Raw genomic sequence first — 72089 nt, 5'->3', positions numbered from 1 at the left:
TTTAAACCTACGTAATGACCTTACCCTTGTTTACTGTTCTTTGCCTGATAATCTCCCATAACTGGCTCCTCCACCCACATCTTCTTTTGTCTTTAGCTGAGGACGGTATTAAAGGTGATGACTTGGGCCATTTGGGGTAAAATTTACTCAGTTTTTCTGGGTATCTCCCATGTATACTGGAGGTATACATGTTATTACATTTGTCTGGTTTTCTTCTGTTAATCTGCCTTTTATTGTGGTAGGGAGGGTGGGGTCTCAACTAAGAGCCTAGATGGATCTAGGAAAAATTCTTTTTCCTCTCCCGCAGACCCAAGATGGCAACTGTGGACCAGGCATAGGGCGGCCAGGGCCCTTCAGAAGGCAAAACCATTGGAATGAATATCTGGTGGAGCCGACTATCTTGAGAGGAGATTGACAATGGTTGGTAAATATGAACGCTAAGTACTCAGAAGTCTAAGCAAATGAAAGTCCAGAGTCCAAAGACCATACCCCCAACTGAAAAACCAAGAAGAAGCAGTGCAAACGTGCTATTTAGAGACATGGAATAGATACCAAATAATCATCTAAAAGAAGGAAACGTGGAGGCCTTCGGGGACAGAAAGGAAGAAAGGGGTCCAGCTTCTTGCAGAACTGTTTGACTCTTCAAGCAACTGCATGTAACTTAGATTAAAATAAAAATAAATTTTTAAAAAAGGAAAAGAAAAACAAGCAAAACTTCCAAAAAAAATTCCAGATTTTCAACTATTTGAAGATGACTATTAAGTTTTCCCTTCTCCCAGGTAAACTGTTCTAGTTTTCTTAACTGTCCTTCATCCGACCTCATTTCAAGATATCTTGTCATCCTGGCATCTCTTCTGGACAATGTCCCAAGTGCTCAGAACTGAGTACCACAAGGTATCACACAGCCCACCAATGCTTGACTCACTGGCATATTACAATACCTCCCACTTTAAAGCCATGTATTCCTCATCCTTTCCTTATAAATTAATATTCTGAACCTAAATCCAGGGCTTTCATTCTTACTAAACTTCATTTCATTGATTTTTTTTCATCCTTATCATATTTGGTTGAAATAATTTTAAATTCTGATAATACCATCCAGTAGATTAGCTCTGTCTCTCTCTCAGCTTTGGGTCGTCAATAAATTTAACAGTATTTCTGTGTATTTATCCAAGTCTTAGAGGAGATCATTGAACTAGTCAGAGTGAGAACAGAGTCCTGAGTTACTAAACTTTCCCCTGGGTGGGATTCACCTGGCATCACGCACTTTGCTTTGAGTAGAGGCATTCATTCATTTGCTCGAAGATGTAATACAAGGACACTTTTGGGAGAGAAATGGAAAAGAAAAGGTACTGGTAATAATTCTAGGAATTATTCCTTCTAAAGAGTCACAGCAAGACAAATTCACAGTACCCTTCAGTTGCATCTGGGTGAAAGAGAATGAATTTTTCGGAGTTTTGCCCTATAATGGAAAGCCACATACACACACAAAATTGAGTGAAACAATTTCTCTGTGCATTTGCTAGAAGATAGAGTCCCATGTAGCATAAGCCTTCCATAGCCATGGAGCCAGGAGGCCGTGCCCTTGTGAGGTATGGAAAGGTACCACACTTCACCGCCTCTCAGGGGTCCCTGGATGGGGGCAGCAGATTTGAGGTTCCAGTTGCAATGACAGCCTCCTCCAGTCTCTGCTTCTTTGGTGATTCATGCTGGTGCTTGGACAAGTGTTAGATTACTTTTTGACAAGCTGAAAGATGAAGTTCAAGGTGAACAACTGCTTGATGACCCAAATGTACTCAAATTCGACAAGCCAGCACTATTCAGAACTGTTACCTGGATCTAATCAAACCCATTTCAGAGTAGATGAAAAACTGATAGAGGAAACACTATTTAAATCTCCCCTGTAGACGCCTTCAAAAAAGAACAGCTTTTGTCATAAGTATCCCAGGAAATCTCTCTGTTTTATGCCTGGTGGAGATTATAAAAACATAATATGATTCTTGTCTGAATTAAGAAAATATTGGTGGATAATACAGAAACTATTATCAGAATGAACTATAAATTACAATCAGGTCCTTATTTTAAAGACTTTGTCTCCATCAATTAATTCATGCACAAGAGACTGAATCCATATTTCCAAGCAGTAATTCCAAGGAGTTTAAAGGTTTTTTCCTAAAGTTTTATCTCTTGAGGTATGAATGCATGTTTCAAGTCAGTTACTTTGATTACTGATTACCATCACCACCTCCTTAATCTAAGTCTGTAAACTTGTCCAGTTTTTCTCTTCTGCCCCATTTTCGGTCATGAAAATTCCTTCCCAGAGATTAAGTGTATCCCGAGAAAGGTAACATAGACGATGTATGGTATTATGGAGAGGTTAATGGGAGTGGGTCAGAAAAGTTTTTCTTTGAGGGAAGTTTAAACAAGAGAAGATTATTTGACAGAAAAAGTGAGTTGAAGGATTCTCCAAGTACCACAAAGAAATATGCAGGCTGAGGAAAAGTACTTGTTATTTGCTTTGTTGTTGGAGAACAGACACTTCATAAAGTAACAATAGCAGACCTTTTAAGCTGCTTCTCGAAAACTGCTTTTTAAAGAGAGAAGTTCCAATAACCAGTGAGATCAGATTCACTGGGGTTTTGTTATGGAAGCCCAGTGAATCTAAACCATAATATAAATCTTAAAAAGACAAGACCGCAGGGAAAATGGAGATTGTCTGGTAGTCAGGATTGGTTTCTGAAGTGCCTGTAATCTGAAAATGGACACAAAATGAGTAACAGGTCTTGGGAGTTCTGAAGTTTGGGGATTGAAATCTACTCAGTCTATAACTGTCTGACTCTTTGGCTTAGGTGGGTAGAGGATAAGGAAGCTTGTATGGAAAGTTCGAGAAAACTAAGTAGTCAAGAGCTTCTTCAGGCAAAGATGGATGAAAAGGTGTGTCCAAGACATGGGGTACCCCGACAGAAGTTCCTTTGGAGAGAAAGTGAGTCCTCACATAGACTCTCCCTCACCCCTCTACAATGCGTGACAGTCCAGTGAGGGTTATAACCAAACCGAGAGGAGTGCTCAGTGATTGCCAGTTTAGAGGGTCTCTTATTGTTCTGATAGAGCCACTCTTTGCAAAAGATTCTCAAGAAATAACTTTTGAGTGTTTTGAAATTTACAAACTTAATACTTGAAAAGTAGTCAGAAGTAATGAAAAGATATACTGCCATGCTAGCAATTAAAACGTGCAGGGAGAATTTTATTATGACATAACTAGTAATTTAAAAACATTACCAGGGGAAAAACAAACGGTATTGGGACTGCTTTGGGAAAGCCAATGCACTTCTATAATTGCTGGCAGTATGTACAGAAACATCTTGCCTACAGGTTCAGTGATACGTAGATCACCATTCCAGGTTCATCTGCTCTAATATTTTCAAAGTCATCTCAATGAATGCCTCCCAGCTTTAAATAGTTCCATAATTCCGTGACTTGTTAAACTGTGAGAATATCAATTGTTGACTATTGTGTACAGTTATCCATTAAGAATGCTTCAAAGGGTACTTCCCCGGTGGCGCAGTGGTTAAGAATCCATCTGTCAATGCAGAGGACACGGGTTTGAGCCCTGGTCCAGGAAGATCCCACATGCCGCAGAGCAACTGAGCCTATGCGCCACAACTACTGAGCCTGCGCTCTAGAGCCCATGAGGGGCAACCACTGAAGCCCACGTGACTAGAGCCCATGTTCCACAGCAAGAGAAGCCACTGCAATAAGAAGTTCTCCCACCACAATGAAGAGTAGCCCCCGCTCGCCGCAACTAAAGAAAGCCCGTGAGCAACAACGAAAACCCAATGCAGCCAAAAATAAATAAATTAAACAATACAAAAAAGTGAGAATACTAATATGCCTATCTCATAAGGTTATGTAAAGGAGTAAATGAGTTAATATGTATAAAGTGCTTGGACAGTGCTTGACACATAAGAAGTTGATAAATGTTTGCTATTACAATAACATAAAAAATGACTAACAGGATAAAGGAGTATATCTTTCTTTCATTAACAAAAATATCAAGCTATAGGTGATTGCTGCATTGGTTTAGCTTATCAATGGTGTCATCAAGAGCCTTCAATCTCCATCATGTCACTTAACCATCTTTAGCAGGCTGGCTTTTTGTCTTTCAGCCCACGGCCTCATGGTCTCATAATGGCTGCTGTAGCTCCAAATATCTCACATCTCAACTGTGTTTAAAATCAGAAAGAACAACGCCATCCAGAGAAGAGGGAAAAGTGAGAAAGAAAAATGAGAGAGATAGAGAAAAAGAGACTATCTCACACTATTTTCACATTTTATGAAGGAGCAAAACATTTTCCCAGAGCTCCTCTGCTGATTTCACCTGATCTCATTGGCTAGAACTGAGTAACATGACACCCCTGAAATCAAGGGCTCTCTGCCTTGGTTTTGTTGGCAGGAAAGAAGAGAGAGAGTGTCTTAGACAACCACAGGACCTCCACAGTTAATCATTCCTCTGTTATACCAGCTGCTTTGTTCCTGCTGGGCTGTGGGAAGGACAGTCTGTCCCCCAGAGCTTTTGTGTGAATGACTTGATAATTACAGAGCTTTTATAACATGGAGATCACTGATGCCACCTCTAAGTTCTTCCCATCTGTCTTCATGCCTGATGCCTATGAGCAATGTCTACTTCTTTATGAGACAGACCTTGAAAGCCCAATATCTTCTTCTAAAGGTTGTTCAAACCCCGACTGGAACACACAAGGGTACCCATTGGAGTCCACAGCTGGTCAGCTTTGGTTGAGCCCTGCTCTCTACCGGGCCTTGTGTGGCTCCAAAGGAAGCACCCTGGCCTTCGGGTTGTACACATCTGGATGAGAAAATAAGAACAGCACGCATCAAGCATCAATTCCATGCTTGGCTCTCCTGGAGTCCAGAAGAGGGAGCGGTCAAATGGTCTGGCACATAGTGAGGTTCCCTTGGAGGATTTACTGAGGTCACAGTGAATGGGAAGAATTTATATGAGCCAAGGAGAGGAGGGGGCAATTCCTGACCAGAAGGCTAGCCTACAAAAAGGCTGCCGATTGGGGTGAGCAGGATATGGGAGAGACATTCATTCTTGTCCTTTCGAGATTTTTATGTTTTTCTCCTTAGAACTTGGAAGAAGCTGCCCAAAGTTGAGAACATGCCAAACATTAACATTACTAGTGCTGTCAACTTTCCAAATGTAAAGTATATCCGCTGGAAAGTGCACGGAGACTGGGTTACTCAGGTTACACACACACAAAAAAAGTTTAAGTAAATGTAAATTGTAATGTGCCAACCAACCTCTTTTCCCAGGGGTATCACACAAGCAGTCAAATAAATAACAGTATATATATTCTTTAATGAGTCCTCACTGGTCCTGAGACAACTTTATTAACCTAGCTGAAAACAAAGAAAAATAAATGTCACATGAGATACCCAGAATGGCACAAAGAATGCTAAATATCTGGTTTCTAAAAGTGAGTGAAAATAATCAATTTGAACTTCCTGGCATGTTTGGGGAGTATCCATCCCAGGTATCCTTTGGGTCTGAAGATAGCAGATTGTTCTCCTTCCTCTGGTAGGAGTGAGGGCCAACTCAAATGACCCAAGTGTCTTAGGACCCATAATGGGACTGTAGACATGAGGGTTGTTTCCCTGAGATTTCTACTGGCCCTGAGAAGTGAAATTAGTGCTTCCCAAGTGCATAAAAAAGCAAGACATTGTCCTTTATGTTAAGACAGCCCAGTATAACCAGGAAAAATGAAGACATATGTCCACACAAAAACTAGTTCATGAATGTTCATAGCAAGCACTATTCATAATAGTCAAAAAGTAGAAACAATCCACATATCCATCAACTGGTAAATAGATAAACAAGATGTGATATATCCATACAATGAAATATTATTTGACAATAAAAGGAATGAAGTAGCGATACAAGCTATAACATGAATGACACTAAAAAGCATTATGCTAAGTGAAAAAAGCCCGTCACAAAAGACTCCAAATTATATGATTCCATTTACATGAAATGTCCAGGATACACGTAAGTCCATAGGGACAAAAAACAGATTAGCGGTTGCCTAAGGATGAGGAAATCGTGCGAGAATGGGGAATGGCTGTCAGTGGGTATGGGGTTTCTTTTCAAAGTGATGAAAATGTTTTAAAATTGATAACGGTGATGGTGTACAACTGTGAATTTACTAAAAGCCATTAAACTGTACACTTTAAATTGAAAGAAAAAAAGACAGTCCAGAAACCAAATGCAGAATGAACATGCAGGAGGGAGAGCCGGGGACCTCCAGGATTGATGAGAATCCTCCACTGGGGGGGGGATAAACATCTCTTGTCTGTTTTTAAACGCATCAGGTTTAAACTAGGTAGAGAAGTTTTTTTGTTTGTTTGTTTGTTTTTTGTGGTACGCGGGCCTCTCGCTGTTGTGGCCTCTCCCGTTGCGGAGCACAGGCTCCGGACGCACAGGCCCAGCGGCCATGGCTCACGGGCCCAGCTGCTCCGTGGCATGTGGGATCTTCCCAGACCGGGGCACGAACCCGTGTCCCCTGCATCGGCAGGCGGACTCTCAACCACTGCGCCACTAGGGAAGCCTGAGAAGATTTTTAATAAGGAAAACTTATGCAAGACTTATGCAAGAAAGGAAAGGTAGGAAATATTATTGGGTGAATGGAAAAGAATCAAACTTATTTGCTAAGTGAAAAGGAAAATTAAAGGGGAAGAAAAATTGGACTAGGAAAATGGCATTTGTCTAAAAGATGAAGACCAACAAATTCTCAAACGCAAAGAGAAGAAAAGAGAATACCAGTCCCAGGACTTCCCTGGTGGCGCAGTAGTTAAAAATCCACCTGCCAATGCAGGAAACACGGATTCGATCCCCGGTCCAGGAAGATCCCACATGCCGTGGAGCAACTAAGCCCATGAGCCAAAACTGCTGAAGCCCGCGTGCCTAGAGCCCGTGCTCCGCAACAAGAAAAGCCACCGCAATGAGAAGCCCGCGCACTGCAATGAAGAGTTGCCCCTGCTCGCCACAACTAGAGAAAGCCCACGCGCAGCAACAAAGACCCAACGTGGCAAAATTAATTAATTAAAAATTTAAAAAAAGAATACCACTGCTACAGTAGAAAGGAAATGGGCATTAAGAAAGCTAGATACAAAAAGAAAACGGTAATCTGACTGAATAAGCACACGTAAAATTGCCATGTAATACCATGTGTTTCTTGAAGGTGGCTGGAACCAGATTCTTTCCTTCAGTTTGTTTGAAGTACAATTTACCTATCATAAAATTCACCCATTTTAAGTGTACAATTAATGAGTTTTGATAAGTTTACTGAGTTGTGCAATTATCACCATAATCTAGTTTAAGAACACTTCCATCACCCCTATAAAATCCCTCTTAACCGTACACAGTTATTTCCAATTCCTACTTCCAGCCCCAGGAAACCACTAATCTACTCTCTGTACCTACAGATTTGCCTTTTTTGGCCATTTTCTGCAAATAAAATCATACGATACACGACCCTTTGTGCCTGGCTTCTTCCACTTAGCCAAGTGGAGCTACGCTTTCGTAGAGTGTGGACGTTATTTCCCACGGAATTACCAGTCCCCAGACCCTGCTTTCTCGGCCAGCCCGTCTTCTCTTGCTTTTTTCAGTCCTCTGTGCCTTGGAAAGTGGAAGGAACAATACTGAGATCCAGAGCCCGTGCTGACCAAGGGGTGACCACACACGGAGGGGTGGAGGGAGGAGAAAACAAAGCCGGCACGGGCCCTACAGAAACGGCGCCCAGCAGAGAAGAACCGTCTGTTGGGTAGAATTCCCCAGGGGCTCCTGTCCTTCCTTCGCGCCCTGCACCTCAGAGGGTATGTTCAGGGCCTTCCCGAGAGGTCAGCCTTGTGAGCTGCCTCTGGGGAGCCTGTTCCCATGGAGAAAAGGCAGAGGACCGTTCTGGGCTCAGTGGGTTGCTCTGGCCACTGACTCTTGGTCCCTGTGCCACACCCAGCTCCAGGAACCCACCCTCCCTCCTCTGGAGCCTCGGGTCTGTGGTTTCCGCACTCCATAAGGGTTAGGGCTATCTTCGTCTCCGCCTCTGAACTAAGCACAATGCCTGGAAGGTCTAAATGAGAAGGAATCACCCTTTGTAACTAACATGGTGCTCTTTCAGCACTGCTGTGGCTTTATCCCATTTTTCCATCCTCTTTTTTGGCCTCGCCACGGGGCATGTAGGATCTTAGGGGATCTTAATTCTCTGACCAGGGATCGAACCGGCGCCCCCTGCAGTGGAAGCACCAGAGTCTTAACCACTGGACCGCCAGGGGAGTCCTCCGTCCTCCATCCTCATATTCTTACTAAGGGCTTCTGCAGGGGGAGAAGGAGGCCTGAGAGAACTCCTCAAATTACACGCAGTCTGCTTCCTTGCCCCCAAGACCGGCCCTGAACCCCACACAGGGTCCTGACAAAAGCTCTGCTTCCCCAATCCCAGCACATCTGCTTCAGAGCCCGGCGCGCCATTTCCAAAGCCAGGGGAAAAGAGGCCATTACCCTTCCCGGTACCACACTCAGCATGGCTTCCAACTGCAATCTGATTTACAGTGAAGTATACACTGTTTTCTCTGTGAAACCTCTGTGGCTATGCAGGCAGCATTCTGATTTTCTCAGAAATATCCAAACGAGGTAGTAGAAACTTCCTCACGGTCTATCAGACAGGACACCCAGGAGTTACTGGTTCTGGTATCAGCCTGGAGTTGGTGTAAAGGGAAGCAAGCCCCCCCGTGCTCCGTACCCACCACGCCGCCCCACACAAATGTGGTTTCGCAAAGACGCACCTGTCCTGTGAACAGGGGGCTCCTTTCTCCCTCTTGAAATGTGTGTCCAAAGAACGCCTTGAATATTGTTACAAACTCTTACTTGACCTGCTGTGTGTTAATTAGCTTTTTTTTTTTTCTTCATTTCTAGCTGAACTACTACGATTCGATCAAAGCCGTCATTTCAAGCTCCACGCATGAGCCCCTGCTCTAGTCATAGGTGCTGCTTAAGCTCCTCTTAAGTTTGCCATATTCTCTCTTTGTGTGTCAGGTCCTTGGCTGTCTCCCACCTTTAGAATTTCTGCATTGCAACAGGCATCCCACGCTTTGGTAATAATTCCCAGTGCAGCTCAAAATGGGACATCCTCCCACTGCTGAGTTCTATAAGCTGCACTTTAGGCTGAAGGGGAGGCGGAGGGAGGGAGGACAGGCCTATCACAGGCTTCGCCCAGGCCGAGAGCTCGATCAATATTTGTTGAGTTGAAATAAGAGCAAAGTCCACTTCAAGCGATCTCAGGCTGTACCATCTGAGCAGCCCTAATGTGCCACATGATAGATATTAAATATACAGTGATATCGACATAAAACAGTGGTCTTGGGGCCTTTGTATAAAGTGGGATTTGGGAATTTTTTAAGACTTCAAAAGGCATGCTGGATGTAACAACTGTCGGCGATGGCAGCAGGAAGACCCAGAAACTGAAGACGTTTGGATTTTCTGGAAGCTGGACTTGGATCAAGTGAATTCAGAGACAGGAGAACCCAGGTCCCAGTTCAGCCTGCCCTTTTACAGCCCCAAATGCACAGCAGTCTGGGCGCGGACTTGACCAAGCAGGTCTTGGGTCTTTGGAGCAGGGAATGTGACAAGTCTGTGCCCTTCACACGCGAGTCATTTTGTCTGGACCAGACAGAAGCTGTACATCCTGGCACTGGATGAACTCCAAGAGGTCGGTGATTCAGATTAGAACCGGGAACCAATCTCTTTACATTGGATCATTCCCTGGTCACCAGCTCACGGTCTGAAGTAGATGCAACCTCTGACTGACCCAGGGGCATTCTAACTGGAACACCTAGTGCCAGGCACTGCACTAAGCTCCTTCCATGTATTCTTTTATTTAATCTCCATAATTGCCTTACGATTAGATTGCACTACTAGCCCCATCTCACAGGGGAGTAAACTAAAGCACAGAGTAAGTAACTTGTCCTCAGGTATTGTTCAGGGCTTTTTTTTTTTTTTTTTTTTCCTGTGTTGAAAGAAACCCAAACTCAAATTGACATAAGCAAAAAGACAATATTTTGGATGTCTTATATAACACGAGAAGGACAGGAAAGCAGCTTGGTGTCCCCCCAAGATGGCAACGAACCCAGCCTCGCACGGCCTCGCCACCAACAGAGTCTGGCTGATACTCCAGCGCTCCAGTCCAACCACCCCTGGGAAGGTTCTCATTGGCCAGTTTGGCCCATCTTTGGGACCATAATGATCCACCTGATGGAGGAAGGGCAGGGGCAAAAAAAACCTGGCAGTGCCCATTCAAACCACGTGATTAGTGTACGGGAAGGGGTGCTTTCCAGAAGTGGGAACAGGAAGAGGGGGATTACTGATTACAAAAAATGAAGAATGGCTACTGCCCTGAGCCACGCAACTTGGAAATGGAAAGCCAGGAGCTTGAACCCAGGTCTGCCTCCAAAGCCTGTGCTTGTAATCCCTAGACCCACAATGAAGGCATCACTTAGGAGTGTGTCAGAAATGCAAAGTCTCAGCCACCTCTGGAACTACTGAATCTGTCTGCCTTTGAAAAGAGCTGAGGGTGACTTGTGTCCATGTCAAGTCCGAGGGGCATTCTTTAATCACGATAATACTATTTTTTTGCTAATTTATTTCCCTATCTTTTCTATATTAGTCTATTTTTTTAATTAAGTTTTTTTAATTGAAGTATAGTTGATTTACAAAGTTGTGTTAATTTCTGCTGTACAGCAAAGTGATTCAGTTGTACGTACATATACATTCTTTTTTATATTCTTTTCTGTTATGGTTTAGGACCTTGTTGTTTATCCATTCTATATATAATAGCTTACATCTGCTAAACCCAATCTCCCACTCCATCCCTCCCCCAACCCCCTCTATCTTGGCAACCACAAGTCTGTTCTCTCTGTCTGAGTCTGTTTCTGTTTTGTAGATAGGTTCATTTGTGTCATATTTTAGATTTCACATATGAGTGATATCATATGGTATTTGTCTTTCTCTTTCTGACTTACTCCACTTAGTATGATCATCTCTAGCTGCATGCATGTTGCTGCAAATGGCATTATTTCATTCTTTTTTATGGCTGAGTAATATTCCATTGTGTATGTGTGTGTATATATATATACACACCAGACCTTCTTTATCCAATCATTCGTCAGTGGACATTTAGGTTGTTTCCATGTCTTGGCTATTTTAATAGTGCTGTTATGAACATAGGGGTGCCTGTATCTTTTCAAATTATAGTTTTGTCCAGATATGTGCCCAGGAGTGGGATTGCTGGATCATATGGTAGCTCTATTTTTAGTTTTCTGAGGAACCTCCATACTGTTCTCCACAGTGGCTGCACCAACTGACATTCCCCCCAACAGTGTAGGAGGGTTCCCTCTTCTCCACACCCTCTCCAGCATTTGTTATTTGTAGACTTTTTAATAGTCTATTTTTATCATTGTTTTGTAATAACTTGCCACTTGAAGATCTTCTTAATTCTTCACACTTACTTTATTAAACTTCATCCTTATTTTGTGAAGCTCTTGAGAGCATGCTGAAAAGGCCCATCCAATAATTCAACATCACCACGATCATATTTAATTTGCAAGTTGACACTGGTGACGATTCCTTACATGTGTTTGGCACGTACTAATTTATAAAGCATTTTCACATTTATCAGTGGTTCTGAGCCGTGGCTGCCCTTAGGGATCTTCTGGGGGACTTTATAAAATCTGATCACTACCTGGGTCTTGCCCTCAGAGATTCTGACTTAATTGGTCTGGGATAAAGCCTGGGCATTAGGGCTTTTAAAAGCTCTCCCAGGGATTGTAGTATGTGGCCAAGGTTAAAAGTACTGTTCAAGGGGTGCGGTCCAGGTATTTGTATCTTTTAGACATTTCCCAGTGACTTTAATTTGCAGCCACGGTCGAGAACCACTCACATATATTTATTATTTGATCTTCATGGTAGCAGGTGAGGTATGCATGTGTGCACTCCCATTTTACAGGTGAGGACGTGTTAAGTCTAGCGAAGTTTGCCCATCAGGTCACTTAGCTGGAAGAAGTGGAACTGGGACTTGACTCCAGTTTTTCTGACCCAACGCCTGTATTCTACCTGCCATACCCTAGACTTGGCTTGGTAAAGCCCTATCCCACAGGCCCTGGGGCTTGTTTGGGGCCAGCCTCATTTCAAAAGGAGATTCTGACCCTTGAGCAGAATAAACCTCTGAACCATCATCATTCACCCTAGGGTGGTGAGAAAGTTGTAGCCGGTAGAGTCTGCTTCGATTTTCTTTGTGATCTCTGGGTGGGGTCCCTGCACATCTGGGTGGTAGCAGAAGCAGCAGCAGCCTGAGAAAAGAACAAGTGAGGAGGCCAGACACAGACACGCATGTCCACTACCCAGCCCGGCCCAGCAGACAGGAGGAGTGGAAGGCTGGGAAGACAGGGCTTGTGTGTTCATTACCCAGAGGGTAGTTATGACCTGGGTCTCTTCCTACACGAGATCTTCTCCAGGTATTTCATTTGCTGGGATGACCTTTACCTTTTTCTCTTGGCCCTCCTAACTGCCCTCACCTTTTCTCACGCTTCCTCCCAGCTCCATCCCCAGCCCCACTCGTGGATTGTAAGGGCCTGATTTCACCAAACAGCGCATTTGTAATGAATAAGATATTTAACACCATCTTCAGCAACGCAGAAGTCGGCCACCCACATCGCGACAGCCATTTCTTTTATGAAGCCTTTCAGCTGAGCTGCGCCCGAGCATTTCTGAGCTTTGGGAAAGCTGAAATCTTAGGGTTTTTTCCCTCCTTTCCTTTAGAATCTTGTTTCAGTGGCCACTGAACATCATGGAAAATCAGTAATGAGTCGTGTCCAAGGTCTCAGCCACCTGTGAAACACTACCTTGCTTCTTTCTTGACAGGAATCTGACAGAGGCCCCGTCCACCTCTGATTCATAGCTTTGGAACTCACATTTATCTTTCAAGGAAAGCTTCCTTTATCAATTTCTGATTCACTGACATTTAAATCACCAAAATGTTAGAAAGGGATGTGCTGTGAGCATGCAGTTTCTTGGGAATTTTCATTAGACTTTCCTGGAACTAGGGAATTGTGGTTTTCTAGAACGGTAATGGATAGGAATCCTAAGAAACTGAAAGTCAGCATTCAGAGACTGAAGACGCTCAGAATTCAGCGCTTGTTGTGACAGAACAAAAATCAATGAATCCGGAAGGAGGGTCTCTGGGTTCTAGCCCTGGCTCTGCCACTCTCAGAGCGGTGACCTCAGGCCTGTTTCCTCTCCAGTTCAATATGGAAGTTGGACACAAGGGTCTGTCCGGCTCAAATTCACAGATCCTCATTCTGCTGTAAGGCCCCTGTCCACCCCCTCCTTCGCACATCACAGAAAGCCCGGGACGCGACAGCTGCTGACAGCTCTGAGCCACTGTGAAGTTTCTCTGGAGACCTAGATAACGCCACTGTCGGAGGAATCACTCCACCGCACCCCAGTCATCATCACTGTGCTGATGGCTTCTCTGTGTGGGGTGATTATGATGTGGCCGGCATCGTACCAAGATGAGAATATGGGGGCGCCTTTGGAGCAAAACTCCTGGAAGAGTCGCCTCTACTTGCCCTTCCCTATGCCTGCCCTCCCAGCCTGTCTAAAACACACTCGAACCCGGTTTTGTCCCTGCCATGCCACCAACATCCCTCCTGTCAGGGCCACCAGTGCCCCTCGTGTGGCTAAATCAGTGACCGACCCTCATCCCACTCGCTCTCTTAACACTTGAAGCCGCAGGTCACTTGGCTTCCTTCCCGTACTTCTCTCTCTTGGCTTGAGGACTCCAGCCACTCTTGGTTTCCCTTTCATCCCGCTTTTTGCTCCTTTTCTGAGGCCCTCACTTGCTCGTCTGCATGGCGTAATGTCCATGACGTAATGCTGGAGCCCCCAGAGCTCAGTCCTTGGTCCTCTTCTCTTCCACATCTGCGTCACTCGCTTGATGATGTTGTCAATTCCCAAATGCACATCTCCAGTCTGGCCCCCTCCCTGAACTTCAGTCTGGTATTTCCAGCTGCCTTGGATCTATCCCTAAAGGACTTCTCCAACTTGGGTATCTCACAGACATCAAAATGAAACCCAAACCTGAATCCAGATCTTCTCCTTCACACCGTCTTGCCCGTCTCAGCTGGCTCTAAGTCCATCCTTCCAGTTGCTCTCCCCAGAATCCAGTAGTCACCCTAGACTCCTCTTTCTTGCAACCTGTTCTGACCTGTTGGCCCTGCCTTCGTAATACACCCGGAATCTGGCCTCTTCTTCCCAGCCCCACTGCTACCATCGAGTGAGAACCACTATGGTCCCTTCCCTGGATCACTGCAAGAGCCTCGCTGCTCTCCCTGCTTCCATCCTGCCCCTGTACTCTATTCTCTACGCATCAACCAGAGATATGCTGTAAAACGAAAAGTCAGATCTGTCCAAATCCTCCAGGGCCCTTTGTGTCAGCCCGACCCTCACGTCTCTGACTTGTCCCCCACTTCCTTCCTTCCTTCCTTCCTTCTCTCTGTGCCAGTCACACAATTTCCTTGAATATATTTAGGATTTATTCACTGCTTCGTCCCTGTTCCTGGAAGGTTTTCCCTGCAAATGTCTGCGTCGCTCACTCCCTCAGCCCCTTGAAGTCTTTGTTCAAATGTCATTTCTCAGTGAGTCTCCCTTGTCCACTTTATTATATATTGGAACAGCCCAGCCCCTGCCCTTGGCAGTCCCTATTTTTCTTACCGTGCTCCGCCCTTGTTTAAATCCATGCACCTAATCCCCTTCTAATATAATATCTAATTCGTCTATTCTGTTTGTTGTTGGTGATCCGCCTTCCCTCATCGGAAGGCAAGCCCCTTGAAAGCAGGGGTTTTATCTGTTTTGTTCACTGTTTTGTCCCACACACTTAGAATAGCACATGGCACGTAAACAGGTGCTCGATAAACATTTATGGAGTGGGTTCCTTTATGAAGTCAGAATTCATAACAAATCAAAGTAGTGCTCTGAAGCATTTCACACCAGGAGAGCTGAGATTCTGTAATGACAAGCTCTCCAAGCGTTTCCTCCTGTGCCCTTCTCCTCCTGTCTCCCCGTCCGCCCTCCCCCGACACATCCCCACAGCGTCCTACACCTGTGTCATGCTCAGTCAGGTATGTATTGTGTTCCCTCACATGCCGCCCCACACACTCATCCACTCCACCATATGCTATAGCCCCAGCACCCCCAGCCCTGAGTGGTCACTAGAAACCATAACCCTGTCAGGAGAAAAGGTAGATGGCTCACCCCATCCCACAACCCCGTGCAAATTAGTTCCAGTCTCCACTTCTGGTCGGTCCCCTTCCACAGCCCCTTAGGGACCCCCCTTTACATACTCCTGGACTTCAAAACTCAGCCTCAGATCAGCCAGCTATTCCCAAACGGGATCATCTCCAGCAAGAGGGAAAAACCATAACAGAAGAGACCAAGAATGGCACAGAGGCTCTGCGGCATAGGAAGTGCTTTCAAATGCATTTGTTTACTTGCAGTGATGGAAGGCAGGACTTTCTTGCTTACTTTGGTTATTCATGAACATGAAAGGGGACATGTCTTGGTCAAGGTCATAGACCAGGCTGGGCCTCGAACGTCCTCTCTCCTGCAGACCTGAGCAGGGTCCCATTTTGTGACAGCAGATCTGTGGGCTCCTGCCACACTGAGGAAATGGGTGGAGTGGAGGGAACGAAATATAGGGAGAGGTAAGCAGGAGAGGCCCGAAGGGCATCTCGGAACAGGAAGAGTACAGGTCTGAGCTTTGGGGGGACACCCTCACCTCAGTGCTAACCCCCGGGATGCTCTGAGCCCGTGACTGTGGCCTCTGGGTCAGCCCTGAAGCTGCAGTGGCTTCTCAGAATTCACCCTCCACCAGGAAGGACCCCAGAGCCTGAAGACCTGGCGGCTAGTTAGTGTCCTGGGATCTGAACCCGCCTTGAATCGGCTCTAGGTTTCCATGGTGATTGCTTAAACTTTTCATCATCCAGTCTTTCAGACCTTGGGGGAGAGCACTGCGCTCTGGTTTCCATGACAACCACTTAAACATGTATCTCTGTCTGGCTCCGTTGGTAAAGAACTGCCAGAGATCATGCAAATGAACTGGCTGCTCTCCCTTCGCTTAAAAAAATAAAAATAAAGTGACACACCTGCTTAGACGTTTCAGATCTCTGCTCATAACAAGAGGGGTGAAAGTGTCAAACTGGTGTTTGTGAAGGGTTTCCTGCATTGCTTTGACATTTCGAGTGCCCACCCAGATACGCAGGCTCGTGTTGCCATGTGAAGTAATTATCTACACTCAGCACTTGCCCTCCTCTCCCCTCTGCCCGGCAGATGAAAGAGCTGCAAATTCAAGGCTGTTTACCTTTCCGCTGCACGCTAAAGGGGGAAGGAAGGACAGGGCCAGAGCCACTACCCCACCCAGCCCTTGGCCCCTGTGGGGAGGAGCCATGGAGAGCAGGGTCCCCCCCTCAACTCACTGTCCATAAACCGGCCAGGGGTGGCTCCGGTCTCGGGGGACAGCCCCAAATAACGCGGAAGTCACAGACCCCAGTCGCTCCGAAATGACTCTGCTTCTCTGTTGGAATTCATGGAAGGGAGAACAGCCACGTGACTCTGAAGAAAAGCTCACAAGGGGAAAGATGAGGGCTCGTTCCCCCACCCCAGACACCTGCCCAATCCTCCCAACACACCCTAAACCAGAGGCCCTGAGAGGCAGTCACGGGCCCAGCAGCCACAGACAGGTGTAAAGCGTGTTCTGAAGCTGGGTACCAACACGTACAATTCTGGCGGTTTCCAGTGAAAGCTAGAGATTTCCACTTCTCCGGGAAAATCCGCAGGCCTACCTCAGTCCTACCTCACCTGGGTCCGCCGGGTGGCAGTAGCTCCACCCTCGGGAGGTGAAGCCTCCACCTGCTTTGACTGAACTTTTCTGAGTACCACACTCCTCTCCCTGAGTCCCGGAAAAGAGTTGCGCTTATAATTTGTGACAACAGGCACAAGACACAGACCAAACCAACGATCCTTCGGCCAGTTGCCGAAGTCACAAACGATGGAAGAGGATTCTTATTTGGGGGCAGAGGGACGGAGAGGGGGTGAAGACAAATGTTCTTCCACCTTCGTCCTCCGAGGTCCTTTAGGCACCTTCAAGGCTGAGGTCGGAGGGGGAAAGCCAGACGAGTGGACGGGAGATGCGCTGGTAAAGGGTATGCTCATCTTCGGGTGACACTGTTACCAGCTCGGGTTCTTGGACTCTTTAATCAATAGATATTTGTAAGAGGCCCAATGAGGAATTCAGGCAAGGCTGTACTGGGACTGCAGGAAGGGAGCGAAAAGAAGTAACAGGTGCCCTTGCTCGCTTCCCGAAGCGGGGGGGGGGGGGGGTCCTTAAATGGGGGTGGGGTAGGGGCAGACACCAGTGGGTCAGGCCCACAGTGGTGGCTTAGGTGGTCTGCCCACCCCGTTGGTGGTGCTGTGTGCAGGGAGCATGCGCATACCCTGCTCTGCTCTCCCCACCTCAGAAATGTCAGTTGATGGCCTTTTTGTATCTTATTGTTCACGACTGCCCCAGCTGGGCACCCACGTAGTTATTTTTAGTCCCTTACAGTTACTTTTGTATTTTTTTTCGGGAGGAGACTTTTATCTAAGTGCAAGCACTCCAGTAAAGGGTCCCAGGTCCCAACCTGTCTCAAGACCAACATCTGAAACCTACAGGAAGGCCCTTGATCGTTTCTGTGTGATGCTTCTGTATGATGCTACAATTTTGACTCTACTGTTCAATAGATTCAGAAGCCCAAAAGTCATTTGACTAAAAATATCTGTCAAAATAATTGTGGGATGAAATTGGCTGGTTGGCCGATGAAGACAGACAGGCCCTGATTTAGGAGGCAGACGGTGCTCCTTGGCCCTACTGTTTTTAACCTCTCCAGGTGTAAGTTTTCTTACCTACAAGGTAGCGGTAAAGGTGCTTGCCCCACTGAGTTTCTGTGAGATTCAAACAAGATTGTGTGTGGACAGGCTCTGGCCCAGTGCCTGGCACGCAGTATAGATCTGGGAAAAACCTTGCTTTTCCTACAACATCATTTTCATTCTTCAGACTATCTATAGTTTAACACCTGGGGTTGAAAAAGAAGAAAGCACTAGTCATCACTGAAAGTGAGCCTGAGACCTTTAAAAATTAGTAACTTGTCAGAAAATTGACTGATCATGTTAAGAAACTGTATTTTGTTTTTCTGTGAATATTTTTAGGATGCACTATGGGAACAACAAACTGCCAAGCGAAAGATGAAAGAGATAAAGGACGTTAGAAAAGATGTCAAAGCAAGAAAAGGCCAAGCATTCCTCGGTTTGCCCCAAAGGCGAGCAGAATGTGATCAAACAGTTTTTCTCATCTATAAAGGAGTCAAGGTATTTTCTGTAAAGGAAAGAACTTGCTGCTGATGGGAGGAACGGATCGAATAATTAGAGTCTAGGATCCTTATCTGCCTGGGTAAGTCTTTCTCCAACCAATGGTGCCCTTGACCTAGTAAGTACAGGAGAGCAGGACTGGGGATCACTAATTCCCCTTTAGAATAACTTAAGAACCCCTGTCCAAAATTGATCTCCCAGACACACAGAGCCTGGAAAACTTCTGCTTGCGGCTGTTACAGTCATTCTTTGGGGTTAATAAGGAACTCACTTAAAACGCAAATACTTTGCAAGGACGAAGAGATTGTGTGGAGCCATCATTCACTCACGATCGGAAGGATTTTCTTTGATCAGACTGCTATCTTCCCTACAGTGAACGATGATCAGTTGCAGAGAGCGATTAGGGATTGTGATGTATAGTTAATGTCCTTTCTGTGCACCTCACTCAGATGGCCCTAAGCTTACACTCACTTCTCCACTGGAGTTGTTTAACCCCAACTGAATTAAGGACTCTACCACCCCTGAGGTGTAGCAGAACTGACCTAAGAAAACAGGGATTGTTCTGGAAAGCCTGGAATTGAGATAGCAGGGTAGCAAACTGTTGCCATCACCCCCTCAATGTGTAGTCATCATCCTCCTTAGAATTGGGCCCCTACCTCTCACATGTGCCCCTCCAGAGCAAGCCTCAGTAATGCTTTCTTGGAAATAACAGTAACTGTCATTTTATTGAGCACCTACTTTGTACCGGGCATTATGCACCATATCCATTCTCTCTAATCCTTACATCAACTCCATTTACCAAGGAAGAACCTGAAGCTCAGAGGAGTTAAGTAACTTTTTGGAAGTAGTGGCAGACAGGTTTCAAACGCAACCTGGCTTCTAAAAGCCTCGTTATTTCTGTTGATAACTGTTGGAGAAGGAAGGAGAGGGGGAAATGGAGAGTGGATAGTGGGATTTGGGATAAGAACCAGTCATCTAGGGAAAGCCAAGCTTTCTTGCTGAGCCTCTGTACAGCCATCACTTAGGAACTGCAAGGTGACCCTTGTCCCTCTCAGCCTTGGGGCAGTGCTGCGTGGCAGTGAAGCACGTGGGATCTGGTCCCGCCGCTGTCCCTTTCTAGCTGAGTGATCCTGAGCAAGGACTGCAGCCGCCATGCCCTCCTCTATAAAGGCAATAACAAGAATACCCACTCCTGGACTAATATAAAGACAGCAAATGAGATGTTCCGTGTAGAGCACTCAGCACAATGTCGGATGCCTAATAAGAAAGAAAGAAACATGATTTTTCTACTCACTTCTATTACCTTAGACTCCCATGTGTCTGGAGACTGAGAACAATTTGCTTACTTTCCAGTGACTTGGTTATAAAAAGACATTGTTCTCTCCCCCTCGACCTCAGCCTGCTTCCCTTCTCCCTACCTCCTCACCCGCCCACTACATACCCAGCCCTGAGCCCCTCGGGGCACTGTGATCCCTCAGAGCTCCTTAAAATAAACTCTTATTAAAAAGACATTCACGCCAGATCTGAATACTGCATAAAGCAACAACCTGAGTGGAATCTGTTCCAACCCCACTCTGCGCTCTTCCGTGTTTATTCCTTTTATAGTGATATTGTCAGCCACGGGAGAAACCAAGCCCAGGGCTTCATCTCACACGGAGTTGTGTTGCTATAACTGGGTACTGTCTGCTTCAGACCTTTTATCACACAAGATAGATACTTGTGTCGTTTCAGAGGGAGACATAACCCTCCTCAGGCTGAATAGAGCTGCCAAGTCTGGGACAAGTTTAGTCTTGCATTTTTATTTAGAAATCGCAGATAGAACTGCTTGGTGTTCATCTGTTCTTTTTGCATTCTAGAAAGCCAACAGGTATGCTGAAAAGCCACACAGCTCCAGTGATCTACATCCATGTGTCTGCTGAGGATAACAAAATATTTTCCATGCCCACTGACAACACTATTAAGGTCTCTGTCCTCTTATGTTCTGATGTGTTATCCAATGTGGTTTCAGACAGAGAAGCTGTTCCCTTCATGTTTTCTTTCCCCTCTCTGTAGCCTTTGGGGCCTCTGGATTAGCAGATACTCAAGTGTTATTTACTTTTGTGGATTCGCTTTGGAAAAGGAGAATATGTAGGCAGTGGAAGGGCAGCCTCTTAGAGAACTTTCTATACCTGGTGTTTTGTTGGGAAGAGTTAACATTATTGCCTTGAAGGCCCCTGCTTGCGTTCTGTCCAAAGACTCCCTTTGTCTTTGGAGAGTGCAGGTTGGGGGATGGAGAAGGGGATCTGGGGACAGAATGGGGACACAGGGAGAGACAGTCCCTTGCCACTAGAGGTTATCACCTTATCTTGTAACACACTAGGGCGAGTGGGTCCTTTCTGAAACGTTGTCTATAAAGCTTAGAATTTAAACCTTTCTGACCCTGGCAGAGGTAGCGACATTACCACCTTCATTTTGTTTGCCTTCACACCTCTTTTTCTAGCGAGGGTCCTGTCTACCTCTAAAACTCAGTCACTCTGTTATCTTTGGAATACACTATTTTTCATATAAAAAAACAAAAACAAAAAACCTCACTGATTTATTTCATCCATCATCTCATATGCTTTCCCAGTGAATATGACACATTTTCATGACTCACCACCTTCTTTTCTGGACTGTCCCAGGGCCAGAGGGTGGGGATTTAGAGCAGCATGAGTCAGAGGGATGCTGGAACCTTGGGAAGGAGATCAGATTCACTGCTTTGTACAGATGCATAAAACAGCTCACTCACCACTCACATAAGAAAGGACTGATAGATGTTAAGGGCTGAATCGTGTCCCTTCAAAACTCCTATGTTGAAGTCTTAACCCCCAGTACCTTAGAATGTGACTGTATTTAGAGATAGCGCCTATAAAGAAGTACTGAAGGTTAAATGAGGTCATACTGGTGGGCCCTAATCCAATATGACTGGTGTCCTTACAAGAAGAGGAAGTCAGGACACTTAGACTGAGAGGCAACCATGCAAAAACACAGCAAAAAGGTGGTTATCTGCAAGCCAAGGAGAGAGGCCTCTGAAGGAACCAAACTTATCCACACCTTGACTTTGGACTTGAATATCTTGCTTCACACTATATAAAAAGGTTAACTCAAAATGGATCATAGACCTCAATGTAAAAAGAGCTACATCTACAAAACTCTTAGAAGAAAACATAGGAGTAAATCTTCATGACTTTGGACTAGGCAATGATTTCTTAGATATGATATCAAAAGCACAGGAGACTAAAGGGGGAAAAAAATGAGTTGGACTTTCTCAAAAATAAAAACTTGTGCTTCAAAGGACACTATTAAGAAAGTGATTAGACAACTTACAGAATGGGATAAAATATTTTCAAATCATATTTCTGATGACAGACTTGCATTTAGCATACAAAACTCAGCAATAAAAGCACAAATAGCTTAATTTTAAAATGGGCAAAGGACTTGGACAGAAGTTTCTTCAAAGAAAATATTCAAATGGCCAATAAACACAGGCCAAGATGCTCAGCATCATTAGTCCCTATGAAAATGCAAACTAAAACCACAGTGAGATACCACTTCACACCCACAGAGTGGCTAAAATCAAAAGAGAGACGATAGCAAGTGTTGGCAAGGATGTAGAGAAATTGGAGCCCTCATGCGTCGCTGGTGGGAATTTAAAATGATGCAGCCACTTTGGAAAATATCTGGCAGTTCCTCAAATGTTAACCAGAGTTAACATACGACCTAGCAATTCCACTCCTAGGTTTACACCCAAGAGAACTGAAAACATCTGTTCACACAAACACTTGCATATGAATATTCATAGGAGCATTATTCATGATAGCCGAAAAGTAGAAATAAACCAAATGTCCATGAACTGAGGAATGGATAAATGAAATCAGGTACATCCATACAACGAAATATTATTCAGCAAGAAAAAGAAAATGAAGCACTATCACGTGCTACAACACGGAAAAGCTTGAGAAGCTTCGAGTGTTAAGTGAAAGCCAGTCACAAAAGGCCATGTATTGTATGATTCCATTTATATAAAGTGTCCAGAATAGGCAAATCCATAGAGACAGAAGTGAGTTCAGTACTTGCCAGGGGATGGGGTGAGGTGGGAATAGGGAGTGGCTGTTAATGGGCATGGGGTTTCTTTTTGGAGGAATGAAAACTTTTTGAAATTAGATAGTGGTAAAGCCTGAATATGCTAAAAGCCACTGAATTGTACGCTTAAAAATACAGATTCTGTAGTATGTGGGTTAAACAGCAATAAAGCTGTGATTTTTTTTTTAAAGGAGAGAGGGGAGAGAGAGGGAGAGGGGAGTCAAGGATGGCACCAAGAGTTTAGGCCTCAGCCAAACACCGCAGTGAGGAAGATGGTGGGTGAGAGGAGCATAAGGTCAGAAGCCCAGTTGTGGATGTGCTGGAGAGAGTCATCCTGAGTTGAGGGGAGATGTCAGGGCTGGAGATATAAATGTGGGAATAATCCGCATTTAGATGGAATTTTAAGCCATGAAGTGGATGAGATCATAAAAGGAGCCAAAGTGGGCAAAGGAGAGAAAAGCCCCCAGGACTGAGCACAGGGACCCTGTGACGCTCTGGGATTTTACTGTCTGTAGGGTCCAACATGGCTCCTGTGTAGTGAACTTAGAGTCTATCTCGTGGCAATGGAGAGGTTATTTTATACACAACTAGGTGTGGAGATCACAGTCAGGGATACAACAGGACCCAAACTCAATTCAGTTCTCCAAGAACATTTGATTAAAATGGTAAGATTTATGGACTTTAGTTTCTGATTTATTTTGAAAATCAAATTTATGCAAAGACATCCACCAAGGCCACGAAGTTGGAGATTTCACTTTTTTTCTTTGAAATTTGCCACCATCGGATAATCATAATTCTGTATGTGAGGACATGTTTTCTATCCTATTTTCTTTTCCTAGTGCCTCTCCATTTTCTCCCAATCTAAACTCATGATTACAAGATTAGCATCTTGCCTGTGATGATTCAGGCATATTGAATCACTTCCCAAAGTGTGTTTAAAATATATTGAAATCCTATCTTGGAAATAGGGTGTGTAATTTATTTCAGAATATATTATTTCTAACAAATAAAAACTAATCAACTAGGAACTAAACAGCTAAATTTCCAGCATGCCTGATCAAATAGTCTTCGTTCTTTGATTGATTTTTTTAGCCCAAATATTTCATGTCTCTAAATCATGGGGACACACGAAACGTTTCAGGAGTCTGCTGGTTTCCGGCATTCTCTAAAGAAGAGTAAAGTGACAGATTGAGATTTCCATTTTCACTTGTTATTTTCTGTGAATTTAATATTGCACACCACAAAGAGAGCTATTTTGTGTCAACAGGAATTAGGACAGAAAGAAAGTTATTTCTTGGAAGGAAGATAGCATGGTGTATTAGTTAAGGTAAGGCTTGCCACTGTAACAAATAAACTCTATATTTTCCATAGGTTGAAACAACAGAAGTTTATTTCTGTCTACTGAGGGGCACTTTTTCTCCCTTCAAGAACACGGCTGTCTCCATATGGGGGTCCCACCTTACTTAGGTTCTCAGATTCCTCTTAATCCAGGTGCAATGGGTATGAGAATAGAGAAGGCATATCTGCCTCTTAAAAAATCCCAGCCATAAATGATACATCACTTTCTCTCACATTCTATTGCTGAGTTCATGACTCTGGGTGAATGGGAAGCTGGGAAATGCCTTAGTCCAGTAGCTGCTTCCCAGTAACTTTACTGGGACAGACAGATTTGAGTTTAAATTCTGAAATTACCACAAACTGTATGACCTCGGGTGAAGTACTCAATCCTTCTGAACTAAGTTACTGAATTCTTTGAGACATTGGTTTACTCTTCTGCAATATGGGAGAAAGGGTCGTCTTGTAGATTAGTTGTGTTCATAAAAGATAATTTATGAACTGTGCTCACCACAGAGTAGTTATACCTGGTAAAATTCTTTTTTTTTTTTTTTTTTTAATTTATTTTTGGCTGCGTTGGGTCTTCGTTGCTGTGCATGGGCTTCTCTAGTTACGGCGAGCCAGGGCTACTCTTCGTTGTGGTGCACAGGCTTCTCATTGCGGTGGCTTCTCTTGTTGTGGAGCACGGGCTCTAAATGCACGGGCTTCAGCAGTTGTGGCACGTGGGCTCAGTAGTTGTGGTGCACAGGCTTAGCTGCTCCTCGGCATATGGGATCTTCCCAGACCAGGGATCCAACCCATGTCCCCTGCATTGGCAGGTGGATTCTTAACCACTGTGCCACCAAGGAAGTCCCTTACCTGGTAAGATTCTTTTGAGTCAAAGGGGACAAAAATCTAACTGAAACAGTTTAAGCTGAAAAGGGAGAATTTGAAGGACCCAGTGCACTACTGCTGGTTTAAAGACAGAGGAGGCAACAGGATGAGGGATGTAGGTGTGTAAGAAGCTGAGAGAGAGAGGCCAACAACCAGCAAACAGACAGGAACCCATCCCTCCAAACACAAGCAAGAGGGCTCAAGACGGCAGCACAGGAATATCCTGAACTTATGTCCTCCACAGACACAAACCTACAACTGCAAATGGAACAATTCCCTCAGAAAGCGATCTGAAAACTGGATGAACAGAGCCTCGCGAGAAAAGGTGAAAGGACGGCACTGAGACGCGGGCTCACCAGGGAAAACCACACCCCAGCTGCACAACTGGGAGGGACCCCAAAGAGGTGGAGCTTTTCCCTGAGGAGTGAGGGATTCGAGCTCCACATCAGGCACCCCAGCCCCCAGATCCTGCATAGGAGAGATATGCTCCCAAATCACCCGGCTTTGAAAACCAATGGAGAATAAACCCAGGGAAACTATAGAACTGCAGGCAACAAAAACCCCACTCTTAAAAGGCTCATGCACGGGGGGCTTCCCTGGTGGCGCAGTGGTTGAGAATCTGCCTGCCAATGCAGGGGATACAGTTTCGAGCCCTGGTCCGGGAAGATCCCACATGCTGCAGAGCAACTAAGCCCGTGTGCCACAACTGCTGAGCCCGCGTGCCACAACTTCTGAAGCCTGCGCACCTAGGGCCCGTGCTCCACAGCAAGAGAAGCCACCGCAGTGAGAAGCCTGCACAACGCAACGAAGAGTAGCCCCTGATCACTGCAACTAGAGAAAGCCCACGCACAGTAACTAAGAGCCAACAACGAAGACCCAATGCAGCCAAAAATAAATACATAAATAAATTTATTAAAAAAGGGCTTATGCACGGACTCAGCCAACCTGAAAACCAGCACAAAAGCACCAGGTTGAAAAGTGTATGTTTCACAGGTGAAGGGCGCCCACTTACTAATCTTCAAGTGCCTGCTGAAGAAGCAGGAGTCATTCGGGATGCTTCCCAGGGATGGAGTCACTGGCAGGAAGCATTTACGCGACCTCAGGCTTCCTTGCTAATGCCAGTGCTGGTGGGCACCATTTTGGAATTCTCCATGTGACCCGGTATCGCCAATGGGCACGTCCCACTGACAGCCCCGCCCACCCTGCATCCTGGCAGCCTCTCACAGCCAGGTGAATGACAGCCAGCCCACCAGCACTCCAAGGCAGCCACAGCCCCATGACAACAGGAGGGCACACATAGCCCACGTAGGGGACACCCCTTAAGCACCTGGCTGTAGTGGCCAGGCAGGATTGCACTTCTGAGCCCCACAGGACAGCTCCTAAATAAGACCATGCCTTCAAGACTGGGGGAGACAGCTAATTCTTAATACGTATATATATACTTAATACGTATATATATACTTAATACACAGAGAATTAGGCAAAATGAGGAGACAAAAGAATATGTTCCAATTGAAAGAACGAGACAAAACCTCAGAAAAGATGTTCAGCATCACTAATTATTACAGAAAGGCAAATCAAAACCACAATGAGATATCACTTCACACCTGCTGAAATGGCTATTATCAAAAGGACAAGAAATAACAAATGCTGGAGAAGATGTGGGGAAAAGGGAACCCTTGCACACTGTTGGTGGGACTGTAAATTGGTGCAGCCACTATGGAGGATGGTATAGAGACTCCTCACAAAAACTAAGACTAGAACTACTATATGACACAGCTATTTCACTTCTAGGTATTTATCCAAAAATCATGAAAAAATTAATTCAAAGAGATATATGCACCCCTATGTTCATTGCAGCATTATTTACAATAGCCAAGACGTGGAAACAACGTGTCCATTGATGAATGGATAAAGAAGATGACACACACACACACACACACACACACGGAATACCACTCTGCCATAAAAAATAACAAAATCCTGCCACTTTTAATAACATGCATGGATGCAGAGGGTGTTATGCTAAGTGAAATGAGTCAGGTGGAGAAAGACGAATACCATATGATTCCACTCATATGTGGAATCTAAAAAAAAACAAACAAAAACAAAATAAAACAAAAGCAAACCCATAGACACAGAGAACAGGTTAGTGGTTACCAGAGGGGAAGGAGGTTGGGAGGTGGGTGAAATGCACAAAGGGTCAACTGCATGGTGATGGATGGCAGTTAGGCTTGTGCTGGAGATCACTCTGTAGTGTACACAGATGTCAAATTGTAATACTATATACCTGAAACTTATATAATGAAAAGGGGGGAGAAATTATTGGTTATTGAAACCAGATCCTAGGACAGACGGACTCATGGGCAGCTGAGCTCACAGATGGCACTGCTGTTCCCATGCTGTATGCCTGCACTTTGCATTTCTGCTCCTCGGTTCACATTGGTCTCATCAACACCTACTGCTGAATGGCTTTCTCCTTCCAAATGGCCAGGACCCGTCCAAGCCCACAGCCTGAACTCACATCCCAACTCTACTCTTCCTAGCAGCTCCAGCCAGAAAAACCTAAAGGAAGGACACAGACTGACCAGGCTCAGATCCTTTGTCCAGGTCTTACAGTCAGAGAAGCAGTTCTCTTCACAGAAGATAGGAGTGTGCTGGAGAGACAGTAGCTACATCTGGGATGCTTACTTTATTGTAGCTGTTTTTATTTGGGGGACATCACTATGAAGAGCTTCTCCCTACCTTTTCCTTTCACTGACCTTGTCAGGGTCCCTCCATAGCATCCCAACTGAGATCACTCTTCCCAGGCTCCAGAATTCCCTCTGTCCTCCCCTCATCAAAACCCTCTTTCTCTCAGTAATGTTAGCTCATGAACCGAGAAGAAATTAACATGTAAATGGATTCCCATTGTGGTACAAGTGACTGATAAGAAGGATGTGTGTTACCTTTCTACCAGTAGGAAATTGTCCTAGAAGCCCCACGGTCTGAGGGACACACAGGGGCACTGCCAGGCCATCATTACAGCCAGGCCTGGAGGCAGGCTCCTCACTCAAGATGCCAAAGCAGCCAGCTGAAAACCGGGAACGTCAGTCAATCAAACTTCTCTTTGTTCTACGTGATATCACCGTGTAGGACAAACAGCCCGTTGGATTCACTTTCTTTCTTTCTTTTTTTTGGACCCAAGTATCTGAAATTCCACCTCATGGAAAAAACAGCCGCATTTCTAGCGCCAGCACTTAGGTGCCAGATACCGTCTGCCGATCCCCGCTCTGTCACTCGGGAGCCCGTGATCTTGACCAAGTGAGCCGACCCTCCTCAGCCTCCTGCTGTTTCCTCATCTGTGAAGTGGGCAGACTGTGGTCCCGAAAGTTCTAATCGTCCTCATGCCAAGTCCTGTTCTTCCTTGAAGAGGATTCGCCCACACCAAGAATCTTCTGGCACTCAGTCTGAGGTTTCAGAGCCCCCAGATGTCTACTAGTGGCCCAGGCTTATGGCTGACCGTCGCAGGGCACTACAGAGAGCGAAGCCTGGCCACCAACATTCGGTTAGTCGGTGCCTACTGCATGCCAGCCTCCTCCAGACATTCTACATCCTTTCTCACACTTCCTCTTCACAAAATTTCTATAAAGGATTCCATCTTACAGATGAGGAAATGAGTTCGAAGGACTTGGGTGGCTTCACTCCAAGGGCTGTCCGTTCTGTGTGCTGACCTCCCAGACGTGGCTCAGGGGACAAAGCCCAAGGGCACAGGTGGGTCCTTTGCACCTGGGTGCTCATAGGAGGCATGCTGCAGGGCCCCCCGGGACCTGGCCTGGCCTCATCCCTGCTGTGAGGGAGAAGCGCTGCCATTCAGGCTTGAGCACTGCCATTCAGAATGGGATGATATGGTCTGTGTTTGTTGGGGGGAAGATAGACATTAATAGGGAAGAAGGTCCACTCTGCAATCTCACGAAATCACACTCCTCCTACCCCAACAAGGAGACGTGGTGTCAGTTTTCACGGTTAGTGGCCACTCTTCATTGCACGCCCATTATGTTACGTGAGGCTCTGTGCTAAGGACATTACATCAGCCCTCCCTATCCATGGGTTCTGCGTCAGCACATCCAACCAACCATGGATGGAAAACAAAAATACTTTTGATTCCAGAAGTTTCCAAAAAGCTGAAGTTGAATTTGCCACATACCGGCAACTATATACATAGCATTTAAATTGTAGTGGATATTATAAGTAATCTGGAGATGTATATGAAAGGATGTGCATAGGTTATATGCAAATACTATGCCATTTTATATGAGGGACTTGAGCATCCGTGGATTTTGGTATTCCAGGGGTTCCTCAAACCAATCCCCCATAGATATGGAGGTACCACTGTCTATATGTTTTCTCATCTAATCCTCAAAACAATGCTTTAAAGTAGATACCATTATCCCCATTTAACAGATAAGAAAATTACAGTTTTGAGCAGCTAAGTGACTTGCCCAAGGTCACAGACCCATCATTTGAACTCAAGACTACCCTCTTAACCATTCTTTAATAAAGCAATCAATGCCTCATCCTGGGTATGCGTGTCACATACTCAGTTTGGGTTTTCATTCTCTCTCTCTCTGTTTTTCACAAGCAAGGTCTCCCCTCGAGCCTCACCCAGTGGTTTCCCACAAAGAGCCCATGGTGTGCTGCCAGTACAGCCCCACCTTCAGGCAGGTGGTCAGCTACTCGGAAGCATCTGTAAGTGTCAAATCTTGGTCTCTTTAGCAATGATGTATTTGCAAGTGTGGTCCCACTGTCTTCACCTCGGTGGGGAGCAGAGTGTTCTGGGGACCTTCTGTCCCTGGAAGTAGAGAATGGGTGGTTCAGTTCTACTTTGCTGATCACCTAGTAGTGTTCGGACACTCTCATGTGAACGCCACATGGAAGAGCTCACGGATTCTGAGGGGGCTGGTGGTGTGAGTAATTTGGAAGGACCGTCTGGTCCTGTGGAAAGGTATTATTTCAAGGCGATTTTCTTGTGTGGTGTAGGATGATCAATTCAACGACCCTAATCCACTGTAACTCTAATCCAGGAAGGAGGGTTCAGAGCATGCCACGTCCACTTCCCTCTCACCGGGGCTCGTGAGGACCATGCTGGCCCCAGCCTAGAGGACCAGCACAGTGTCTAGTCCACAGGAGGGACCATAATCAGTAATCATTGCCCCTTGAATAAGGAACTAGAGCAGGGAAACACGCACATCCCATAACTCATGTTCTCCTGTCCTTGTGGTAACGGGAGGGCACATCCCAAATACACCCACGATGCTGAAAAGTTCCGAAAGCTTCTAATATTCAGTTCAGTTACTTCCTGCATCAGTGGCCTAGGTTCCAGCATCGCAAGTGAGTGTCCTGGGCCATGTGGCCGCGCCCTCTTTCCTTTTTCCTGCCAGAGCCTGACACACCCTGTCTTTAGGATTTACAGCATCGGGGACATCACAGCCCAGACACGTCCTCTTCACGTGCACACTTACTTGAGCTGCACTCCCAGTGACGCTTGACTGTCTTTGCATCTGTTCTTGTCTAGCTTCTGCTCCAGAAATTAGCGGTCACCCATGGTTAAATACCAAAAGAAGTAGATCAAAAATTTTTTATGATGACTCAGTCTCAATTCATCTCAAAGAAGGCGGGTTCCTGCATAGTTTGGGTTCAAACTTGTAAAGAAGCATCTATCCTCCAAATTTATCAGAGTCATCTCTGAGTCCAAGGAAGCCAACCTCTTCACCTACTCAGCATCCTGCACATTCCTGCCCCTGGCTCTGTGCAACCTTTTCTCATCTCCACCCCAGAATTTCCTGCTTCCTCCTCTTTTCTTTTTTTTTTTTTTTTTTTACATCTTTATTGGAGTATAATTGCTTTACAATGGTGTGTTAGTTTCTGCTTTATAACAAAGTGAATCAGTTATACATATACATATGTTCCCATATCTCTTCCCTCTTGCATCTCCCTCCCTCCCACCCTCCATATCCCACCCCTCTAGGTGGTCACAAAGCACGGAGCTGATCTCCCTGTGCTATGCGGCTGCTTCCCACTAGCTATCTATTTTCTGTTTGGTAGTGTATATATGTCCATGCCACTCTCTCGCTTTGTCACAGCTTACCCTTCCCCCTCCCCATTCCTCCTCTTTTCTTACACACACCTGAGCAATCCTTCAAGGTCAAACTCAAGTCCTCTCTCTGCCAGGAAACACTTGCCTTCACTGCCCTGACTCATGCAGGCACCTCCCACTTCCTGATGACTCACAGTTAGTGCCTCCCATGGCTGCTGGGGTGTGTTCTCACCTGCCCTGCTCTGTTTCACCTGTGTGAGCCTCGCCTCTAAACAATTTCTGCAGGCACTTGAGAGCAGGGATCAGAGCATCTATGTTTCCCTCTTCTTTCCTTCTTGATCTCTCAAAACCGTTCTTATTCTTTAAGGCACAACTCAGATACCAGCTCCTCTAAGAAAGCATGCTAGATCCCCTCCCACACCCAGGCAGAATGAATGGCTCCGTTAGCATCTGGGCTCCTAATTCCATGGTAACACAGTCTGTCTCCCTCAATAGCATTATTTTGATATGCACGTCTCCCCCAGCAGTGGGTGGTAGGTAGGTGTTGAACTGAGATATAAACACCCTCACAGCTATTATACTGTATTAGGCACATGCTGGTAATAAACTCTCCAATACTTACTGAATTAAATTATTGATTTGAGTGTTCGCTCACCTTGCAGATCTGTTGCTGTGTGAAATCTCTGGATCATCATCATGCCGATCGTCACAATTCATGACATCCAAACCACATTACACTTGATATTTGTGGAGGAGAGAATATAGTCCAAGATCTTGATGAAGCCTGAATTTACGAAAACCACTATACCACACTGTGTTCATTCAGTTGTATAAGCAGAGTGCTAGGGACCACCGACCTTGCCTCTGAAAATCCTTGTAAACTGTAAAATGAAAATTAATAAATGCTCAATTAAATGTTTACAGCACATTACTTATGAGCTGCAACTTAACACATACATAGCTATACGTAATACCAAAGTTTATAAGAATAACAATTTTTTTATCAACTGAGCTTAAAACTGTATTCTTTAAATTATTTTAAAATTTGCTAGCAAAATTCTATTATATTTAATGGGGGACATGGTTGCATTTTAATACATTTAAATGGATGGGATCTCCAAAAGGAAGAACAACATGGGGCAGTGAAATTCTTTTCTTTTTTTTTTTTAATATTTATTTATTTATTTATTTGGCTCCGCTGGGTCTTAGTTTTGGCATGTGGGATCTAGTTCCCTAACCAGGGATAGAACCCGGGCCCCCTGCATTGGGAGCACGGAGTCTTAACCACTGGACCACCAGGGAAGTCCCTGGGACAGTGAAATTCTTAAAGGAGTCCTGCTATGGCATGAAATTCCCTCCACAAAGTATAAGTGAGGTAGGTATACCTGAAAAGTATACATAGCACCTTTAGACTTTTCTTGATTCTGTAAATAGAACCCTAAAGTCATTTTCAGAGAGATTTCCCTTGCTCACTTCAGTCTTCAATCTTTTCACTTCCATTACCAGCAGTAGCAAGTGGCTTTCTTGGGGGAAAAAAAAAAAAAAAAAAAGCTGTGTTTAATCACACAGCAGCAAGGCAGGTCCTCCCTCGGGTGTTGATCCTTTGTTGTCTGCCCAGCTCATGCTCTGTCTGCTCATTCGTCCACGCCATCAGGTACTTAAACCAATTCTGGATCTCAACCATATCACAGATCACTGCATGTTATGGAACTTTGGGATATTTGCAAAGATTGAAACCACTAAAGTAAAGTAAAGTAAAGATTAAAACCAATAAAGTAACACTAAGGGTTTATTGAAATATTCAGAAGAACAGATGAATGCCCCTGAGCTGTACACACCCCTGGGAACGCTGGCCTTATAGAAGGACAGAGGAAAGGAAGCAAAGTGTACCCTACAGTCAACAACAGTGCTGTCTGGTTTTTGGCTTGGAGACCCAGAAGTTTCTCTAATGTCAATGGGGCAGCCTTTTTTACAAAGTGGCAGGCTAGAAGGACCGTTCAATAGTCCTGAGAAAGAGTGCTGTCCTCAAGCGTTTCTCCTCTGACACTGTCACTGCCTCTGGGTGCAGGATCCAGAAAGTCTGCCCCAGAGGACGTCCTTCCTGGGGGGGTCGGGGGGCACCTACCCCAACCAGCCATGACAGATGCTGCTCACGTCCCTTTAAAGATGATTCTCATTCAAAAGCTGCTCAAAGGTTGGAGCTAAAAGAAAGTAACTACAAGACTGGAACAAGTTGGACTGAGTGCAGTCTTAAAGCTGAGGGTTTAAATAGCCTCCCCAGAAAATGGGTCATCTATCCATTCAGCTTTGCTTTGATGGTGAATAAATTTTGCTGCTCAAAATTCAATCCACACCTATCTTCTCTGAGTCTAGGTGGCCAGGAGATTTTCATCCAATATTTCTAAATTTTCTAATCTTCTCAGAGAGTGCTATAGACTAAATTGTGTTCCCCCCAAATTCATGTGTTGAAGTCCTAACGCCCAGTACCTCAGAATGTGTCTGTATTTGGAGATGGAGTCTTTAAAGAGGTCATCAGCTTAAAATGAAGCTGTTAGGGTGGGCCCTAATCCAGTCTGACTGGTCTTCTTATAGCCAGAGGAAACGTAGACACATAAAGAGATGCTGGGTTGCACAGGCACAGAGGAAAGAGCTTGTGAGGACATGGTGAGAAGGCGGCCATCCGCAAGCCAAGGAGAGACGCCTCAGAAGAGACCAAACCCTGCTGGCAACTTGATCGTGGACTTCCAGCCTCCAGAACTGTGAGAAAATAAATGTCTGTTGTTTGAGCTCCCCAGTCTATGGTATTTTCTTATTGCAGCCCTAGCTAATGAATACACTCTGGTAAACAAATTGTATTGAAAGTACAGAAACTTTTGGGGTAAACTTTCATCTTTCATATCTATGACACTAGACCTCTAAATGCAAATTCTCTTTAATTTGATGGCCAGTGTCTCCAGGCTACTTTTTCCAACTTCCTGATACAGGTGGTGAAAGTATGGGACTTTGAAACAGGAATACTGTTGTCCGATTTTATTGAGGCTCATGACAATGCTGGAATCCGTTGTCTGACCTTTGACTCCAGTGGAAGAGGGTATGTGCCTTCTCCAGAATCTTTTTTTTTTAATTTTATTTATTTATTTATTTTATTTATTTATTTTTGGCTGCATTGGGTCTTCGTTGCTGCGCGCGGGCTTCCTCTAGTTGTGGCGAGCGAGGGCTTCTCCTCGTTGTGGTGTGCGGGCTTCTCATTGTGGTGGCTTCTCTTGTTGCAGAGCATGGGCTCTAGGTGTGCGGGCTTCAGTAGTTGTGGCACATGGGCTTCAGTAGTTGTGGCACGCGGGCTCAGTAGTTGTGGCGCACGGGCTTAGTTGCTCTGCGGCACGTGGGATCTTCTCCGATCAGGGCTCGAACCCGTGTCCCCTGCATTGGCAGGCGGATTCTTAACCACTGTGCCACCATGGAAGTCCCGCCAGAATCTTTTACCGTTAGGCAGGGTGACCCCTGACTTGCAGTCGTGACGGGGGTCTCTGTTTCCTAGTCTAGTTACTGGGGGAAGAGATGGCTGTCTGAAAATATGGAGCTACAACAACGGACCTTGTCTTCACACCTTGAAACATGGTGAGTCACCTCCTACCAAAGGTCCCCATAAAATAATGATGCAAGAACAGGCATTTGTAGTAAGTGTAGAAGAAACCAAATGAGACAAAATCTAGGATGCATGTAACAATCCTACATCCTTTTTCTCTGGCATTTCATTGCCAGTGACTCTAAACTTCTATGTAGGAAGGACATACATTATATACATGTTTGTTCTCCCATCTATAGCCCATGCATTTGTTCCCTCACTGCCTGGTATAGGCCTCATTTCTTAAAAGAATTTAGCTTTTTAAAACATTTTAAAAATCACATAAATCAAACATCACAAAGTCTAGATGAACTAAAAGCTACTCTCTTTTGTGTGTCATTGTGATTTTTTTCAAGGCTGCTTATTCCATTTGTTCATGTGCTGTGTCTGTTCTTGGTAAAATTTACGCAGTTCTGGCCTGTGAAATTATGGAGAAGATCAGAGGCAAACTTTCTTCAACTATCAGTACAAATGAAGTCCAAGTAAATAAGATAAAAATTACTCAGAGTAGGTGGGCTTCCCTGGTGGCACGGTGGTTGGGAGTCTGCCTGCCAATGCAGGGGACACGGGTTCGAGCCCTGGTGTGGGAGGATCTCCCATGCCGCGGAGCAACTAGGCCCGTGTGCCACAACTACTGAGCCTGCGCGTCTGGAGCCTGTGCTCCGCAACAGGAGAGGCCACGATAGTGAGAGGGCCGCGCATGGCGATGAAGAGTGGCCCCCGCTTGCCACAACTAGAGACGGCCCTCGCGCAGAAACGAAGACCCAACACAGCCAAAAATAAATAAATAAAATAATGAATACATAACTACTTAAAAAAAAATTACTCAGAGTAGGGACTTCCCTGGTGGTCCACTGGTTAAGACTCCGTGCTTCCACTGCAGGGGGCACGGGTTGGATCCCTGGTCTGGTAACTAAGATCCCGCACGCCTCACGGCTCTGCCAAAAAAAAATTACGCAGAGTAATGAGTGTGTGATTCCTAGTTCTGCCTTTGACCTCATGCATTCTTTTGCTCATTCACTCAGTCAGTAAGGGCCAGGAACTGTGCAGGGTCCTGTCAGGAAGAAGGTGAGCCTCTTCCCATTGCTGAGCGAGGGCTTCATCAGCCTTTTAGGGCAGTGAGAGTGGCATCAGCTGTGTTTTGATGGCTTGAAAGACACCTAACTGTGGTCTGAAAACTAAAAAGTAAGTGCTGAAGTTTCCCCAGTCATCAGTTGGGTTAAGTCAATATATGTAAACTGACTCAAGAACTAATAAAGAAAAATGCTTACTCTAAGTTGATAATATTATCTTTCTAGATGAAAAGCAAAGTGAAGTCTGTGATTATACCTACTTGGAGGTAAGCCAAAATAAGTGAGTTCTAGTCAGCTTGAATATGAGGGTCATCTTGGATATTTAGTGGGACATATTTTTTGATACAAACTTTGTCCTGGAGGAGGACACCAAGATAGTAAAGGGAATTTTCCGGAAGCAAATGTGTCAAAGAATTCCCCAAACTGTGGTTGCTCCCTGATGGTAATTTAGGCAACTAGGCTCTTCCAGAATATTGGAAACAATTCTCTGCACATTTTGATAATGGTTTAGAGGTAGAGATAGGAAACAGTGTATCTCTCCACCAAATGCTTTATTAAGGAATAAATCACAAGCTAGGGTAGTTAAATTCAGCAGCCATAAGTCAAAGAATAAAAATCCAATAAATTCTCTCCTGAACATTAAAATGTTAAAAACAATCCTTGATCAATTTCTGTCTGTGCCCTTGCCTCCGTGGTTCAGCCATGCTCTCGGAATCAAATAATCCTCCGGAAGGCAAGCTGCTCTGGAGCAGACCATGAAAACAAACCAGGGTATCCTGTTTCTGTTCCCTAATCCTTTAAGAACCAGTTAAAAAACTGAGCCTAGTTTATCAAATCACATTTTATCTTGCTCTTCCTAAAAAACAGAAGCAGTGATTTTCTTGTTCTCTTCATTTATCACACCGACACAGCAAAATGAGGCCACAGTACTGATTCTATGCAAAAATTAAACAGACGATAAGCTAAAGTATCAAAATGTAATAGTCTGTTATTGTTCTAGGTGTATCATAGCTGTTGGATGGGATAGAAGAATAAATGTGTACTTTGTAAGTGAAATGTACAAAATTATGATATTTCAAAACCCTGCTTCAGACTGACATGCTTCTCCCCACCCCCATGCCCTGTTGATTCTTTTCTCACTAAAAACAGATTTTGGAGAAATTCTTTATACCTCTATCTGGTATAAGCTAACCAATGATATGGGCAAAAGAGTTTCCTCCTTCCCTCTCTCCCCCTTTCCCCCCATCTTTCTCTCCTCCCTCCCTTTAAAAAACCTTTTTAGTATTTCTGTTTCAGTTTTTTAAATTCTTTTCTATGGGAAGAAGTGTAATGACTCTGTACCCAATTCCGACACATGGAGGTTTTTCCCACACCAACAAGCAATTCTCCGACACCAGCTGGTACCCTACAATTCCACTCAATTCTGACTCTATCTACCTGGAGAGAGCATCAGATTCCACGGGGTCAGGGTTCAGTCCTACAAGACACAAGACTCCTGCCCTCCTCCCCTCTGCCCTGCCCTGCAGACACCATTTGCAAGTCCTGTCCAACTGGCTATAGACCAGGGGTTCCAACAACACCCTCCTTGGGTTATATTAATTTTCTAGAGCATCTCACAGAACTTAGAGAAATATTTCACTTACTGGATTTTCCTCCCACCTTGTCTTTATGCCGTAGTCCCTCTCTAAATGGGAAGAGGAGATGAAATGCCATCCATAAGCATCTCTGTGGAAAAAAAAAATCTTTTTTTACGGCTTAGAGATGGGAAAAGGGATTAAGAGACAGGGGAAGATGAAAATGCTGACTACAACTACGTTTTAAATCTACCTGTGGCATATTATGTCCCCTGCTTGCTCTGCTGGGTGGTCCTGGATTTCCAAAGCCTTTAAACATTGTAAGTTCTTTATTCATTTGAAAGTATGCTGTATGTCAGAGCCTAAGCCTAGCATCCTCAGATGATTTGAGACATGACTGCCTGAGAGGTCTTGGCATTGAATTTGTCCTTTGGTATTACAGGTTCCTGGGCTGATGGCTTTTGTTTTAGCTCATGCATCAGCTATGGGTCTTATTACAGAGGCGAAACTATGCAGACCATCCGAGAAGAGCTTGTCAGTTGGCATATGATTTGCTGAAATGCAATCACCCAAACGTCAGGAGTGGATTGCTTTTTATTCCCACTGGCACTAGGGGAATTTGCTTTGACATTTCAAAAATCTACATCACCGATGGGGTGAGGGGTAGGGCTGTAAAACGTGCGAACGCCTCTCTCTGAAATTGTGAGTGTGTTGGCAGCTCATTTTACTGCTTGTACAACATCTCCTGTTTGGCTTTGTATACAGCACACACCTTGTGACTTTCATCACTTCCGGAAGCCATAGCCACACTGGCAGGATGACTTGGTGAGCCCCGGTCCACTGTCCGACTCTCCACCCAAACAGTGACACTTGATGGGGATGTCCTTCACTCCTGGGGCTCACCCCTAGTCTTCTGGGCCTGCCTAGGGTGGTCACAGCATCTCAAGAGCCTCTGCTGTGGGGGGATTCATGATTGGGGTCCAGGTAGAGTAAGGAGCACTGAGCTCCAGGCAGCTGCCTCTGCTCCAGGAAGAGTGATGGCCTTTGTTCAGGCTGGGGCAGGAGGCCCAGGAGGAAATCCACACAGTTCTCCTTGAGCTCAGCCTGGAGCCCTGTAGTGCAGGAATGGCAGCCCAGGATGTGACGCGTGTGACTTTCTTCAAAGAAGCATCCACTTCCTGCTTCTGCTTGGCATGCAAAACTGTATGTATTCACTCTGCCATCCTTGAGTGGCCAGGGAACCTAGCAGATGACATTCCTGCTGCCCTGTGGCTTGTTAGGGGCTCATAACCAGGGGACTTCTTGCGATTCTTATTAGCCTCCAACTTTCTACAGCTTCCCAGGGTTGAATGATCTCCCTCAAAACTGTCTGGATGTCAAGCCATGAAGACAAGCAGTAAGAAAGGAAGGTCATTGTGCACAACCATTTCCCACCACCCAACCGTACCTTATGCCTCTGTAAACATTCCAAAAGCCACAAGTCACTAGAATACAAACTCAATGAAGACAGGCCTTGTCTGTTTTCTCCACTGTATTCCCGGGATGTAGCTCAGGGCCTGGTTTATAGTAGCTGCCCAACTAATATGCTTCCATTAGTGACGAGCAAAGTGGTCATCACACGATCCCTGCCTTCATGGAGTTTGCAGATGAGTGACTGTTTTTTCGGGTTTTTTTGTTTTTTTGCGGTACGCGGGCCTCTCACTGTTGTGGCCTCTCCCCTTGCGGAGCACAGGCTCTGGACGCGCAGGCTCAGCGGCCATGGCTCACGGGCCCAGCCGCTCCGCGGCATGTGGGATCCTCCCGGACTGGGGCACGAACCCGTGTCCCCTGCATCGGCAGGCGGACTGTCAACCACTGCGCCACCAGGGAAGCACTGGATGAGTGATTGTTGAGTGAAAGAACAGAATTTGCAGAAAATGTCCCCAGGAAAGCCATGGCCATTGCAAGGGCAGAAGTCATGCAAGAGTCAGTGAAGTGTTAGTTCATTCAAATGTTTTTTCAGTCACTTATCAATTCTTTCAACCCCCTATTTATCAAGCACGGACATAGTGCCATCCTTAGTGGGTAGGCACAGAAAATACAAACATGAAAGAATGTGATTCCCGGCCCAGAATCTCACAGACTGGCAAGGAGGTAAACTAAGGAAGTAATCACCATACGATGCCACAGATGATATAATAATGTATTAGTTAATGTAATAATGTTTTAATAATAATATAAAATGCTGGAGAAACCCCAAGGTGGGAACTACTAACTTTTGCTCTAACACTGTACAGGATATTAAAAGATTACTACGATTTTTCTGGGAGGCCAAGGTAGGGAAAGGCAGTCTAGATGAGGGGAAAGGAGGAGAGCGTGAACCAAGTCTGGATGTCCTGAGAAGCATGTTGTTTGGAAGGACTATGAATATTTTGAGGGGCTGGAGGACCAGGTACAGGAGGGAAGTGAGCTTGGAAAGCTAATCAGAACCTGAAAGCCGTGCCAAGGCACGTAAACTTCATTCCGCAGGCAGTGGGACCAGGGAAGGAGAAGCCCAGACACAAGCGCTCACAGATTTCAGAAGGAGGCAAGATTTGGAGACAGACGATCGTGGGGAGGAGAGGGCCACTGACTTGCTCTTTTCCAACTGTCCTACCCCCCCGTCTTCCCAGCCGCTTTCAAGCAGAAGGGGCTTCTTAGGTGACCACGGGATAGGTCCTCAAGGGACTCTCTGTGGGAAGTACCTGAGGGCAAGGGAGAAAGATCTTTACAGCCCCGGGAGAAACCAATTCTTTTCACAAAGAAACTGTACCCCACTGAGAAAGTTGAAAGGATAATGGCCAGGGACTCTTTGAACTCTGCAGCACTGGTCTCAAAAACAAAAACATTTTCATTTCGTTTCTTATCTTTCTTAAGGATCCATATACCTAAATCCTCCTTTCAAGGAGAATAGGCAATTCCAATTCCTAACAGCACTTGTAAGCCACAGTGCAGGGCAGATGGGAGCCCTGGAGGAATTGAGTTGAGGGACTCCACACCCCGGAATTTAGACCTGGGGCTTTTGGGAGGCCAGACCCCCTTGGCCACTGCTTGGGTTCCATTGTCACATTACCATCAAGATTTCAGCCCCGAAGAGGGTTCCTTGTGAATAACCTCCTTGCCAGCATTATGGGGAGGTAAGGAAGCTGCTAGGAGTAACACCTCCCTGGGGAAGGTGATAAAACTGACCCAAGGAGATGCAGCACCTCTCTGGCTGACCTGCAAGCAGACTCCTACCTGGAGGGATGCCCCTGACCCCCTGGACTGGGCCGGGCCACCAGGTTCCGCAAGAGTCCTTAATGGGGGGCAGCCACAGGAGGGGCCCCTCTGTCTCCTCTGTCTTAGGCATCCAATGAAGGGGAGCGAGCTGTGGGTGACTGGGGACTGGATTTCTTACTCTGTCCCTCTCTGTCTCTCTCTCTCTTTCCCAGAACCACGGGCAAAAAGAGGACATCCTCTGTGTAGCTCAATGCCCGCCTATTCTCCTTGCCACCTCCAGCTGCGACGGGGAGATTATCATTTGGAATGTCATCTCAGGGCACATGCAGTGCAAGCTGAATACCCCCAGCCCCTGTGATGGCACAGAACATAGAGAACGTAGAGGCAGGGCGGCCTCCACAGCCACTCTGCCCAGGCCCGCAGCCTCTGACTCCTGGCATGTTGTCTAAAGGAAACTCAGTTCTGGGCTGCTTCCCGGTTATAAGGGATTGGCCTAGTTTCAGGCATAACTTGTCAGATGGAGATTGCCAGAGCTGGGGGGGGGGGGGGGGGGGGGGGGGGGGGGCGTGGTGGAGCTTGAGAGTTCAACTAGCTCAGTCCACATCTCCAGCCACCCATCCATCAAAGCCCATCTCACATTCACCTGAAACTAACACAACATTGTAAATAAACTATACTCCAATACACTATGGAGAACAGTATGGAGTTCCTTAAAAAAATAAAAACAGAACTACCGTATGACCCAGCAATCCCACTACTGGGCATATACCCTGAGAAAACCATAATTCAAAAAGCGTCATGTACTACAATGTTCATTGCAGCTCTATTTACAATAGCCAGGACATGGAAGCAACCTAAATGTCCATCAACAGATGAATGGATAAAGAAGATGTGGCACATATACACAATGGAATATTACTCAGGTATAAAAAGAAATGAAATTGAGTTATCTGTAGTGAGGTGGATGGACCTATAGACTGTCATACAGAATGAAGTAAGTCAGAAAGAGAAAAACAGAGGCTTTCGGGAAGATGGCGGAAGAGTAAGACGCGGAGATCACCTTCCTCCCCACAGATACACCAGAAATACATCTACACGTGGAACAACTCCTACAGAACACCTACTCAACGCTGGCAGAAGACCTCAGACCTCCCAAAAGGCAAGAAATCCCCCACGTACCTGGGTAGGGCAAAAGAAGAATGAATAAACAGAGACAAAAGAACAGGGACGGGACCTGCACCAGTGGGAGGAAGCCGTGAAGGAGGAAAGGTTCCCACACACTAGAAGCCCCTTCGCGGGCGGAGACTGCGGGTGGCAGAGGGGGAAAGCTTCGGGGCCGCGGAGGAGAGCGCAGCCACAGGGGTGCGGGGGGCAAAGCGGAGAGATTCCCGCACAGAGGATCGTGCCGACCAGCACTCACCAGCCTGAGAGGCTTGTCTTCTCACCCGCCGGGGCCGGCGGGGGCTGGGAGCTGAGGCTCGGGCTTCGGTCGGAGCGCAGGGAGAGGACTGGGGTTGGCTGCGTGAACACAGCCTGCAGGGCGTTAGTGCACCACGGCTAGCCGGGAGGGAGTCCGGGGGAAAGTCTGGACCTGCCGAAGACGCAAGAGACTTTTTCTTACCTCTTTGTTTCCTGGTGCGCGAGGAGAGGGGATTCAGAGCGCTGCTAAAAGGAGCTCCAGAGACGGGCGCAAGCCGCGGCTAAAAGCGCGGAACCCAGAGACGGGCGGGAGACGCTAAGGCTGCTGCTGCCGCCGCCAAGAAGCCTGTGTGCGAGCACAGGTCACTATCCACACCCCTCTTCCGGGGAGCCTGTGCAGCCCGCCACTGCCAGGGTCCCGGAATCCCGGGACAACTTCCCCGGAAGGACGCACAGCGCGCCTCAGGCTGGTGCAACGTCACGCCGGCGCGACGTCACGCCGGCGCAACGTCATGCTGGCCTCTGCCGCCGCAGGCTCACCCCACCCTCCATGCCCCTCCCTCCCCACGGCCTGAGTGAGCCAGAGCCCCCAGTCAGCTGCTCCTTTAACCCCATCCTGTCTGAGCGAAGAACAGACGCCCTCCAGCGACCTACACGCAGAGGCGGGGCCAAAGCTGAGCCCCTGGGAGCTGTGAGAACAAAGAAGAGAAAGGGAAATCTCTCCCTGCAGCCTCAGGAGCAACGGATTAAAGCTCCACAATCAACTTGATGTACCTGCACCTGTGGAATACCTGAATAGACAACCAATCATCCCAAATTAAGGAGGTGGACTTCGAGAGCAAGATTTATGATTTTTTTCCTCTTTTCCTCTTTTTGTGAGTGTGTATGTGGATGCTTCTGTGTGAGATTTTGACTGTATAGCTTTTCTTCCACCATTTGTCCTAGGGTTCTATCCATCTGTGTTTTGTTTGTTTTTTAAATTTTTTTCTCTTAATAATTATTTTTTTATTTTAATAACTTTATTATATTTTACCTTACTTTATTTTATTTTGCTTTATCTTCTTTCTCTCTTTTTTTCTTCCTTCCTTCCTTCCTTCCTCCCTTCCTCCCTCCCTCCCTCCTTTCTTTCTTTCTTTCTCTGTTTCTACTTCTCCTAATTCTTTCTTTCTACTTTTTCTCCCTTTTATTCTGAGCCGTGTGGATGAAAGGCTCTTGGTGCAGCAGCCAGGAGTCAGTGCTGTGCCTCTGAGGTGGGAGAGCCAAGCTCAGGACACTGGTCCACAAGAGACCTCCCAGCTCCACATAATATCAAACGGTGAAAATATCCCAGAGATCTCCATCTCAACACCAGCACCCAGCTTCACTCAACGACCAGCAAACTACAGTGCTGGACATCCTATGCCAAACAACTAGCAAGACAGGAACACAACCCCACCCATTAGCAGAGAGGCTGCCTAAAATCATAATAAGTCCACAGGCACTCCAAAACACACCACCAGACGTGGACCTGCCCACCAGAAAGACAAGATCTAGCCTCATCCACCAGAACACAGGCACTAGTCCCCTCCAACAGGAAGCCTACAAAACCCACTGAACCAGCCTTAGCCACTGGGGACAGACACCAAAAACAATGGGAACTACGAACCTGCAGCCTGCAAAAAGGAGACCCCAAACACAGTAAGATAAGGAAAATGAGAAGACAGAAAAACACACAGCAGTTGAAGGAGCAAGGTAAAAACCCACCAGACCTAACAAATGAAGAGGAAATAGGAAGTCAACCTGAAAAAGAATTCAGAATAATGATAGTAAAGATGATCCAAAATCTTGGAAATAGAATAGAGAAAATGCAAGAAACATTTAACAAGGACCTAGAAGAACTAAAGAGCAAACAAACAATGATGAACAACACAATAAATGAAATTAAAAATTCTCTAGAAGGAATCAATAGCAGAATAACTGAGGCAGAAGAATGGATAAGTGACCTGGAAGATAAAACAGTGGAAATAACTACTGCAGAGCAGAATAAAGAAAAAAGAATGAAAAGAACTGAGGACAGTCTCAGAGACCTCTGGGACAACATCAAACGCACCAACATTCGAATTATAGGGGTGCCAGAAGAAGAAGAGAAAAAGAAAGGGACTGAGAAAATATTTGAAGAGATTATTGTTGAAAACTTCCCTAATATGGAAAAGGACATAGTCTATCAAGTCCAGGAAGCGCATGCAGAGAGTCCTATACAAGTAAAAACCAAGGAGAAACACGCCAAGACACATATTAATCAAACTATCAAAACTTAGATTCAAAGAAAAAATATTAAAAGCAGCAAGGGAAAAACAACAAATAACATACAAGGGAATCCCCAAAAGGTTAACAGCTGATCTTTCAGCAGAAACTCTGCAAGCCAGAAGGGACTGGCAGGACATATTTAAAGTGATGAAGGAGAAAAACCTGCAACCAAGATTACTCTACCCAGCAAGGATCTCATTCAGATTTGATGGAGAAATTAAAATCTTTACAGACAAGCAAAAGCTGAGAGAGTTCAGCACCACCAAACCAGCTTTACAACAAATGCTAAAGGAACTTCCCTAGGCAAGAAACACAAGAGAAGGAAAAGACCTACAATAATGAACTCAAAACAATTAAGAAAATGGGAATAGGAACATACATATCGATAATTACCTTAAATGTAAATGGACTAAGTGCTCCCACCAAAAGACACAGATTGGCTGAATGGATACAAAAACAAGACCCATATATTTGCTGTCTACAAGAGACCCACTTCGGACCTAGAGACACATACAGACTGAAAGTGAGGGGATGGAAAAAGATATTTCATGCAAATGGAAGCCAAAAGAAAGCTGGAGTAGCAATTCTCATATCAGGCAAAATAGACTTTAAAATAAAGACTATTAGAAGAGACAAAGAAGGACACTACATAATGATCAAGGGATCGATCCAAGAAGAAGATATAACAATTGTAAATATTTATGCACCCAACATAGGAGCACCTCAATACATAAGGCAAGTACTAACAGCCATAAAAGGGGAAATCAACAGTAACACATTCATAGTAGGGGACTTTAACACCCCACTTTCACCAATGGACACATCATCCAAAATGAAAATAAATAAGGAGACACAAGCTTTAAATGATACATTAAACAAGATGGACTTAATTGATATTTATAGGACATTCCATCCAAAAACAACAGAATACACATTTTTCTCAAGTGCTCATGGAACATTATCCAGGATCGATCATATCTTGGGTCACAAATCAAGCCTTGGTAAATTTAAGAAAATTGAAATCGTATCAAGTATCTTTTCCGACCACAACGCTATGAGACTAGATATCAATTACAGAAAAAGATCTGTAAAAAATAGAAACACATGGAGGCTAAACAATACACGACTTAATAGCGAAGTGATCACTGAAGAAATCAAAGAAGAAATAAAAAAATACCTAGAAACAAATGACAATGGAGACACGATGACCCAAAATCTATGGGATGCAGCAAAAGCAGTTCTAAGAGGGAAGTTTATAGCAATACAATCCTATCTTATGGAACAGGAAACATCTCGAATAAACAACCTAACCTTGTACCTAAAGCAATTAGAGAAAGAAGAACAAAAAAACCCCAAAGTTAGCAGAAGGAAAGAAATCATAAAAATCAGATCAGAAATAAATGAAAAAGAAATGAAGGAAATGATAGCAAAGATCAATAAAACTAAAAGCTGGTTCTTTGAGAAGATAAACAAAATTGATAAACCATTAGCCAGACTCATCAAGAAAAAAAGGGAGAAGACTCAAATCAATAGAATTAGAAATGAAAAAGGAGAAGTAACAACTGACACTGCAGAAGTACAAAAGATCATGAGAGATTACTACAAGCAGCTCTATGCCAATAAAATGGACAACCTGGAAGAAATGGACAAATTCTTAGAAATGCACAATGTGCCAAGTCTGAATCAGGAAGAAATAGAAAATATGAACAGACCAATCACAAGCACTGAAATTGAAACTGTGATTAAAAATCTTCCAACAAACAAAAGCCCAGGACCAGATGGCTTCACAGGGGAATTCTATGAAACATTTAGAGAAGAGCTAACACCTATCCTTCTCAAACTCTTCCAAACTATAGCAGAGGGAGGAACACTCCCAAACTCATGCTACGAGACCACCATCACCCTGATACCAAAAGCAGACAGAGATGTCACAAAGAAAGAAAACTACAGGCCAGTATCACTGATGAACATAGATGCAAAAATCCTCAACAAAATACTAGCAAACAGAATCCAACAGCACATTAAAAGGATCATACACCATGATCAAGTGGGTTTTATTCCAGGAATGCAAGGATTCTTCAATATACGCAAATCAATCAATGTGATACACCATATTAACAAATTGAAGGAGAAAAACCATAGGATCATCTCTATAGATGCAAAGAAAGCTTTCGACAAAATTCAACGCCTATTTATGATAAAAACCCTGCAGAATGTAGGCATAGAGGGAACTTTCCTCAACATAATAAAGGCCATATATGACAAACTCACAGCCAACATCGTCCTCAATGGTGAAAAACTGAAAGCATTTCCACTAAGATCAGGAGCAAGACAAGGTTGTCCACTCTCACCACTCTTATTCAACATAGTTTTGGAAGTTTTAGCCACAACAATCAGAGTAGAAAAGGAAATAAAAGGAATCCAAATCGGAAAAGAAGAAGTAAACCTGTCACTGTTTGCAGATGACATGATACTATACATAGAGAATCCTAAAGATGCTACCAGAAAACTACTAGAGCTAATCAATGAATTTGGTAAAGTAGCAGAATACAAAATTAATGCACAGAAATCTCTGGCATTCCTATACACTAATGATGAAAAATCTGAAAGTGAAGTCAAGAAAACACTCCCATTTACCATTGCAACAAAAAGAATAAAATATCTAGGAATAAACCTACCTAGGGAGACAAAAGACCTGTATGCAGAAAATTATAAGACACTGATGAAAGAAATTAAAGATGATACAGATAGATGGAGAGATATACCATATTCTTGGATTGGAAGAATCAACATTGTGAAAATGACTCTACTACCCAAAGCAATCTACAGATTCAATGCAATCCCTATCAAACTACCACTGGCATTTTTCACAGAACTAGAACAAAAACTTTCACAAGTTGTATGGAAACACAAAAGACCCTGAATAACCAAAGCAATCTTGAGAACGAAATGCTCCTAGAGAACGAAATTTTCCTAGAGAAATGGAAATAAAAACAAAAATAAACAAATGGGACCTAATGAAACTTCAAAGCTTTTGCACAGCAAAGGAAACCATAAACAAGACCAAAAGACAACCCTCAGAATGGGAGAAAATATTTGCAAATGAAGCAACTGACAAAGGATTAATCTCCAAAATTTATAAGCAGCTCATGCAGCTCAATAACAAAAGAACAAACAACCCAATTCAAAAATGGGCAGAAGACCTAAATAGACATTTCTCCAAAGAAGATATACAGACTGCCAACAAACACGTGAAAGAATTCTCAACATCATTAATCATTAGAGGAATGCAAATCAAAACTACAATGAGATATCATCTCACATCAGTCAGAATGGCCATCATCAAAATATCTAGAAACAATAAATGCTGGAGAGGGTGTGGAGAAAAGGGAACCCTCTTGCACTGCTGGTGGGAATGTAAATTGATACAGCCACTGTGGAGAACAGTATGGAGGTTCCTTAAAAAACTACAAATAGAACTACCATACGACCCAGCAATCCCACTACTGGGCATATACCCTGAGAAAACCATAATTAAAAGAGTCATGTACCGAAATGTTCGTTGCAGCTCTATTTACAATAGCCGGCAGATGGAAACAACCTAAGTGTCCATCATCGGATGAATGGATAAAGAAGATGTGGCACATATATGTACAATGGAATATTACTCAGCCATAAAAAGAAACGAAATTGAGCTATTTGTAATGCGGTGGATAGACCTAGAGTCTGTCATACAGAGTGAAGTAAGTCAGAAAGAGAAAGACAAATACCGTATGCTAACACATATATATAGAATTTAAGGGAAAAAAATGTCATGAAGAACCTAGGAGTAAGACAGGAATAAAGACACAGACCTACTAGAGAATGGACTTGAGGATATGGGGAGGGGGAAGGGTAAGCTGGGACGAAGTGAGAGAGTAGCATGGACATATATACACTACCAAACGTAAAATAGGTAGCTAGTGGGAAGCAGCCGCGTAGCACAGGGAGATCAGCTTGGTGCTTTGTGACCGCCTGGAGGGGTGGGATAGGGAGGGTGGGAGGGAGGGAGACGCAAGAGGGAAGAGATATGGGAACATATGTATATGTATAACTGATTCACTTTGTTATAAAGCAGAAACTAACACACCATTGTAAAGCAATTATACTCCAATAAAGATGTAAAAAAAAAAGTTCACAATGAAATTATTTTAATATCATCTTAGCCTCCATAAACACTTCAGTGGACTAGTTAGGGGCAAAATAATTATCAGATTAACATAGTGTCCACCGGGAATTAGAAAATACATGTTATTTTTGTTAAGTTATATGCTCTGCAAAGAATTATTGGCTATATAAGGGAATAATTCGGCCCTTATTTGTTAGTATTTCTTGTATTTTGTTTCTGTTCTCTAAAGCAGTCTTTTGGGAATATCTCTTGTTCTTTCAATACCATGACATGGTTGGATAAAAGAAAAAAAAAGAGAAAAACAAATATCGTATGCTAATGCATATATATGGAATCTAAGAAAAAAAAAGGTTCTGAAGAACCTAGGGGCAGGACAGGAATAAAGACACAGATGTAGAGAATGGACTGGAGGACACGGGGAGGGGGAAGGGTAAGCTGGGACGAAGTGAGAGAGTAGCATGGACATATATACACTACCAGATGTAAAACAGGTAGCTAGTGGGAAGCAGCCGCATAGCACAGGGAGATCAGCTCGGTGCTTTGTGATGACTTAGCGGGGTGGGATAGGGAGGGCGTGAGGGAGGCTCCAGAGGGAGGGGACATGGGAATATATGTACACATATAGCTGATTCACTCTGTTGTACAGCAGAAACTAACACAACATTGCAAAGCAATTATACTCCAATAAAGATATAAAAAAGACATACTCCAATAAAATTTTTTTAAATAAAAATAAAGAAATAAAATGCTGGGGAAAAAAAAAAAAAGCCCATCTCCCAGGCCAGCCCATCACCTCCAGGACCACTTTTCTCACCCACTGTCCCCCTAGAAGACTCTCTCCCCTGCTGAGCCCCTTGGGCTTTGTTGGTACAGCTCTTCCAGCACTGATTTTACTCCTCTACCTTCAAGACCATCCTCCCCGTGCTTCTTTCACCCAGCTAGCAAGCTGGCTCCCCCGCCTGGCTCAGACATCATCTCCTGGTCACTCATCTGTGTGGCCTCAGGCTTTATGTGCCCCTCACCATCAGCCCCCTCTGGTGGCCTCAGGCTCCCAGGTCCTCACATTGCCCATGGCCGCCCCGCCTCCACTGAGGCCCGTCCTTATTAACTTGTATACTGCATTGCAAAACTTTACCCCACTGTCCCACCGCACTCTTCCCAATCTTCTGCCCTGGTTCCAGTTCTTCATGGCCCTCTCTCTCTGCTGGTGTGACCATGGGTCCATTCATTCCCTTATTCATTCAAAGAATATTAATGAGCTCCTGCTGTGTGCCAGGCCCAGTGCTAGGTCTTGGGGCTGGTAATCACATCCCTCTCCCTGCAAGTCCTGAGCCATGTGGAAAATACACATGAGAGGGTCCACTTATCTGTCAGTTTCATTGCTGGAGGTGCTGGATTGGAAAACCGGCGGGGACCCACAGCCAAATGGGCTTCCTACCGCGGCTCTCCCCACGTGCAGAGTCAAGCCTCATCCTTCCCAAGCGGCCATTCTGCCGACAGCCAGAGGACCCACTCCTCATATCCATGGAGGCCCAACAGGGGAGACACAGAGCGCTGGGCATTTTTGCATAAAACCGGGGAGTTCCTGCCTCTCCTGAAGCCCAACAGCCAGCCCTTAGAGAGCCATGAGCCCGGGACGACAATCCCTGCTTTAGGCATTTGATGACTTAGTAGCTAAGGAAAAGCTCCCATGACTCATTGGATCAGAAAATATCTTTGAGCCCCTCCCAAGAGCATAACCCCATGTGAGATGCACAGAGAAGGCTAGAGAGAGATGTGAGGCTTGGTGCTGCCCCCAAGGGGCTCAGGGTCTAAATCCAGAGACAAGATGTTCCTGCCCAACAGGTAAAATAAGGATAAAGCAGCGCAGTCAGCCTCGCTGTGCTTAAAAGATGCTCTGGAGGGCAGTGGTTAGAAACTGAAACCTCTGGACACCACGAGATTAAAAAGAAATTCTTACCTGTAGATTTATTATCCAGTCTATTCCTATCCCCTTTACTGCATATAAAAAAGACGGTTCTGGGAAGCTCTTTCTGAATGTGCCTAAGAGCTTTAAGAATCTTTGGGGGAAAAGTGGTGGCATTTCCTTCTAAAGGTTTATTTTCATTGCATTAAAGTGAAAATTAAGTCACTGGCCAAGAATGCAATGTTGACCTTTCAGCCAGCGGTTCTAATTTAAAACCCTGTTTGCTGGAGCATTTATTGCTTAAAGTTATGTGACCGTTGGGTTTTGAAAAACTCCTCTTTACTCCAAAAATGCAAAGCCAGCCCTAGTTCCCAATTATGCACATTTCAACATTGCAAAAGTTGTGCAAATTAGGTGGAAAGATGTGAAAGTTCCCCTGGCCTTCCGGGAAGAGCAGTACTGGCTCATCTTGAAGGTCAAAACAAAATACGGTGGTCTTTTTTTCACAAGGGATTTGGCTGGGAGGCTGCCATCTTATTTGGAAAACCATGTGGACAATTCTTCTGAAGTCATTCTCTGTAGAGAGGAGCTAAGAGAGAAAGGCAATTGTGTGAGCAAAGCTGAATGAGCTGAAAACATATTCCTTCTGCCAACTTTTCAACACTTTAGCTTCATTATTCCTTTTACATATTGAGAATTATTAAGTGTTCCCTCATATCAAAAAGAAAGAATTTGAGAGTGAAAGGGAGAGACCAAGAGATTTCAACCAGGCTAAAATCCAGGAAATTAGTCAGCTCACTGGGAGGCTTTTTCTTTTCTTCTTCTTCTTTTATTAAAAAATTATTTATTTTTTAAATTTTTTTGGCTGTGTTGGGTCTTCGTTGCTGCACACGGGCTTTCTCTAGTTGCGGCAAGCGGGGGGCTACTCTTCGTTGTGGTGCGTGGGCTTCTCGTTGCGGTGGCTTCTCTTGTTGCAGAGCACGGGCTCTAGGCGCACGGGCTTCAGTAGTTGTGGCTCACGGGCTCTAGAGCGCAGGCTCAGTAGTTGTGGCGCATGGGCTTAGCTGCTCTGTGGCATGTGGGATCTTCCCGGACCAGGGCTCAAACCCATGTTCCCTGCATCGGCAGGCAGATTCTTAACCACTGTGCCACCAGGGAAACCCTCTTCTTTTTTTTAAATTGTGGTAAAATACACATAATGTGATATTTACCGTCTTAATTATTTCTAACTGTACCGTTCAGTGGTATTAAACACATTCACATTGCTGTGCAACCATCACCATCATCAATCTCCATAACTTTTCTTGAAACTGAAACTCTGTACCTATTAAACAATACCTCCCCATTCTCCCCTCCCCCCAGCCCCTGGCAACCACCATTACACTTTATGATTTTGATCACTCATGGAAATGGAATCATACAGTATTTGTCTTTTTGTGACCGGCTTATTTCACTTAGCATAACATCCTCAAAGTTCATCCATGTTGTAGCATATTGCAGAATTTCCTTCCTTTTTAAGGCCGAATAATATTCCATCACATATATATACCACATTTTGCTTATCCATTTGTCCATTGACGGGTAGTTGGGTTGCTTCTACCTTTTAACTATTGTGAATAGTGTTGCTATGAACATGGCTGTAGAAATATCTCTTCAAGACCCTGCTTTCAATTCCTTTGGGTATATACCCAGAAGTGGAATTGCTGGATCATATGGTAATTCTATTTTTAATTTTTTGAGGAACCACCATACTGTTTTCCACAGTGGCTCTGCCATTCTACATTTTCACCAACAGTGCACAGGGTTCCAATTTCTCCATATCCTGACCAACACTTTTTATTTTCTGTTTTTTTGATAGTAGTTATCCTAATGGGTGTGAGGTGATATCTCATGGTGGTTTTGATTTGCATTTCCCTAATGATTAGTGATGTTGAGCAACTTTTCACCTGCTTATGGCCATTTGTATATCTTCTTTGGAAAGATGTCTGTTCAAGTCTTTTGCCCATTTTTGAATCTGGTTTTCTTGTTGTTGCATCTTAGAAGTTTTCTACTTACTCTGGATATTAATTCATTATCAGATAAATGATTTGCAAATATTTTCCCCATTCTGTAGGTTGCCTTTTTACTCTATGGATGGTGTCTTTTGATGCACAAAAAAATTTAGTTTTCATGAAGTCCAATTGTCTATTTTTTCTTTTTTTACCTGTGCTTTTGGTGTCATATCCAAAAAAATCATTTCCAAATCCAGTGTCATGAAGCTTTTTCCTATGTTTCTTTCTAAGAGTTATATTGTTTTATGTCTCACATTTAGGTCTTTCATCCATTCTGAGTTAATTTTCGTACATGGTATTAGATAAGAGTTCAACTTTTCTCTTTTGTAGAGAGATATCCAGTATTCTTAGCACCATTTGTTGAAAAGACTGTCCTTTCGCCATTGAAAAGGGTCTTGGCCCCCTTGTCAAAAATCATTTGACCTTAAACGGGAGGGTTTATTTTGGGGCTCTCTATTCTATTCCATTGTTCTACCTATCTGGCTTTATACCAGGTACTGCACTGTTTTGATGACTGGACCTTTGTACAGTCAGTTTTGAAATCAGGAAGTGTGAGTCTCCCAGCTTTATTCTTCTTTTTGAAGATTGTTTTGGCTATTTGGGGGTCCCTTGAAATTCCATATAAATTTTAAAATGGGTTTTTCTATTTCTGCTAAAAATGTCCTTGGGATTTTGACAGAGATTGCATTGAATCTGTCGATCACTTTGGGTAGTATTGACGTTTTAACAATACTGTCTTCCAATCCATGAACATGGGATGTGTTTCCATTTATTTATGTCTTAATTTCTTTCAACAATATTTTGTAGTTTTCATTGTACAGGTATTTCACCTCCTTGGTTAAGTTAATTCCTAAGTATGTTATTATTTTTAATGCTATTGTAAATGGTGTTTTTTTCTTTATTTATTTACTTTTCAGATTGTTTCTTGGTCATGTATAGAAATGCAGCTGATTTTTGTGTGTTGACTTTGTATCCTGCTTCTTTGCTGAATTCATTTATTGGTTCTAAGAGACTAAGCCTTTTTATCTAGGGAAACAATATAAGAATGTTTACTTCATTTGTAAATAATAATATTTAGCTGTTATAACAAACTAATATTTAATATAATTTTAATAAAATAATATTTAATAGTATTTAATAATATAATTATAATGAACAAAATAACAATATGTTAATAATTGTTTAAGTAACATATTTAATCTTATATGTCATTTTCCTGAGTGCTTTTAATGTTTTATCTCACTCAGTGCTCACATCAACCCAGAGAGATAGGTGCTATTGGACCCATTTTCATAGATGAGGAAACTGAGGCTAGAGACTTAACTAAAAGTAATTATAACGGTTACCATTGATCGAGTGTCTCTGTGCTCTGAGTACCTTAGATTCAGTATCTCCATTCAGCCTTCACAGCAAAGTCATGGAGCATGAGTCCCGTATAGTCTCCAATCTTCACTGAAACTGTGAAACAGGAGATACTGTCTCCCTATTACTGATGAAGAAACCTGAGGTTTGGGGAAGTGAAACGCTCCCCCAGACCACACATGGGTAAGCGGGGAAGCAGCACACACACCCATTTTCCAGGACTCCACAGCCCCTCCCCCAGGATGAAGTGGGCAAGTGAAGGGGGTTTATCTTTGCTCCCCCTCCCCCCTTATCTTCACCCTCCCTCCCGCCACCCCCTAAGTCAACACCCCAAGAGCCGGGTAACCTGAGAGTAAGGTGACACTTAGCCCAGTCACTGACTGTGCATCCCAGACGTCAGGGAGGACACCATGTAGGTGACCCTCCATCTGCCCCTGAGAACCCTCAGCCCCCCAAAGACAACCACAAAGCCCAATGTCAAGGGCATGGGCTTTGGATGCAAACACATCTGGCCTTGAATCTCAGCCCCTCCATGTATTAGTTGTGTGACCTCAGGCAATGCAGTTCTTTCTAAACCGCGCTCTCACTGCTGGTAAAATCAAGAGCATAATGTCTAACTAGGATTGCTCTGATTGAATATGCTGGCGTTGAGAAGTACTTAGCTCAGTGTCTGGCACAGCAAGTGTCCACTAAACGGATAATCCTCACTGTGGTCATCATCCACTCGAGGGCAGGGCCTGAGTCCGCCACATCCTCTGTGGCTTCCCAAGTGCATATAGCACACCGCCGAGCTCAGAGTCAGGCCCAAATAAATGCTGTTAGTGACTAATGGCTTGAGTCGTGGGTGGCCCCCCGGTGCTGAGACAAGAGAGCAGCACCTCTCGTATTTAACTCTGGCACCGACCTCTTTGTTTACATGAGACCTTTACTTTCACCTCCAGTCTGGGCAAGGCATCCCTGGCGCCCACAGACTCAGGGAGGGTAAGATGAAGGGACTCCTCGCCCCCTCCTAACACCCAAGTAGCTACATTCTCTGTGGCTCTTGGAGGTTTGCATCTAAGTAAGTTTGTAGGATTTTTACTCAACAGCAAATGTTTGAGTTCTATATACTAAAAGGTTAGAGATAAGTGGTAAAAAAAAAAAACAAAAAACAGACAGAAGTGGCCCCTGTATTGATGATGCTTCAAGTTCAGCAGGAGAAGTGGCAGGTGGGGAAGTAGGGAGATGGGTTCAGAGGTTATTCCAATACTTCGACGTGTTGTGAAGATCAGAGCTTGACGTCTTCCCCTCCCTGGACCTCCCCTGGCCCTGCGCTGCCCAGGGCCCAATTCATCTCTCGAGATTCCAGACCCAAAGCCGCTTCCCCTGAGAGGCCTACTCTGACCCCTCCCCTCTCTGCACGCAATAACCCCACCCTCCTCCATGTGCCAATAAGACCTTGCTCATTTCTCCGGGTAGTTCTTTTCGGTTTGGTTCAGCTCTCTGCTTCCCCAGATTTCCACAGCACACAGCATGATGCCTAGTCCCTTCTAGGGATGAAACAGACTTGGGGGGAAAAAAAGGGTGGGGGAAGGAAGGAATGAGTTTTTTATGGTTTTGAGCAAAGCTTTTAACTGTACTAAGTCTCCATTGCCTCATCTGACCCTGGGACAAATAATCCAGTACCATGTGATTTCACATGGTATTATGTAAAAAGTGACATAAAGGTTAATTAGTATTATTCCACTCCAGGAATTCCAGGGAGTGGGGACCTCTTGGGAAGTGCCCATCGAGTTCCAGGCAAAGCCCCTGACCGCCCTACCAGCTCTCTCAGCCCCGTCCCTCCAGCCCAAACCAAGTTCCCAATCCCTGCCTCTCTGCAGAAGTCCTGGGGTCCTGGGGCAGCCCCGGGGTGCCCTGGGCCACAGGGGCCCTTAGCCTTCACATCACACCTTACCCCCCAAAAAGGTGGGGCTGGCTCTGAACCAGGAGGGCCACCTGTGCGCCTGTGTGCTCCTCACCTGTTCCAGCCCAGGGCCGGGGGCAGCTCTGCGACCCCGGGGCCAGGGGCGGCCACAGGAAAGGATGAGAGGAGAGCTGGGAGCTGCATGCGGAGCGCAGCCGAAACTCTCTCCTCGTCTCCAGGCCCACACAGAAGCGTCTTCTGCCTCACCTTCCTGAACACTCAATACCAGTTGGGCAGCCAACTTGGAGTCAGCCGCCACTTCCCTAATGGCCAACGGGCCCCGAGGTGAGAACGGAGCCCACAGGGGCCGTGCAGCTCTTCTCTAAGACATGGCCACTGCAGGCCCGGGCCCCAAGAGGCAGAGTCCCCAGGCATGCAGGACCCCCCTGGAGCTCCCGGGCTGACAAGCCCCGCCTACCCCCCTGCCAGCTGGGAGAGGATGACTCCCTCCCAGTCAAGTATCCCTGCCCTGCCGCCTCCCCAGAGGCCCTGGAAGGGCATGGGGCTCACAGGATGTCATTAGTGGGCTTAGATAAATATCAAGCATAGCCTGTGAGGGACAGACCGTCACAGCCCCTGCAGGCGGCTGACAGAATAGCTGAGAATTATGTAATGGGGCTCAGCCGTGGAAGCCAGGCCGCTGAGAGCTAGAAGACGGCTTCTGGGTCCACCTCCGCCACTAGCTAGCTTGGTGACGTCACGCAGATGACAAGACCTCCTGGCTTCGGTGAAATGTAACGGGTGGGCCAGCGCCTTGCTGCAAAGCGCTAGGGTTTTATTTTAAATGGCAATGTAAAAGCAGCCCCCTGTGTAGTTCTGGTTGTAAGAGCAGGCTGGAGCTGTGAGCACGGAGCCCAGAGCGGTGGGTCGTCTGCATTCTTCTCGCTAGAGAGGGGGACATCGTCCTCTGTCTGTTCGCACTCCCAAGGGGGACACCTCCTCCCGCAGCCCGGCCCGGCCCAGCCCTGAAGCCTCAGGCCTGTCGGCACCGGGCGCCCTCGGATGCCTCTGTCCACCCTCCACCCTGGGCGTTTCTCGCCTCTGCTTTCCCTGGTGGGAGAACAGGGCCGCCTCCCCTGGGAGTAAAAGAGGATCCCCGAGTCTGGAGATTTCGGGAGCTCCCAAAAGGAAGAGGTACGCATGGGGCCCCTACTTCACAGGCTTGCTGTGAACACCCACATGCCAACATGTCAAGAACTGTGACTGACAGGCCAAAAGGAAGTCCCAGAGAATTCCTTTGACTAGGCAAATTCCCCAGTGGGTTTAAAGGAAGTGCTTACACACATGCACGCGCGCACACACACACACACACACACACACACATTAAGTATCACCATAGCACAAAGTTCCATACCTTCCCTCTACAGCCCAAGGAAGCCTCCTCCGTCAGGAAGGCTGCCCAGAATAGTGGAGAAGGGAGAAGCTATTGAGCCATTCAATCCAAAACCCACCATGAGGACCCCCTTCCCCAATATACACCAATTGATGGTTCTAACTGGTCAGATTAAGCCAAGGGACACAGCAGCAGCCCTGGAGTTCTGAGGCTGCAGGGCCTCTGAGCGGAGGCTCCCAGACTCAACCCCAGGGAGCTCAGGAACCACAAAATGCAAACGCCCAGGGACCCTTCCTCCTGCTTCCCTCCTTCCAGGTTCTGTCACCTTCTGGAGGCTATTCGGCGGGGCCTGTCCCTTTGCAAATTTTACTCCTGGAAGTTGGGCTGTGGATTGGAAATAAGTTCCATGCTTCAGGTTTGGGGTTTTGTTTTATTTTTTGACACTAGCCTATGTGACACAGCAGCTGGGCTGGGCTCTAAGCCCTTAGCTTTATTGTCTGTATTTCTACCTCGCTGCAAGTTTAATACAGGCACGGTGACTAGTTCTGTCTCCCATTTATAGTTCTACTATAAATAGAACTATAAACGGAAGACAGCATTTCACTTGCCATTGTCTGACACATAAGCTTTATCTGTGATGGGCCGTGTGTGTGTGTGTGTGTGCGCGCCTGTCTGTCTGTGATGGGCCCTATGTGTGTGTGTGATGGACCCCGTGTGTGTGTATGTAACGGGTCCTCTGTGTGTGTGTAATGATCCCTGTGCGTGTGTCTTTCAGTCCAGAGACAAAGCCTGGGTCAGCAGCATGGCGGTGACAACAGGGGATGCCTGTGCCTACGTGGCTGACCAGGACGGCTCTGTACCCGTCTACGACGTCGAGGAGTATGGTCTACAGGGACCGGAGCCACAGCCTCCCAGGAGTAGGTAATGAGCTCTCCACGTGAGCCACTATGATGAGCACAGCTTCAGTTTTAGTTAAATATTCTGGTTGATAAAATTAAATTGTACCAGTGAGGAAGGGGTCTCTTAAAACCCTTTAAGAACAGATCAGAGAAGAATATTTTCATGAAGGTATTCAGTGTTGGCAAGGCAACAGGAAAATGGCACTCATACCCTCTTGGATGGAGGGTAAATTGGTGTATACTATCTGAAGGGCAAGTTGCCCATGTGCACTAAAGCTTTGAACCAGCAATTCTACTACTAAGGATTTGGCCTAAAGAAAGAATAGGAAACGTGCACAAAGATTTAGTTGTAAGCTTGTGAATCAACATATTGTTTATGAGAGAGAGGAAAATAATAGAGAAACCTAGATGTCCCACATAAGGGGAATTGATTAAATATATGATGGTATAATACACTGGAATATCATTTAGTCATTAAATACGGAAGCTGTATATGAAAATGTATTCACAGGGAAGATATTCATGATAAAATTGTTAAATGAAAAAAAATCAGATCACAAAACAATATTGCAATACGATTCTACCCTTGTTAAAATGAAGAAGTATATGGAAGATTGAAACCCCGGGAAGATATACATCAAGGATTTAACAAATGTTATCTCTTTATACATGAGGTTATAGATATGTTTTATTTTCTTCTTTTGAGAAATCTGTCTTTTCTAATTTTTCTCGATATATAGTGCTTTGATAATAACAAAAATACATTTAAAATGTTAAAACCCTTTCATACAATTATAGAAGCGTTCATGTTTAGAAAAAATCTAACAGCATGAAAGAATGTAAAATGAAAAGCAGTAGTTGTTTCTCTGACCTCCTCTACCACCCTAACCTGCCTTTTCTGCATCCTAGCAACACTGTTAATGAATTTCAACTTCCTTCCAGAAAGTTTCTATGCATGTATATATGCATATGCGGGAACACATACACACACACCTACAATACATCATTTTCAGGACTTGTTTTTTTCTTTGTATCTCTTGGCCAGCTTTCCATATAAGTATATTTAGGTCTATTTAGCATATTTAACATTTAACATATTTAAATGGCTATGTAATAGTTCATTACATTTCTGTGAAGCCAATTTAGAAGTCAATATTCACATACATCCCCCCGCCCTTTTTTTGTCTTCTTTTGCCACACCGCACAGCTTGTGGGGTCTTAGTTCTCCAAACCAGGGATGGAACCTGGGCCCTCGGCAGTGAAAGCACGGAGTCCTAACCACTGGGCCACCAGGGAATTCCCTCACATACCTCCCTTTATTCAGTTTTTCCTGTTCCACCACAGGAGAAGTTTAAATGCTAAAGTATGAGAAATGGGAATTTAGAAGTAAGAGTGATCAGCCTTACACTGGTCTTTACTCCAAGTACTGGGAATGTAGCTTTCACCAAGCTATTTCAAAAATCATATTTGATTACTTACATACTCCTGCATGCTTACCAAACCCTAAGTGCTAAAGGAAACCATAGGGTAAGGACCTGGCACAGGCCCCATTTCATGTCTTTGGAGCTGGCATGGGGTCTTGCACATAGTAGGTGCTTGACAAACATGTATCAAATTAATGTAGCAAGACAAATGACTTGCTACACCAGGACCTCTCTCCCTGCTGGACGCCCAACCAGATCCGACCCCATCCTGTAGGGACTGTTATACGGCATCTAGCATGAGGTGGTACCTCTCCTACCATGCTCAGGTGTGCTCTTTCCTCTGATTTAGATGTGATGTTCTGGCGGGCCCATATCAGCATGGTGACATTGTGAGTACCATCCTTTTTAGAGTTCAGGAATGTGTAAAAGAGTTCAAATACTTCTCACAGCTTGGATCAAATGGATTCTCTCAGAAGCCCTCCGAATTAGTCAAAGGAGGAGAGCAGTGTTATAATTCTGAAGTCTTCATTTTTCTTGTAAATGGATGATTGCTCCCCTTGAATTGATCTGGTATCTTAGGGTAAGTTTCGAAGCTTAGTAAGTTTTAGATGTTTTTCACTGGAGTTAAAAGGAGTCAGTGCTGGAGCAGGACCTGAACCCTGGTCGGAAGTTTCTTTCCAACCTCTTGATCTTCCCCGCATCGTCCATAAGATGTTTCCAGTATATCTTGTCTGATGTCTTGGGTCTGGAGTTGGGGAATTTGGAGGGGGAGTGACATGGTAGGAGACAGGGAGAAGATGCTGCCAAGGATAATTCTGGAGATTAACCTGGCTTCTTTCTAGATTCCAACTTTAATTAATGGAGTATTGACATACTGAGCCGATGTCCCTTTCATGCTGGAGCAGCCTTGGGGCATCTCTCCTCTCCTTTATCTCATTAGTTTGGAGCTGAGAGAAGAAGAAAAGTTTCTGCTGTCATCCTCCCTGGACCGTACCGTGCACCTGTGGAGCACAGACGGGGAGTACATCGGCAAGCACTGTCCTACCTGGCCAGCTGCTCAGTCCTGGTTCAGGGCCTCAGGTGGAGCCTCCATCGGGTCGTGGATTCTCTGAGGTCAGGTGTATTAGTCACCTCAGGCTGACATAACAAAATACCTATCATAGACTGGGCAGCTTAAGCCACAGAACTGTATTTCTCATGTGTGTTCTCACGTGCGTGTTTCTCATGTGTTCTTGCAGAGGGACTCCTTTAATGGACACCAATTGTTGAGTCCTTATATGGCCCAGGGAGTAGGGGGAGGGGTGGAGAAAAAGAGAGAGAGAGAGAGAAAATGCAAATACTCTGGTGTCCCTCCTTCTAAGAACACTCATCTTATTGGATCAAGGTCCTTCTCTTATGACCTCATTTAACCTTAATTACTTCCATAAAAGCCCGATCTCCAAACATAGTCACACTAGGGTTTAGAGTTTCCACATAAGAATTTGGGGGAGGGGGACAAAATCCAGTGTATACCTTAAAGTCGGTTCACTTTCACAGAAACTATCAAAATCAGAGGCATTTAAATTTAGAGAACTCGGCGAGACTGGAGGCTGTGAATTTGGTACGGAAGCATGTGATCACGTTTTGCTAGGAAAGATTCAGGACCGGGGGAGCTGTGTAATGGGAAAGGCCTGGCCTGAGTGAGCTGGGGTGATGAAATGAACCCGATTTACTGCTCAGAGAGACTCTGTACCTGTTTCAGCAGGTTCTCGTCTCCCTAGCTGATATTTCTTGAAAGTGCCAGAATGATTTTGGATTTATCCTGCAAGTTCTTAGTACATGCTGAGTTGCTTGCGCCCCGATGTGATACATGCTGTAGGAGGCGTTCTGGCTTGAGTCTCCAGGGCCAATGGCCGTGGAATCGTTTCTTATGAAACTACAGGAGCAGAACTGAATTTGATTAAGTGGACCTAGCAAGGGTTAAGGAGACCTAGCCAAGCTTCACTCTGATGAGAAGACAGGTTACCTCCCATCCTATGCTCACTATCTATTAATTTATCTCTGTTCTTCCAGGGACCTTTGGGCAGGGTAGCCCCTGGGATATTTTCACTCCTGTCTCCTGGAGATACCCTGGAGTGCCCTGTGAAGTTCTGACAGATCCCCAGAGCATGCCTGCTCACCCAGTGCTGGAAGGAGGTGCTCCTGTCACGCACACAGGAGAAGAGAAGCAAGACAAAGTGGTGGAAGGCAAGGCCAGTGCTAAGGTGGGTCCTGGCACATCCAGTTTCCCTGGGCTTACTTTGTGGCTTCCAAGCAGATCAGCACGGGTTATAAAGTGCACCAAGGCATGGCCCAGAGAACCAAGTCAACACAGGAATAAAACTATGTCCCAAGATCGTGCTACTGACCAGGGCCAGGGGGCTTCTTTGTCCCTCGTGGTGGGGGAGTAGTGGGAGCTGATCTCCCAGCATCACTTGAGTTTCTCCTCCTTTTCACCAGCAAAAAGGCTGTTGTCTGTGGCCTTGGAACACAGAGAGACTTGGCATCATGCTCGACCCACTGTCACATCAGAGAGACGGACATGAAAATCCAGCCCGCGGCACACGCTCACCGTTAGGAAATACATTTTAACGCTGGGCTTCCTGGCGAGTGAAAGGAAGGAATGGTCGGTTTAGTGCCTGAGTCTGTGAAAGTCAATGTCGGGGCAAGAGATGTTGAAAGGGCCCCTGGTAGAGGCAGTCTTGATTTAGTAGAGCTCAGTGAAATAGATGGATTTCCAAGAAAGGCTTGCCCTTTAATAAATTGAAAAGCAGGTCATTTCATGAGCTGTTGCTCACTGGTTATGTTACAACTCAAAGAAGGACACCTGCTTTGCCAGCAAAATCATGTGTCTTAGATTTTGGCTTGGCAGCCCCTTGGAATACTGACCACACAGTGTATCCTCATCACTGACATCCTCGTGGAGCCCCAGACATGCTCAGAATGGGGAATAAAGGGACCAGGCAAGCATCGGGCAAGAACACCTTCTGTCTTGTCAGGGGTCTCTCACATTTCCCCATCTTGTCCTCACAAGCGTTCCCAAGGTTGTTAACACAGTGCTTTGGTAGCTCCCAGGAGGCTCAGATGCATCCACGTGGCGCCATTGGCCTATTTAGAAATATAATCGTTTTTGGTGTGCATTCAATAGAGAGAAAATAAATGAGTTCATTAATTTTCATAGGCCCACAATTTGGAAAACAAAAGCACAGGGGGAGGTGGGAAGAGAGGAAGGAAGGAGCAAATGGGGGAAATGTGCTGATCTGCCCGAAAGCCCAGATCCATTGCTAGGCTCCACACCAGACCCAGAGAAAAATCAGACTGATTCAGATGCAGGAAGGAGGGGGCAGAGGGAGGGTGGGATGGAGGGAGGGGGGAGGGGGAGGGAGGGGAGGGAAAGGGAGGGGGAGAGGAGGGGGAGGGGAGGAAGGATACTCACTTCAACACAATCCAAACACCTAACTCATGTGATGTTCGCTCTCCACAGGCAAAAGAGGGTGATGCAACACACTTCATGAGTGACCTTGATCTCCTGTAGGCAAACCATTAGGTGCTTCCATGTTTGTAATTCTGCCCAACTTGATTCCAAATACCCCAGGAAGCAGTCTGTAAATTCTTTCCAAGAAAAATACACACACACACACACAAAGAAACTGAGGAGCCCTTATATAGTGTATCCGGACAGGACTTCCCGGGTGGTCCGGTGCTTAGGACTCTGTGCTTCCACTGCAGGGAGCATGGGTTTGACCCCTGGTCAGGGCACTAAAATCCCACATGCCGCGAGGCGCAGCCAAACAAACAAAACAAAACAAACACACAAACAAAACCTAAAAAACAATGTGTTTGCAGCGCTGTTTACGAGTTAGGGTTAACTGAGGTCTACTCTGAAGTTCGCCTTCATTAGCTGTGTGGCCTCCAGCAATGGCTTCCACTGATTTATAAAATGAGGGGTGGGACTGGCTGATCTTTCAGTCTCATTTCAGCCCTAAAAATGCTATCTTTCGGGCTTCCCTGGTGGCGCAGTGGTTGAGAGTCCGCCTGCCGATGCAGGGGACGCGGGTTTGTGCCCCCGTCCGGGAAGATCCCACGTGCCGCGGAGCGGCTGGGCCCAAGAGCCATGGCCGCTGAGCCTGCGCGTCCGGAGCCTGTGCTCCGCAAGGGGAGAGGCCACAACAGTGAGAGGCCCGCGTACCGCAAAAAAATTTTAAAAATTTAAAAAATTAAAAATAAAAAAATGCTATCTTTCTCTGCACATCAGTTTTGCACAACTGAACGTGTTGACGGGATTCTGGGTGTCAGGAGTGATTCTTCCAGGATGCTAGCCTATCAAACACAACCACAACTAACATAAGCTGACTGAAGGCAGAAAGCCATTCACCTGGAAACCATCACAGATGAGTTGGGAGTTTGAGGGTTGAGTGAAAGCTCAGGGGAAAATGTTCCTGTTATCTAACGGATTCAGCCAGCCTGGGTCTTGTTCTAACACAGAAAATCCACGTAACTGACAGGTTATCCTTGCTCCCTGTCACCAGTGTCATCCTGGGTTCCTCCTCCCGTACCTGCTCCTTCTGCCTCCAGCCTGAAGAGACCTCTAATCCTCTCTCCAGAAGACGCCGTCCTTGAAGTGAAAGAAGACACACATGGATGGGATGCATTTTGCAGTGACAGGTCAGCCTAAAAGAAACACCCAGGTTGAAGCGAGGGCCCTCCTGAAATAAAAGGCAGACTTTCCTGGCCGAGATATCCCAGGCCACCCTGTCATCAGCATGAGTCCCTTGTCCCTAAGCCCCACAGCCTGTGAGTATGGCGAGGTCACAGCTCAGATCTCACCAGTTTAATGTCCTGCCTGCTTGGCTCGGGACGCTCCGAGGAGCCCCCTTTTTGTCTGGCCATCCCACGTGCTCAAGGGCTACCTCTCAGGTCCTTTCCCTTGAGCTCCGTGGCTGTCATTACTGCCCACCAAGCTGTTTGAGGCAGGACCACCTCGCTATTCCTCCCACAGGAGTCCAGGGCAGCCCCTGTGACCTCCTGAGGGGCTGAGCTGGGGGCCAGGGCCTGGGGCTCCCAAAGCTGGGAGCGTCCGGGGCACCGCCGTCTCCCTGCACTGGGGCTTGGGTTCTACAGAGAAGTAGGGCGAGTGAATACTGCCTCTCGCTCCAGTTCTGTGAGGAGTTTTGTCCCCCAGACCCCGACACCAGCTTTCCTGAGTCCCAGTCACCAAGACAACTATAGACACGGCCCCTTCAGTGTCCCCTGCCCCTCCTCTCATCAGGGGACTTAGATCTAGGTCGTGGGGCTGCATGAGCAATGACGCTCCCTCACCCCAACTTCCCCAGTTTCTCGGTGCAGCAGCTCCATGGCCATGAGCCCAGGCCGCTTGTGCACACTTCTACCCCATCTCAGCTCTGGCTTCTGTCTTCACGGTGCCTGGAGGTACAGACGGCTGCTGGGGCCTCCTGCTTCCGCCTGCACTCCAGGCAGCGTGGATAAACAGGGGCGTGCAGAACAGGGGTCCAGGACAAACGGGGTGCACCTTCCAGCCAGATCATCTCCCTTTACAGACTTTTCCAGGAGGTCCTGCACACTTCTGCTCACATCTTGGTGGCCAGAACTTAGTCACACGGCCACACCTCCCTGCAAGAGAGGCTGGGAGTTCTGTAACTAAGGAGGAAGGTAGGAATGGATTGGGGGTAGACAACTAGCAATCTCTGTTCCGGGAGGTCAGATAGTAAAATGCTTCAGATGCCATCAAAGTCAGAGGGTATCACACATAGAAACACCATGCATCATGCATTTCATGCAAGAAAGTGGCAGAGAGCCATGCATCTAAAGTTTGGTTTGGGAGAGCACTAGGCTTATTAGAATGTGTCATGGGCTTTGGTTACGGTCAGAGGTCTGTCTTTGAAAACAGTGTGGGGGACTTCCCTGACGGTCCAGAGGTTAAGATCCCACACTTCCACTGCAGGGGGCGCGGGTTCGATCCCTGGTCAGGGAACTAAGATCCCGCACGCCGCATGGTGCGGCCAAAATAAAAAGAAAGCAGTGTGACCTCAGGCGAGTCATGTAAACTCCCTGTCTGTACACCTGGAGATCTCCCAGGTGGGTCTGCAATCTCATGAGATGGTGAATGTGTCAGTGTGTTAGACTCTGAGACGGAATGGAGGGGGCTCCTCTGTCCACCCCGGCTGGTGTCGGGGTCTGGGGTTTGAGGGTTTGACACCATCGGCATCTTCCTGGTTGGCGGCAGCAGAATGAGCGCCATCCTCTATACACCTTCCCAGGACCTGCTGTGGTCTTAGTTGCCTCAGAGTGTGAGTCTGCCCAGGCTGCTGTGACAGAACACCATAGACCAGATGACTCAAGCAACAGACATGTATTTCTCACAGTCCTGGAGGCTGGAAGTCCACGATCAAGGTCTCCACCAATTCAGTTCCAAGCACAGGTGGGCCTTCATCCTGGCTTGCAGTCCGGCACTTTCTCTCTGTGTCCTCATGGGGTGGAGAGCAAACTCTATCCCCTCCTCTTCCTATAAAGCCACTAATCCTATCCGAAGGGCCCTACCCTCATGACCTCACCAACCCTAATTACCTTCCAAAGGCCCCATCTCTAAAGACCATCACACTGGGGGGTAGGGCTTCAACATATGAATTTGGCGGGGGGCGGGGGTGGGGCGGGGTGCAGGGGATACAATTCGATGCAAAGCGCTGAAACTGCTATGGGATGCAAGGTGGGAAAAGGCTTCCCAACAACATAAACACTCAGCTCCCACACAGCAGGAGGCGGCCACAGCATATGCTTGTACTCTCTTGCTTTCATCCGCTCCAAGTAGAGGCAGTACAGGAAGTCATCTCTGAACGCAGAGATGGTTCTGATTCTTATTCACTTTTTGGTGAGTGGCTAAATGAGTGAAATGGAAAGTAGAAGATGGGAGCAGTGAACGAGACCAGAATGGGGCTGCTTAGAGGGTCCCAAACAGGAGGTTGAACAGCAGAAGCCCTCTCATCCAGCTGGATCAATACCAGTGGTCGTTGGGTTAATTTAAAAATGTACATTTGGGGCTTCCCTGGTGGCGCAGTGGTTGAGAGTCCGCCTGCCGATGCAGGGGACGCGGGTTCGCGCCCCGGTCCGGGAAGATCCCACATGCCACGGAGCGGCTGGGCCCGTGAGCCATGGCCGCTGAGCCTGCGCGTCCGGAGCCTGTGCTCCGCAACGGGAGAGGCCACAACGGTGAGAGGCCAGTGTACCGAAAAAAAAAAAGTACATTTGAAGGCAAGGAACCATTAAAAAATTGTATGTACACCCTATAAACATTTCAGTTCAATTCTCAAGAGTAGAATTCATCCCCAATCTTTTGATGTCGGGCCAAGGCTTTTTCTTCAAGTCAGAAGCAAGTTCAGCCCAGTCTGCCATAAATGCATTATTCATCATGTTCAGTTTGTGCTTTTTTAAAGTAGAGCAAGAACTTAGAGATATTTGCAAAGCAATGAGACAGTACTATACTTTTCGTTCTTTTATAATTTCCCCCAAGCTTTAACAGTTGTCTCATGTATCCTCAATTCAGCATGACCCTTAATCTAGTCTTTTCCAAGTACTCATCTTAGTTTTCACAAAGTTCTTTCACACTAATTTTATCAATTTTCATTTTGTTTAAACACATTTATAATCACAATAAAATGTACAACTGGCACACACAAGTTTGGGAACAAATACAGCTGATTCTTGTTAATTATACGACTCAACCCCTCAGCCACTGGGAGCAGACGTGCCATCTACCAGACATGAACGTCTAGAACATTCTGTGGACATTTGGCAGGGTGTTTACAGACAGTCAGTCCATCCATCAGTTCAGTTAAAAGAGTGTCTACCACATGTGATTCTTTGAGCAACACAGATTCCCTGGAAATCAGATCGGTACTTTCCCTGGCAGATTGGCTGTAGCACCGAGGACGGGAAGGGAGAAAGTGTGAAGGAGGAAGGTGATGCTCTTGGCATTAGTCTACCCAGGTTAGTGTTGCCTCACCTGCATCACCTCAGTGGGGCCCATCCTCCTGCAATAGCACAGGCCTCATTCAATGTCAACCACTCTCGAGGGTCTTCCACCGAGGGCCACTGCTGACACTGAGGTAGGGAATTGCTACGTTACTTTGTTCGTTCTCACAGCCTCCTGGGGACGCCCTCCTTGTTATCTCCACATACAGATGAGGAAAATGAGGCTTAGGGGGATTTGTGATTTGCCCAAAGTCAAGCCACTGGTCAGTGGTAAGGCAGGAACATGGTCCCACCCTCTGTCCATTCCCCAACAGTGAAAGGACCGGGCCTTGGAGAAGGGCTTTTGTTTGAGCATCGGAAGAAGTAGAAGCTATTGGCAATGGGCAGATCATTGTGGAATCAGGAATCCTCCCCAGAATGCAAGCCTGAGTGATGGCGCCGGTGTTACTTGCCGAGACACACAATGGCTGAGGTTCCTTAAGTGGAAAGGGGTGGAGAGGTGGCCAGGAGTAGGCACTTCTCAGGCTGTGCAGGGTGAAGTGAGTCCGGGACAGGCAGACTGGGAAACCACGTCCAGGGACATGGCGCCAGGAGGCCAGAGGATGGCGGGGTCTGTGCATGGAGCACAGGGGCTGGAGACACTGCTGGGCTCCCCAAGAGACAGTGGGTGCTGACCTGATAGAGTGGGGTTGCAGGAGAGGCCAGAGGGTCAGTAATCGGATGGAGAGCCACACCTTAGAGACAAACCCCATGCTCCAGCAAAGGTTAAGATTCCTCGTACCCCTGACAGATCGAGTACGTGCAGACTTGGGCTCAAGGTTTGTGCTGGAAATTGTCAGCAAAAGTTTGTTCAACATTTACGCTGCACTGTGGGTTGAGTCCTCTCTGCTGGGCGTGGGGCTGTGATGCAACACTGGGATACAGCTGGGCATGGGGGGGAGTCTGTACCCCAAGGAGCTATGCTCGGTGGGGGCACAGGGGTCTCTGGGCTCAGTCCCTTCTCTGCCTGGCTCTCCCCTGAAAGGGTGCCAAGCACTGTGGAAGCACCAGCAGCGGGGGTCGATGCGGAGCTTCCTGGAGGACAGGAATTCATACTCAGACCTGGAAGATGGATAGGACACAGCCGTTTCAAAGGGAACGTTAATAGGAGGAAGGGCCGCTACAACACAGATGAGCCATGAGGACATTATGCTCAGTGAAATAAGCTAATTGTAAAAGGACAAATGCTGTGATTCCACTTACGTGAGGTTCCTAGAATCGTCAAATTCATAGAAAGTAGAACGGTGGTTGCCAGAGGCTGGGGGAGAGGGGAAGGAGATCTTTTTTTTCTGTTTTGTTTTGTTTTGTTTTTTTGCGGTACGTGGGCCTCTCACTGCTGTGGCCTCTCCCGTTGCGGAGCACAGGCTCCGGACGCACAGGTTCAGCGGCCGTGGCTCACGGGTCCAGCCGCTCCACGGCACGTGGGATCTTCCCCGACCAGGGCACGAACCCATGTCCCCTGCATTGGCAGGCGGACTCTCAACCACGGCGCCACCAGGGAAGCCTGGAGGAGATCTTTTTTTATCCAGTACAGAGTTTCAGTTCTGCAAGATGACAAGACTTCCAGGGATGGACAGTGGTGATGGCTGCACAACGATGTGAATGGACTTCATGTCACAGAGCTGTTCACTTAAAGTGGCTAAGATGGTAAATTTTATGTTATGTGTGTTTTACCACAATTAAAAATTAAAGAGAGCAAGAGAGGGAATTCCCTGGTGGTCCAGTGGTTGGGACTCCGCGCTTTCACTGCCAAGGACACGGGTTCAATCCCTGGTTGGGGAACTAAGATCCCGCAAGCTGCACAGCGTAGCAAAAATAATAATAATAATAATTAATAATAATAAAGAGAGACAGAAAGAGGGAAATAAAGGAGGAGAAATAAAAGAGGGAAATAAAGGAGGCAAGGCCCCAGGCAAGGCAGAAAAGGGAGGTTCTGGGAACTGTTGAGTCTGGTTAGCACAGAGCTGGGGGGAGGTGACAGTGGCAACGACTCGGCCATGAAAGGAAGGCGTTTGAGGGATGGAAGTAGCTGGCCTTCTGAGGTGTTCAGAAATGAATAGGAGGACAGAGGTGGTGATAGAGGGTCAAGTAGAAAGGATGAGCGTATACATGTCTCCGCTAGTGGACCACGTGCTATGATGACAGGGCTCCCTCCGGGGCTTACATGTAAACGGGAGGTAGCAGTGAGCCACCAGGTGCCCGAGGAATCCACACTCACCTGGTTCTTTTCTTCCAGGCCGCCCTTGGAGCAGAGCAAGCCTGCCTGGGGGGCACCTGCGCTGGGGGGTGCCCAGCATCACCAGATCCTCTGGTGCCACAAGGTTGCCCGCGTGTCAGCTGTCAGGGAGAAGCCGCGTTTGTCCATCCTTGGCGCAGGTTGGTTTCATTTAGATTTTCTTACACGAGAAAAAGAAGGATGTGAAGCTGCGCGCAAGGAATACTGATCACACAGCACTCTCCTTGTTTGAGTTCTGAAGAAATCAGCCTGCTATTTTCTTTTCTTGGCAAATGCTTCTTCCGCGGTTAATCAAAAAGCCTGACTGAGATTAAGCTTTGCCCCGCAAGAAAAGAACGAAACAAGAAATGATTTCAGCCAACGTGGGCTTCTTCCCAAAGCAATTAGAGCTTGGATTTAAGAAAACAAATCGGATTTGAGGTTTTTCTTCCTCGGAAGCCATTATTCCATTGAGTGAGGGTTGCACGGGGCCGATGGGTCCTAAAGCAGCTCCACAGAAGCCCAAGTATCACAACAGCGGCTGCCCACGGCTGGGCCTAGGACAGCAGGAGAGAGAAGGGAGGTGTTGGTAAAAAAGAGCGGGCAGTTTTGAAAGTTTGCTTTGTGCCGGGCAAGCTTTGGTTAAGCTCTTAGATGGATCATCTCACTCACTCCTAATAGCATCCCTAGGAACGGACGCTGTTAGAGTCCCATTCCGCCAACAAGGACTCTGAGGCTCCAGGAAGCTAAGTGACTTGCCGATGGTTCACAGTTAAGTAAGGGCACGAGGAAATCGGAGCCCACACTCCTAACTACCAACAGCAGTGACTCTCAGAAAAGAGGGAATAAAATCAGAAGGCCAGTGGGCCTCTCCCCTCCAAGCATGGCCCTAGAGCAGTCATTTAAAAGCTGTAGGCCATCTCAGAGGTCCCAACAATAGCAGAAAAAGAATAAGAATGCAACAGCTGGTTACAGAGCACCTGCTACGCTAATCTCTTCATGGACATCATTTAATCCTCAAAGCAGCCTAGAGACGGTACATCCCTACTTTACAGATGAGAAAACCGGTTCTCAGAGAAATTAAATATTTCGCCCAAAGTCATACAGCAAAGGGGAGAAAACCCCTCAAAATTCGAACCTCACTTTGGCCCCAAACACTGGGTTATTAATCTCTGCCTCTGGCTCAGAGCCATCATTTTACAGAGACCTTGCGGTAAAGAGAGCCCACGTTGCAAAGCTAGGAAGTCTCCTGACAGCCCCAGTCCAGCACTTTCTAAGAACAGCTCACCCCTTCTCGAGTCAGCCCATGACCAGTATCCTTCCCGGAGGGGCGAGAGGGCGCTGTCCTGGTCATGCCCCTCCCACGGGGCTGGGGGTCTGCAGGACCAAGGAGAAAGCATCCCCCCAAAGGCTGCACCCCCTTCTAGACCACGCTGCAGGTCCCAGGACCTGGAGATCCTGTGCCCAGGTGGCCACGGGTCCAGGTTCAGAGCCTGTGCAGCGTCCCTGGGATCTGTTCATCCACAGGGGGGACCACACGATCCCAGCCCCGCAGGGTCCCAGGTCCCTGGTGGCTGAGCGGCGGTGTTTGCCGGGCGCAGACAGATATGGGACATGTTGGCTGGGGGAACATGCATAAGCACGTCGAGGACCTTGGGGTGCAGGGAGAAGGAGGGCAAGCCAGGGGCTGGGAGCCAGGGGCTGGGAGCCAGGGGCTGGCTCTCCCCACATTGCCACATTCACCACCGATCTACGAGGACGCCAAGAATTCTACATCCAAACCGGCCTTCCAGGGCCTTGTGGAGTGGCCAAGGTAGGAAGACAAACAGTCACCATGTGTTAAATATTGTATTTCACAGTTTGTTAACTTGATACTTAACTTTTAAAAACTGGGCCTCCATTTGCACTCTTGCCCTGGACCCCCCCAAATATTAGGGGTGAGCCTGCCCTGACTTCCTTTTCACTTCTCGGACTCCTCTGACCCCACAAGTCGAGGCCCCAGGGGCCTCAATCCCTCTTCACAGACCATCCTTGCCAAAATGGCTGGATCCTCACCAGGCACTTTTCAGGAGCCCTGCCCTCACCTCCACCATGACTGACATTCCACACGTGTCTGAACTGCCCGTAGCTCCGTGGGAGAGGCTGCTCTGCTACCTAGTTAAATTGTCTGATTTCCCCCCAGGATCTCTCTGACCCATCTAGCCAGAAACCCAGACCTGGGCACTTCCAGCTCGTACTTGTGCAGAATGCTTGCATCAGTGAGGACTTACCCACGAGGAAATCAAAGTTAAACAAGCTTAGGCAAAAAAAGTTTATTGGCTCCTAGAACTGTGGGGAAAACTATGACCAGGAACCTAAAAACCCCATCAGGACTGTCCTTCCAGCTCTCGCCCCTGTAGTGCTACCTGTTCTCTCGGCAGACCAGTTTCCTCTGTGTTGCAGGAAGCATGGCCACAACAGTCTTCAGGTTTAATCTGAAGCTTTAGCTCCAGAGAGAGAGGGACTTAGCGTTCTCTTGGGTTCCAAGTCCCAAATCCCTAGCAAAGGGACTTGCTGACAAATCTTGGGTCAGCACTTACCTTGGCCCAACCAACTCAAGTCTGGGGCTGGGTCCTTCAAAA

The 72089-nt window shown here is 46.1% G+C and overlaps 1 protein-coding gene across 1 annotated transcript; it reads left to right on the top strand.

Moving 5' to 3' along the window:
• Positions 1 to 13996: 13996 nt before the first annotated feature.
• Positions 13997 to 71285, top strand: LOC114888094. The gene is given in 22 exon segments (XM_029209963.1): positions 13997 to 14171; positions 17113 to 17315; positions 18365 to 18523; positions 20380 to 20390; positions 28245 to 28379; positions 29458 to 29560; positions 33893 to 33999; positions 34447 to 34526; positions 35832 to 35886; positions 36607 to 36652; positions 37946 to 38005; positions 40630 to 40795; positions 55734 to 55786; positions 55788 to 55839; positions 57203 to 57273; positions 57663 to 57804; positions 59560 to 59599; positions 60151 to 60239; positions 61263 to 61453; positions 67153 to 67229; positions 69490 to 69629; positions 70996 to 71285. Coding segments are annotated over 22 exon segments (2445 nt in total).
• Positions 71286 to 72089: the final 804 nt, after the last annotated feature.

The sequence above is a fragment of the Monodon monoceros genome, unplaced genomic scaffold, assembly GCF_005190385.1.
Source record: "Monodon monoceros isolate NGI ecotype Baffin Bay Population unplaced genomic scaffold, NGI_Narwhal_1 Super_Scaffold_8, whole genome shotgun sequence".
NCBI lineage: Eukaryota > Metazoa > Chordata > Mammalia > Artiodactyla > Monodontidae > Monodon > Monodon monoceros.
Note: the sequence above shows the minus strand (reverse complement) of the source record. Positions and strands in the feature narration are given on the sequence as shown.